Raw genomic sequence first — 72,089 nt, forward strand, 5'->3', positions numbered from 1 at the left:
AGAGTTTTTCAGAAGTTTTTTCCCAGGTTTTTTTGTCTTCGCTTCTGCCTCAAGCACAGCCTCCGCCTCAGTTTATAAAGACCCTGACGAAGAGGCAGACACGCGCATCATGCGCCGCTCGGCGCTCGACGACAACATGGGCGCGCCTTTTGATGGCCCGTCTTTTGATGGCACGCCTTTTGATGGCATGCCTTTTTATGGATTGGGCACGCCTTTTGATGGCACGTCTTTTTTGACAGATTGGGCACACCTTTTGAGGATGCGACTTTTTAGGGGTCCGACAAGACTCTGTAAACTGTCCCGACATTGATTCCGGTTAGCTCCTTCATGGGTCCGACAAGACTCTGTAAACTGTCCCGACATTGATTCCAGTTAGCTCCTTTATGGGTCCGACAAGACTCTGTAAACTGTCCCGACATTGATTCCGGTTAGTTTCTACAAGGGTCCAGCAAGACTCCGTAAACTGTCCCAACAACTGTCACAACATTGTCTGCTACAACGGTCCGACATAACCCCATAAACTGTCTTCTACATCGGTCTGCCATAACCATACAGTCTTCTACAACGGTCTGACACGATCATACAGTGTCTCCTATCCTCTTTTATTTTTATGTATTTTCTTGTTTTGTTACTCTCTCCAAACTCAAGTTGGTTAGTTCCTATCCCCCTTGAGTTTGCGGGGGGCTGTTAAAAATCCACCTACTACACACCTACCACTACCACCTACTACACACTCACCTACTTCACCTACTCTCTACCTACTCCTCACCTACTCCTCACCTACTACACACTCACCCTCTTCTATATATAGGAATCATGAATCATTGTAATAAATATCAATAAACATATATCAATCAATAATATATCAAATTCTTGCATGCCGTCTGTCGTATTTTACGTTATCTGAAGGGTGCACCGGGCCATGGTCTACTTTATCGTCCTTCTACTTCCTTGACCGTCACCTGGTTTAGTGACGCTAATTGGGCTAGCAGTCGTACTGACTGTCGTTCTACTTCTGGCTGTTGTACCTTTGTTGGCGATAACCTTGTTACTTGGCAGAGTAAGAAGCAGAATGTTGTGGCATGTTCTAGTGCCAAGGCTGAGTATCGTGCCATGACACATACGACTTCTAAGATGTTATGGGTTCGCTCTCTTCTCCATGATTTTGGTGTTTCCATACCCACTCCTATGCGTATGTGTTGTGATAATCAGGCTGCTATTTTCATTGCCAACAATCCTGTGTTCCATGAACCTACCAAACACATTGAGGTCAATTGTCACTTCATTCATGACTTGTTACTACAGAAACAGTTGATACTTCCTTACTTTCGCTCTAACGACCAATTGGGTGACATCCTCACCAAGCTTTTACCTTGTCCTTTATTTCAACGATTGTCTGCCAAGCTGGGCATGTTCAACCTCTATGCTCCAACTTGAGAGGGCGTGTTAGATTTGTTATGTCATTTTATTTTATATTGAAGATATTATTGTCATAGTAACATTAATGTTTTAATATAAATATGTGTTGGGTGAGGGGTAATTCTATTTCCACACACTAATTCCACTCAGTTCACACACTTGATGAAAATTTTCATTAATACAATTTTTCCCTAGAATAAAAATACCATAATACCTTCATTTTCTTCTACTCAACATTATTTCTAAAACGCTACAACCATCCTCTATCACTAGCGCCACCTCTCTCATCCGCAATTCCCTCTCGTCGCCTCTTTTCTTATCCGCCTACGATCACTTCTCGCCATGAACCATACACTCCCACAAGTCTCTCACCACGAATCACACTCAATGTTGACTGTGGAGGTCTAGGATGGAGGGAGATGAGCTAGAAGTGGCGATGGATGGTTGAAAGTGGCGGCAACGACAGTAAAAGATGAGTAGATGAATGAAAAAACAAAAAACAATTAGACTTTGTTTGGTATAGTTTTAGAATATGATGTCAAAAATAAGTAAAAAAAACTTATTATTTCAATATGATTTCATCTTTTTAGGGGCAAAAAAATTTAAAAATTAAAAAATATTTTTTGGTATTTATTTTTGTCAAATTAATTTATATTTTTCTCATAAAAATTTCAAAAAATTGATTCAAAAATTGAAACCAAACATAGCCTTAGAGTTTTAAAATTGAAATGAGGGTAATATTAGAATATAGAGATATGTACTAAGAATTTATATTTTTATCATGTGTGTATTGAGAAAGTGTTCATTAAGTGTGTGTACTGAGGAGAATTAGTGTGTGAAATAGAATTACCCGTTGGATGATGATTTTTCATTATGACCCAATAACGTATTCTCTATATGTTCTCTTCTCCTTTTCTCTTCTCTCTTTCTTCTCCAACCCTAATCCTAATTTCTTAAACTTTACACTTTAACTAATTTAAACTATTTTGACTGGTTATTTAAATGAAATTTTTTTTTGTTTTTTTTTTTTTTAAAATTCAATTGTGACAGTCAAATAATCTTGTCCTAGGAAGAATAATTTTTAAAAGAATGACAAATAAGAAACCCATTTTTGTTATGTTTTAATTGGTCTTTATTTTTAGAATATAGTGTGTTCCTACATGCACACATTGTGTTTGTTCTGTAATGTAGATAGAAGATGAAGAAAAGATAAAAGTTCATCCACTGCAGCATTGCAGCCCCTTCCCTGGGTATTTAATTAGGCTATGTTTGGATCTCAAGTTTTTAGAGGAATTTGTGGGTGGGGGTTTGGGAGGGGTGGAAGAATTTGAAAATAAGTGGGAAAAAAAAAATAAATAAATAAAATAAAGAAGAAGAAGAAGAAGAAACTAGGTGTTGTTAACATTGTCGGCAGACAAGTTTCACAATTCCCTTCCATTTTCTATTTGCACAATGAGGAGTTGAGTTCCATGGTGATTGTGAAGATAAAGCAGAAGACTGAAGTTCAAACACAGCTTGCAGCAGAAGGGTTAGATATTATTAATGTTGGAGGATTTATAATTGAGAGGACTTCGTTATGGTAATGTGTATTTCCTAGTCTTTGTTCAGTATGAGGATTTGGTAGTTTTCGATTTTTCATTGGGCTTAGAGGAGGGGGGAACTTGGGGTTTAAATCTAATGCTAAAAGTTTAATGTATCTTTTCTTTTTGTCGTGATTAACGGTACACTTATTTCATTCAATGTTGCAGTAACAATTTAATTTCCTCAACAAATGATATTGTAACATTTAACTAAGAACTGTATGATATAATAGGTTAAAATGTACTTATGCTTCAATAAAGTTATGATTCTGTTGTTTGGTGTGTTTTCTGATGCAGATACCCCCTTGATGAGACGGGTACTGTCATATTACACGCTTATAGCTCTATGGCTAAATTTTCCTCCTCAAATTACCGAAAACCTTTACCAATCTTAGATATTTGTTCTCATAGATGCAATCACAAAAAAAAGAAAAAAAAAAAAGAGACTTGAATCAATTAAGGGCAAAATAACAGGACAACATATAAAAAAGAGAGAAACAAACAGAAAGAGCATTTTCAATTTTATAATATTGCACTCTACAAATGGCAGATTGAAGTACCCAAATTGACTTTTTGAATGCCGCCAGAATGACCTCAAGCCCCAATTCATCGCGCAGAAGCATGATTATATAGCATCTTCTACCTCAGTTTCATTTTTGGCAGTGGACAAAAACATTATAAACAACATCATTTGCAAGAAATCAACCAAGAATCAACTGTTTCAAAGTAGAACCCATCAATTCCTGGTCCTAAAATGATCTTCCGTTTTTCCTTCCTATTACTGAAACAAATCTACAAGAATCATATTCCAATTTAAAAGATTGAAATTGTAAATTGAACCTTCACTTCATCATAAGCAATGTATGTTGATCAGTGCTTAATTGTTACACATTTAATCTGCTAATATACACTTTATTAGTCTACTTATTTATATTATTTTATAGGTTTGTGTGATTTTGTGTGTTTGTATATATTTTGAGTGTTTGTACGTAAATTATTATAAATAATACATTTTAATATTATATATTATATTAATAATAGTAATAATAATAATCATTGTGGAAGTGGTAGACAAAGCTACCACCCCTTTCACTCTTTCCTTTCCTTTTTCTTTATTTTATTTGTCAGCAAAGATGATGAATTCATTTTTCGGTGCAGATGGAATTCAAACCTTCTATCCGTTACCACATACCCAACATCCATCATCACCCATCATCACATAACATCACCATTACTTAGTCATCATCTCTATTCTTTTTCTTTTCCTTTTCTTTTATTATTTTTATTAGTTTGTTTTGCAGGTTCTGAAGTTGCCTATAAATTGAAGGCAAGCCTCAGCACACGGGAGATAGCAAGAGAACTGGGAAAAAAAATTAGTGAGAGAGTGTGGAGTGTTTCGTTTGTAAAGTGATAGTTCCACAATTACGTGGAACTAACTTTGTTATCTTAGAATTAAGATGAAACTCTAATGAAGTGGTTGCGGTAGTTTGTATTTAGTTTTGTAGAATTTTAATTGATTTGGGTACTGTTGTATAACTTAGACTTTTATGCAAATATTGTTTTATCAAATTATGTGTTCACTGGTCATGAATACAAGTTATATAAATGATTTTCATGCTTGTGTGATGAAATTGTTAGACGAGTCATACCTGATAAGATGGTTCGAGTATTAATCTTAGTTTAGCGGCGACGATATGTACTAAGCGAAAATGGTTCGTGGCTTTCTGATTTTAAAACACAAATCTTTTTAAGTGATGTGTCCTGACCAAGACACATCATAGTACCCATTTCAATGACTTTCTACGATCAAAATACAAACAACCTCCAATTATAAGATTAGTAGTGGATTTTAAGCACTAAGGTTTTCCTTTTATTATCTTTCATCCTCCAGCCAGAAATCTTTACATTAAAGTCAACTTTCATAATCTCTGTGGTTTGACATCTGTTTTCAACCGCTATACTTCAGAGTAATGGTCATTACTTAGTTTAATTAATATATTTTGGTGTGTAAACGACCTACCATATGCTTAAGATGATTATAGTATAAAATTGAAAATGATAAAAAAAATAAAATAAATACTTACCTAGCAAATTCTGAGCAGACACATGATCACCAAATATAGCATGTGTTGGTAGCTTAACAAATTCCTTCGGTGTTATCCCGGGCAACCCATTTCTTAATCATATGAAAGAGAGTAGGATCTTGACCTTAGCTTAGAGTAGACCCACTACTGTAGCCAAAGTAGATGCATATGCTGAAAAACCCCTCCCAAACATTTTCTCCACAAGTATATCTGCTTCACTGTAGTCATTTGCTTTAAGGAATCCACGGACCATAACATTGTAAGTTGCATGGTTAGGCATGCAACCAGTCCCTTCCATTTTCACGAGCAGCTGTTTTGCTTCACCCAATAGTCCTTGCTCGCAAAATCCACCCACCAGCATATATTATAAGTCAAAATATCAGGCCGTAACCCTTTAGCAGAAAGTTCACCAAATAGATTGTTTGCCATCTCAATCTTCCCGTCTTTGCAAAATCTATGAATTAATACATTGTGCATGGCAATATGAGGATTTATGCGTTCTAGCTCCTGAAATACAACAATGCTTCATCAATATGCCTATTCTTGCACAAGCTATCCAGCAATATACAGTAAGTATAAAAATCTGGATGCTGACCCCTAGCTAGCATCTCATTCAGAAGTCCTAGAGCAGTAGAACACCTACCACCCCCAAACAATCCCTGCAACATAGTATTGTAAGTATCAATTGTGGGTTTCAATCATTTACGAGGCATTTCACGGAAAACATTCACAGCCTCTTCAATTTTCATATTCTTGCAATATCCATTGATCAAAATGTTATAGCAGAGAATGTTCAGCTCAATGCCCTAATCCACCATGGAATGAAAGACTTCTATTGCTTTGTCCATTTGGCCTTGCAAAAAATAACCATACATCAGTGTACCATATGTGACTATATCGGGACCAACACCTCTTGGACCATGAATTCAAGAACACTCCCTGTATCTTTTTCCATCCCTTCCCTGCAGAAAGCATTTATCAATGTATTAAATGTAAGAACATCTGGAAAAACATTATTGTCTGTCCATGTCTCTCAACATTCTTGATGCTTCCTCCCACCAGCCTAAATTACATAATCTGTGAATCAAAGTGTTGTGATCACGTTTGGTGCAACATCCTGTTGGGTCATTTCCCCTAAGAGGCACGAAGCACCATCAACATTTTTGTCCTTGCAAAGACCATCAATAGTTGTGGTATACATCACAACATTAGGCTTATAGTTCCATTTTTGCATACTCCTAAGAAGCCCTACAGTAGTTGTAGAATTTCCTGTCTTGCAAAGCCCATTTATAATAGTCCCGTACATAATTTGATTAGGTTTGATTTCTCCCTCTTTCACCAATTTGTTGAACAATTCCATGGCCTTGGCAGCCTTGTCTTGTAAAATGAACCCATTCATTAGAGTGCTGAAAGTATATACAGATGATACATAACCACGTTTGAAGAAGCTACCTAAGACAGAAAATCCATAATCTACTCTATTCAAGTGGCAAAGGCAATTAATTACGATATTCATGGTATAGTAATCAACCGTAATACCTAACAAGCGTATTTCTTTAAACAGAGAAATAACGGTGGAGTAATGCTTCATTCTGGCAATACAAGTTAACAGCTGATTGAAGTGGACAACCAAAGGCAGGGGTTGCATTTGGAGCATGCCATGGAATAAAGAAAGAGCATCATCGAGCTTATCAAAACCCAATTTGGATTTCTCTAACAGTAATTTGTGTAGTTGCTTCCGACAGGAGGATTAGGGTTAGGGTTAGTTGAAATTTGGGTATGAAACAGAAATGTATTGTTATCAGCTGACAACAATGGGTTGAAGTTGAAGTTGAAGTTGAAGTTGAAATTGAGGGAGGGAAGAAGAGTGATACTTTTTCGGTAATTATAAGCTAATAATCTTCGATTGGAAATCAAAGCAGCAGTGGATATTTCTTGCATCTTCCTCAAAAATGGTTATTTTTGAGATAGATAGACACGAAAAGAACGCAAGTGAGTCGTTGACCGATCTGATCATGAAATCATGAATTTGTTAGAGTCATTTGATGGTAGATGTTGGAAATGGTTATAAAATTCTGGATAAAATCAGAATTTTTTCCTAAGTTCGGTCTATTTTTTAGGTGGGCCCCGAGTGTCGATTTACTCGGGTTAAAGTGGTAACGCGTTCTATGCCGCGTTGTGATTCACGTGGTATATTTGGTTGCTCAAAACCATTACCGAGTGAATGGAAAATTGAAGCCAAAGTGTGCTCCATGGAAATGGAGTTTTGGTGGAAATTCCTTAAGGTTGTATATTGGCTTGTCCCACATTGATTTGGTGGAAAGTTTTGAAAGGGTTTATAAGGCTTAGGGTGAGATACTTGGGGTGTGCCCCAAGGGGTACCCAAGTGTTTTAGAGGGAGAGGTTATGGGCAAAATGGGCTAGACCCATTGGACTCAAAAAACCACCACACGCCGCCGCCGCCGTCCGTCCGGTCGGGCGCGGGTGTGTGTTTGGGCCAAAAACATTTGAATTTAATTTTAGTTTTTATTAAAATAAAATCCATAATTCAAATTAAATTGGTTTGGATTTTTTGTTCATCCAAACAGGGCCCTTCCCGGTTTCAAACCGAAATAAACTGTTTTGGAATTAATGCACACCCAAACAGGGCCCTTCCCGTAATTGCTATCTGTTTGAATTGTTGAATCTGTTTGAATTCAAAACCCAACAAGTATCATCATACCTGTTCAATTCAAAACCAAGAGCCACATACCTGTTCAATTCAAATCCAAGAGCCACCTTCACATCTATAAATAGGACCACCCTCATTTGATGTTTTCTATTCAGAAATTTCGTATTTCACCTCTGTTAATTCTATTCTTCATCTTGCTGCATTTTATTTCCGAAAGAAAGAGTGTAAACACTTAGTGTGTTCGTAAGGCAAACAATTTGTAGTGCTGCTATTGTTTGTGGTAAGATCATTTCATCCTGGGAGATAGACGTCCAAATTCTGAAAGCACCGTGGAGAGGACGAATCTGTCTTAAGGACACAGTGTTAAACACTGGACTTGATCAGGAAAGTTATTCAAATAAATTAACCAAGTAAGTTGTTTAATTTAATTATGTTTTTATTTGTTTATTTAATCAGATTTTAATTTTGTTTTTGTAACAAAATAAAATCTGTGGTTTTATTTATTTATTTTTATTTCGAGTTTGATTTTTGTAATCAAACATATTCTCTCCTTTTCTCTATTTCTTTTATTCTTGTTGTTGTTTTGTACACAACAGAATTAAATCTTTTTAAATACAGTGAAGATTGTCCAACAATCTTAAGACAGATTCCTTTTTGGGTATCTTCATTGTATTTAATTTTCTATGTTTTCAAATTAATATTCTGGTTGGAAAAACAAATAGTGATTTATGCTATTTGACAGATAGTAGTAATATACTGTCTCTTTTCTTTGACAACAACTAGTAGTACGATACTGGTGTCATTAACAATTCAGAATATTATTTGGTATTACAGAAAATTTTTGTGATATTTTATTTTTCTAGTTTTAGTAACAAGGAAAATAAAATTATTTTGTTGTTATAATTTATTTTCTGGTTTTAGTAACTAGAAAATTAATTTGTGTTTTAATTTGTTCTGATTTTTGTAATCAGATAGTTTTGTGGTATTTTATTTTCTAGTTTCAGTAACAAGGAAAATAAAATTGCAGTATTTTCTAGTTTTAGTAACAAGAAAAATAAAATGATTTTGTGTTATAATTTATTTTCTGGTTTAAGTAACTAGAAAATTAAGTTGTGGTTTGGTTTTCTGATTTTTGTAATCAGATATTATTTCGGTATTTTATTTTAATAGTTTTAGTAATAAGGAAAATAAAATTATTTTGTATTGTAATTTATTTTCTGGTTTTAGTAACTAGAAAATTAATTTTGTTAATAAATCATGTAACTCTGTGACTCGGTCACAATCTGTTAATTTGTAACTTATGGTTTCGTTTGGTAGACCACTTATTTTTGAATCCTATGTGAAAAGGTATTAATTATTTTGATTTTATCATAGTTCATCGTGAGTATACATGGAAGAATTTGTTTCTAGAGTAAAAATATTTTATTTTTATTGCAATGTGGATCCATAGTCTTGAATTGTTTCTGCACTTGAGTCGGAAAATATATATATATATATATATATATTCACAAGAGCATTTTAATGCATATTTAATTTGTTTATTTATGTACAAATCAAACTTATTAAATGAAGGTAAGTTTTGCCATTTTGAAGTTTAAAGTTTAAATGCGTTGGATTTTATTTATGAGTTGAGAATCCTTTTATTTCATGATGCAAGTGATAGGATCGTGCATAATTAATTTATTTTGTTAAATTCATTATTTTTAGTTGATGCGTTTGATATGCATGTATGATATCAATTCAAGTTATTTCTTAACAATAATTTCAAGTGATTTGGAATGATAAATTGTTATGTCGACTTTGGACATAAGCAGGTTAATTTGAATATTTCTAATCAATTTTGAATGGGTGTTTAAACACCAAAGAAATTTAAACATGAAGATGTATGTAATTATATCGGTCTGTTTAATTGGGAAGTAATTTAAGAAATTTTTATGTTGATTATTGAATTATGTGACATGAGATGTCATTAATAATTATTTTACTTGCGTAGTAGAATTTGTTAAACCATGAACCATTTTATTAATATGGGGGTGTATCTCTTGCATTAGTTGAGATAATTTAATTTTCTTCTGTCACAAATATTTTTATGACAGTGACATTTATTTGTTATTGAGTTGCAAGAATGTATACAATCAAATGGATTTTTGAATTGTTTGATTCTTAGGTAAAATTTTTTATGAGGATATGATTTTGTCAAAACATTAATTCTGACTTGAGTAGTCATAGTTATTTTAGTTTTTTCTTGAATTTGTTGTAAAATTCATTGATTTATATTAGAAGTGATAGGGGTGGTGAATATGATGCACCATTAAATGAATTTTGTGCACAACATGGCATTATTCACCAAACTACAGCCCCTTATTCTCCACAGCAAAATGGAATTGCTCAAAGGAAGAATAGAACTCTCAAAGAAATGATGAATGCCATGTTACTAAGTTCAGGCTTACCACAGAACTTGTGGGGGGAAGCAATATTGTCTGCTAATTATGTTCTTAATAGAATACCCCACAAGAAAACTAACAGCACTCCTTATGAATTGTGGAAAGGTCGACCGCCTTCCTACAAATACTTAAAAGTGTGGGGGTGTTTGGCAAAAGTTGAAGTTCCTATTCCTATAAAGACTAAGATTGGACCAAAAACAATAGACTGTGTGTTTATTGGTTATGCTCAGAATAGTAGTGCATATCGGTTTCTGACTTATAAATCAGAAATACCTGATATAAATGTGAACACTATTATAGAGTCAAGGAATGCTGTGTTTTTTGAACATGTCTTTCCTTACAAGAAAGGACAGGAATTAAGTTCACAGAAAAGAACTTATGATTGTACACAAAGTCAAGAGACTAATGACAATCAAACACAAGAGACTAGTAATAGTCTCGACCAACAGGATTTAACTAATGATGAACCAAGACGAAGTAAGAGAGCAAAAACATCAAAATCCTTTGGTCCAGATTTTCTGACATACTTGTTAGAAAATGAACCTCAAAGCTTTAAGGCAGCAATGACAGGTCCTGAAGCACTTTTGTGGAAAGAGGCTGTTAATAATGAAATTGAATCCATTATGCAAAATCATACTTGGGAATTGGTGGATCTTCCACCAGGTTCTAAACCTCTTGGATATAAATGGATATTCAAGAGAAAAATGAAAGCAGATGGTTCAATTGACAAGTATAAAGCAAGACTTGTTGTTAAAGGTTACAGACAAAAGGAAGGTCTGGATTATTTTGACACATATTCCCCTGTGACAAGAATAACATCCATTCGCATGCTTATTGCTATAGCAGCGCTGTTTAATTTAGAAATACATCAAATGGATGTTAAGACAACTTTCTTAAACGGTGATCTAAATGAAGAGATCTATATGGAACAACCCGAAGGGTTTGTAGTATCAGGGCAAGAAAAGAAAGTTTGTCGACTTGTAAAATCCCTTTATGGATTAAAACAAGCACCTAAGCAATGGCATGAAAAATTTGATCATGCAATGCTTACTAATGGGTTTAAGATAAACGAATGTGACAAATGCGTCTATGTTAAAAACACTGACCAAGGATATGTCATAGTTTGTCTTTATGTGGATGACATGCTTATCATTGGAAGCAGTCAAAACATGATCAAATCAACTAAGTAGATGCTTAACAAAAGATTTGATATGAAAGATATGGGGGTCGCAGATGTTATATTAGGAATGAAAATTACTAAAACATCTGACGGATATGCATTATCTCAATCTCATTATATTGAGAAAATTCTTGATAAATTTATCAAGGATGATTTGAATTTAGCTAGAACACCTGTAGACATCAGTCTTTATTTATCGAAAAATAAAGGTGATGCAGTGTCTCAGTTAAAATACTCCCAAATCATTGGAAGCCTAATGTACCTAATGAATTGTACTCGTCCTGATATTGCTTATGCTATAAGTAAATTGAGTAGGTACACTAGTAACCCTGGAGAAGACCATTGGAAAGCGATCATTCGAGTTCTTAGATATCTAAGATTTACTCGTGATCATGGTTTGAACTTTACTCGATATCCAGCAGTACTCGAAGGTTATTGTGATGCCAATTGGATATCGGATACTAAAGATTCAAAATCCACTAGTGGATATGTCTTTACTCTAGGAGGCGCTGCTGTTTCTTGGAAGTCCACGAAACAAACGTGCATCGCACGATCCACAATGGAATCCGAGTTCATTGCTTTAGACAAAGCAGGTGAAGAAGCAGAATGGCTTCGTCACTTCTTAGAAGACATTCCAATGTGGCCAAAACCTGTGCCAGCTATTTGCATTCATTGTGATAGTCAATCTGCAATAGGCAGGGCACAGAATCATATGTATAATGGTAAGTCACGACATATTCGTCGTCGACATAATACCGTAAGGCAATTGTTGTCAAACGGAATAATCTCAATAGATTATATAAAATCTAAAGAGAATATTGTGGATCCGTTAACAAAAGGTTTGACAAAAGAGCTAGTGTATAGTTCATCGAAGGGGATGGGATTAAAGCCTATTACATAAGAGTCGTCATAATGGTAACCCTACTTATATGACTGGAGATCCCAAGAACTAAGTTCAAAGGGACAACTAAGTTATGTATGGCTCACCAGAAATCACCAAGGGATTAAAATTCCTACCCATTCCTATGGTGAGAGTGATATCTGCAACATATATTGTCTGCAGGGGTATAAGGATAAGCTTTGCTTTTAATGATTACTTATATCTTGATTAAGGCATAAAATCAAGACGAGTATAAAGAGATACTCACAATAAGAATCACCTATATGAGTGTTGAACTGGGGCCGGTTCTATGAGAATGCAAAGGCTAAATTCTCTAGAAACACTTATGAAAACCAGGCGCGTTCAAGGCCAAAATGAACACAACAGTGAGAACCACGATGTGTTAGAAGATATTTTGTGTGAAATCTATTGTCTTGGCTTACACAAACGGCTGAACAATTCAAGGGATCGCGTCCATTGGTTAGCCAGTAAGTCCGATAGGTTATCACTAGGGAAGGTTCAAAGCCGAAAACTACCTATCCTGATGCAAGATATTTTCGACTTATACTCTTTCGTTAAAGTCTGCATATTGTTGCATTTCCGTTGTCATCAAATTCCATTCATGTGGGGGATTATTGGAAATGGTTATAAAATTCTGGATAAAACCAGAATTTTTTCCTAAGTTCGGTCTATTTTTTAGGTGGGCCCCGAGTGTCGATTTACTCGGGTTAAAGTGGTAACGCGTTCTATGCCGCGTTGTGATTCACGTGGTATATTTGGTTGCTCAAAACCATTACCGAGTGAATGGGAAATTGAAGCCAAAGTGTGCTCCATGGAAATGGAGTTTTGGTGGAAATTCTTTAAGGTTGTATATTGGCTTGTCCCACATTGATTTGGTGGGAAGTTTTGAAAGGGTTTATAAGGCTTAGGGTGAGATACTTGGGGTGTGCCCCAAGGGGTACCCAAGTGTTTTAGAGGGAGAGGTTATGGGCAAAATGGGCTAGACCCATTGGACTCAAAAAACCACCACGCGCGCGCGCGCGCCGCCGCCGCCGCCCGTCCGGTCGGGCGGGCTGGGCTTGGGCGCGGGTGCGTGGTGTGTGTTTGGGCAAAAAACATTTGAATTTAATTTTATTTTTTATTAAAATAAAATCCATAATTCAAATTAAATTGGTTTGGATTTTTTGTTCATCCAAACAGGGCCCTTCCCGGTTTCAAACCGAAATAAACTGTTTTGGAATTAATGCATACCCAAACAGGGCCCTTCCCGTAATTGCTATCTGTTTGAATTGTTGAATCTGTTTGAATTCAAAACCCAACAGGTATCATCATACCTGTTCAATTCAAAACCAAGAGCCACATACCTGTTCAATTCAAATCCAAGAGCCACCTTCACATCTATAAATAGGACCACCCTCATTTGATATTTTCTATTCAGAAATTTCGTATTTCACCTCTGTTAATTCTATTCTTCATCTTGCTGCATTTTATTTCCGAAAGAAAGAGTGTAAACACTTAGTGTGTTCGTAAGGCAAACAATTTGTAGTGCTGCTATTGTTTGTGGTAAGATCATTTCATCCTGGGAGATAGACGTCCAAATTCTGAAAGCACCGTGGAGAGGACGAATCTGTCTTAAGGACACAGTGTTAAACACTGGACTTGATCAGGAAAGTTATTCAAATAAATTAACCAAGTAAGTTGTTTAATTTAATTATGTTTTTATTTGTTTATTTAATCAGATTTTAATTTTATTTTTGTAACAAAATAAAATCTGTGATTTTATTTATTTATTTTTATTTCGAGTTTGATTTTTGTAATCAAACATATTCTCTCCTTTTCTCTATTTCTTTTATTCTTGTTGTTGTTTTGTACACAACAGAATTAAATCTTTTTAAATACAGTGAAGATTGTCCAACAGTAGAAACTCTCGTTATTGCTACGTTTGGCAGGGTAGAAAAAGAAAGAGGAAGAGAAAGAGGGAGGAAGAGTGACATAGGGATGAAAATGCCTAAGGAATTTGATCAGGGATTGGAGAAAGGATTTAATAAGAGAAAGAGAAAGAGAAAGAGAAAATGATCTAGGAATTTGAGTAGGGATTTAATTTCACGATTACTATCTCTTAAACTGAGTTTTTTTAAATTGAGATTTTTTTATTTTTTTGTATTTTTATTAATTTTTTTTTAATATTTTAGATAATTTTTTTAGTTTTTAAATACAATTAATATAAATATATTTAAAAATATAATATTTGTTATTTTTACAAAAGTTACTAAATATTAAAAATATCAAATAAATATAAAAAATAGTATATTTTTGTATTCTTTAATATTTATTAGTTTTTTAATATATCTTTTTATAAATATTTTAGTTTTTAGCTATATCTAGGTTAATTACATTTAAAAATTAAAAAAATTTACTTAAAATATTAAAAAATTTACTATAAATAAATAAATAATAACAATAATTACATTTAATTTTTTTTTTTTTTTTTTGTTCATAGGATACAATTAAATACGATTTTTGTTAGTGTGACAGGAACTTAACAATAATTTCCAACCAACAATCAAATGTAACTAAGCAACTATATAAAATTCAATGTCTTCTTCTTTGGAATAAGAAATCGTTATAAAAAAGTTAACAAGGAAAATTTCTGTTGAAATCTTCAAAATTTACAGAATTACAAACCAATGTTGCAAAGATAAAGCTACTACTAAATTGAGAGAAACTGCTCCTAACGATGATAGAACTAAGGTATTTGATATGTTGTTGTTCAAAGTCCCATCCTTTGGATTCTTCTTCGAGCATTTGTAGACATCAACAGCGAGACTTATTCACATAGAGCACAATAATGGGTAGTTCCAACACTCTTGCTAACCTTTTTTTTTTTTTTTTTTAGTACTCAGAATTTAAAGAAAACAGAGGTTTACATAAAAATCAAAAGCAAGACTATATATCTTCTCATACTTAGTTCCCACCATATTTCTACTGCAAGAAGTGGCCTAATTGCTTCAAGAGGGTTCCATTACGACGAAGTCTTCAATTTGCTCCACGCCAATGTTGGCTAAGGTATCTACATATTTGTTAATTTCACAGTACACATGCTTGAGAGAACATCTTGTTCAGCCAAGTAAGAACTTAAGAGTCTTCGGTGAGTACTTTGAGGTCATGTTTGATTCACAAAATTAATAGTGATGTATTAATAATCCTATTAAATTAGTGTGGTATTCATTGTCCAATTGGATTAATAGGATAAATTATCTATTGGATTAATAATCCTGTAAGATAATTTGATAGAAAGAGAATAAATTGTATGTATTATAATTGATGTTTGTTTTGATGTATTGTATGTACATTATATAGGAGATGGAGATGTGAAGTGGAGGTGGAGTGGTGGAGTAGGTGAAGTGGAGTAGGTGAAGTGGAGTGTGTAGTGGAGTAGGTGAAGTGGAGGTGGAGTGGTGTAGTGGGTTAGGTTTAGTGGAGTAGGTTTAGGTGTACATTAACAGCCCCCCTCAAACTCAAGGAGGATAGGAACTAACCAACTTGAGTTTGAAGAGAGTAACAAAACAGGAAAGTAAACTGATAAATAAAATAAAACAGGATAGGAGACACGGTATGGTCGTGTCAGACCGATGTAGCAGACAGTTTATGGGGTCATGTCGGACCGTTGTAGCAGACAGTTTACAGGGTCATGTCGGACCGTTGTAGCAGACACTGTGTGGTCGTGTCAAACCGATGTAGAAGACAGTTTATGGGGTCATGTCGGACTGATGTAGAAGACAGTTTACGGGGTCATGTCGGACCGTTGTAGAAGACAGTTTACGGGGTCATGTCGGACCGTTGTAGCAGACACTGTGTGGTCGTGTCAGACCGATGTAAAAGACAGTTTACGGGGTCATGTCGGACCGAAGTAGAAGCTAACCGGAATCAATGTCGGGACAGTTTATGAGGTCATGTCGGACCGTTGTAGAAGCTGACCGGAATCAATGTCGGGACAGTTTACGGGGTCATGTCGGACCGTTGTAGAAGCTGACCGGAATCAATGTCGGGACATTTTATGAGGTCATATCGGACCGTAGCTGACCGGAATCAATGTCGGGACAGTTTACGGGGTCATGTCGGACCGTTGTAAAAGCTTGTGGTAGTGCACCAAGGGGGCGACTTAGGGAGTGCGCCATGGGGTGGCTTGGGTGGTTCCCATGGTGTGTAACCATGCTCACCATGATACATGATATATGTATAACCCCCCCTCAAACTCAAAAAGGTGTGAAGATAGAAACCTATTTGAGGTTGAAACAAAGGGAGTGATAAAGCTGACCGTTGTAGAAGACACTGTATGAGTGTGTAGATAGGCTGCCCAAAAGATATACATGTAGATAGATATATCGAGCCCTCAAAAGTCGCACCCTCAAAAGGCGTGCCCAATCTTTCAAAAGGCGTGCTATCAAAAGGCGTGCCCAATTCATAAAAAAGGTGTGCCGGGCATTATGGCGAGGCGCGTGACTACCTTGGCTTGTGCGCCCGTTTTGTCGTCTGTCGGCAAGTGGCGCGCGATGTGCGGATCGGCCCTGGCTATTTAAACCAAGGGTGCAGCGGAGGCTGTGCAAACCAGTCTAAAACCTCTGAACTCTCGGAGAGCTTGTCTCTAAGAGCTGCAAATCTTGAAACACGCTGTAACCAACCCTGTCTGACAGTACTAATCGGTAATTGCTGCTTCTTTGAAACACTTAGCAACCCAAAAACATGGCCTCGTCTTCCCGTTCAGCTACCCAGAATATGGCCTCTTCGTCTCGTGGTCTGCTCACTCTCTTTCCCGACCTCAACGAGTCAACAAGAGAGATGACTGGTGCGGTGGCCAGTGAACCTCAACCAAGCGCCTCTGGTTTTGCTCCGTTGAACTTTCCGATGTGGCCGGTTGAGCAAAAAATGGCGGTGCAAACTGATATTGAGGCCAATCAGTATACTTTGAAGTCATGTGTGGAGACCATGACGGCGGTCACAAACCTGTCGCACCGACTGTAGAGTAGGACAAATGAGGTGCAGCAGGTAAACGCCCAACTGGCTCTGCTCCAGCGCATGTATAAGGATGCGCGAGCAGAGATAAGTGTGCTAAAGGCGGAAAATAAGGAGCTGAAGCGGAAGGCCACCGTTATGTTCCGATTTGGAGGGCCGCCATATGCTGCAGTGGAGGAGCAGAGAGTAGTGATCGTGCCCAGTGGAGTGGGAAACACGGAGGCAGCACCGTCAAGGGCCTCGCAGGATGGAGGCAAGAAGAAGAGACAGGCGGCAGAGTAGAGAAGAAAAATCCCGCCTGTGGATGTGGATGTGGTAGTTGTGGTTTTGGTTGTTTTTTTTGTTTTTTTTTTTTTTTTTTGTTTTTTTGTTTTTTTGTTTTTTTGTGTTGGATGTAAAATTGTGATCGGGGTTGATCCCTGATATGAATAAAATATGGGTTGTTGTGCAAATTTGTAAATTGTTTTGGGTTTTGTTTTTGGTTGTTTTTTTTTTTTTTTTTTTTTTTTTTTTGATAAGCATGGTGATGAGGAATATATAAGGATGAATAAAAAAAAATAAAGGTGAGAGGGGGGAACAGGGAAAATCAAGAGCACCAAATAAGCTTTATAATAAAAAATAAAGTTTGGGCGGTGAATGGGGTTTTTTTTTTTTTTTTGTGTTGGGTGTGTATCCATGAAAGAGAGCTTTATAATAAAAAATAAAGTTTGGGCGGTGGATGGGTTTATTAAAAAAAAAAGAATGTGGGTTGATTAAAGTGGGTTCATTCATCAACTTCACGGCCTCAATGATGCAGAGAACCTGTCCCTTCTGTACTTTGTCTCCAACCTTAACAAGCGGTGGTTCACCAGGTGCCGAATGCCAGAATGGTAGAATGTCCCTGCCATGGGGCATTTAAGAGGTGGAAGGGATGACTTAGCTGACTTGGCAGCAGGTGGAGAAGGTGATACAGATGATGAAGGTGTGGGTGCAGAAGGAGCAGCCGTAGATGGGGGCAACTGGAAAGTTGGTGGTGCTGCAGCTGGTGAAGGGGGTGACTGCAATTCCACAATATCCCTGGAATCAACTAGCTTGACAAGATTTGCAACTTGCTCCTCCCAACCCAACACAAACCAAGCGCCAGAGTGTGTTTTAAAGACAGAAAAAGACTCCCTTCAATTCAGATTCGATGAAACCAAAGTAAGCTTCCCTTCAGAGAGAGAGAGAGAGATGAGAGTTGAGTGGATCCATCATGGTCATTTTGCTTGATTGGTTCCCTCCATACAAGTATCATGTGTGTGCTTATATCAATTGTAGAGAGAGAGTTTGGTGGTGTTGCCGTGAGAGCTTCGACTGTGCATGTTTTTGTTTTAGTTCAGATCATTGTCTAACCCGAGAGAGAGAGAGAGAGAGCTGTATCTTCATGTGTGTCGAGAGAGAGAGAGAGAGAGAGAGAGAGAGCTGTATCTTCATGTGTGTGTGTCTTTCCCCCCTCTCCAACGAGAGAGAGAGAGAGATCATCTCGTGTGTCTGTGCTATGTGTGAAGCTCTGTGTATGAGTATGGCAGTGTGTCTAGTGTGTGATAGGAGAGAGAGAGAGAGGTTGATGCCGAGAGTGAGAGAGAGAAGTGTGTTGCATGTTTGGCGTGTGTCTTAGAGAGAAAGCAGCCTAGGAATGTCTAGATAGAGAAGAGAGAGATGGGTTTGGTGTGTGTTGTCTATGTCTGTGCATGTGTGTCCCCGTGTGTGTATGTGTGCATGGTGTGTGTATAATGTGTTGAGAGAGAAGAATGTGAATGGTGTCTATGTGTGGCTGGTCTGTGTTGGGTGTGCTGGGTGTGTTCTGCCATTGAAGAAGAAATTAGGGAAATTTGGGTTTGTCCGGCGGGCGGCCAAGGCGTATATTCATGTCATATTGTACAAATAACCCAACCCCGTATATTCATATAAATAGAAGTAGGAATCTCTCTCTCTCTCTCTCTCTCTCATCACTAATTTGTCAAGGAACTTCAGGTCATGTGTAGCAGTTTGAATTTGTGCATTCTTTCTGGCATTCATCATTGGTATCAGTCAGTTGTATAGAATGGGAATTGTTGGAACTCCTAGTTTCTTTGACATGCAAGTGTTGTAACTTGCTTCAGCCAAAACCTGTTGTAGAAAAGAGCAATGAAAGAGGCCTTTTTAGCAAGGCATCAATGTGCAGCTCCTTGCGTAAATCGGCAGAATCATTCCACAAAATTTCAAGTTTGATTTAATATTTACACAGACAGCAATTGAAACAAAATACAGAGTTAAAAATCACAATCAATATTGTGAAAGAGGAGATAAACACCTCCGTCATCTATGGCACACTTGCAATCAACGAACAACAACAATGAGAATCTGCAAGGTGAAACAAAAGCACTAAGCTCCATTGTGAACACATTCTCAAACTTCTAATGAGGGGGAAGGACCCAAAAAAAAAAAAAAAAAAAAAGGAGGAAAGAACAACCTTATGGAAGAAAGAAAATATAACACGCTAGCTACTTGTCATCTTAATCTAAATACAACGAAACTCTCGGGTAATTTCATATGGAGACATTTTCTACCACAAAATAAAGTAAATGAAAGAAAAAAGACAAAACAAAATGAACAAAAATCGAAGCCATCCAAACCCACTTTAACAAAATGATACAACCAGACATTATAGCAAACAGCTTGAGGACTAACACAAGAAACCATTCACACCTTAGGAGGAACTGGATGCACAAGACGAAGATCCAAAACTTTGAACAAATTGCTTCACTTCATGTCAAGTAGTAAATTATAAAAACAATCAAGTAAAAACTTACCTACCAAATTCCAAAGAGATAATTTTATGATGATGCTTCAAAGGTCAAATTGTAGAGAACTAACAATTATCCAAAGAGATATAATTATCCAACAGCTTGATAGCTTAACAAATTTCTTTGGTGTTACGGATTTCAAGTATATCCTGGGGTCACGAGCAACTCTTTTGCTTCACCCAATAGTCCTTGCTCGCAAAATCCACCCACCATCATATTATAAGTCACAATATCAGGCCATAACCCTTTAGCAGAAAGTTTACCAAACAGATTCTTTGCCATCTCAACCTTCCCATCTTTGCAAAATCTATGAATTAATATATTGTGCATAGTAATATCAGGATTTATGCCACTGCATTCTAGCTCCTCAAACAACAATGCTTCATCAATACGCCTATTCTTGCACAAGCCATCCAGCCATATCCAGTAAGTATAAAAATCTGGATGCTGACCCCAAGCTTGCATCTCATTCAGAAGTCCTTGAGCAACAGAACACCTACCAACCCCAAACAATCCCTGCAACCTAGTATTGTAAGTTTCAATTATGGGTTTCAATCCCTTACGAGGCATTTCACAAAAAACATTCATGGCCTCTTCAATATTCATATTCTTGCAATGTCCATTGATCAAAATGTTAAAGCAAATAATGTTCGGCTCAATGCCCTTATCCACCATGGAATGACTGACTTCTATTGCTCTGTCCATGTGTCCTAGCAAACAATAACCGTCCATTAGTGTACGATATGTGACTGCATTGGGACCAACACCTCTTTGAACCATGACTTCAAGAATAGCCTCTGCTTCTTTTGCCATCCCATCCTTGCAAAGCGCATTTATCAATGTATTAAAGGTAAGAACATCTGGAAAAACATTTTTGCTTGTCATGTCTCTCAACATTCTTATTGCTTCCTCCCACCTGCCGAAATTACATAATCCATGGATCAAAGTGTTGTAAGTGATCAAGTTCGGTGTAACATCTTGCTGGGGTTTCAAAGTTCTAGACAACTTACTGCCTTTGACGACTAGATAGGAACATGAACATTCATGTCATACTGTAGTTACAAATAACCCAACCCCTATATATTCATAAAGATACAATTAGGAATCTCTCTCTCTCTCTCTCTCTCTCTCTCTCTCATCACTGATCGATCAAGGAACTTTCAATGTCTTGTGCTGCAGTTTGAATTTTTGCATTCTTTCGGGCATGGCCTTCTTCATCAATGGTTGTTGAACTCCTAGTCTCTTTGACATATTAGTGTTGTAACTTGCTTCAGCCAAAACTTGTTGTCGAAAAGAGCTATGAAAGAGGTCTTTTTACCAAGGAATCAATGTGCAGTTCCTTGCATAAGTTAGCAGAATTTCAATTTTGATTTAATATTTACACAGGCAGCAATCAAATTTATTGAAACAAAATAGTGCCAGAAATCACAATCAATATCACCAAAGAGATAAACACCTCCTTCATCTATGGCACTTCCAATAAACCAACAAGAAGAAGCAACAAAACTGCAGGGGTGAAACAAAAACACAAGTTGAAGCACTAAGCTCCATTGTGAAGATATTCTCAAACTTCAAATGAGAATAAAAAAAGGGATAACCTCGTGAAAGAAAGATAAATGTAATCTAAATAAAACTTTCGAGTAATCTCTTATGGGGACATTTTCTATGACAATAAAGCAAATAGAAAAACAAAAGGAAAAATGGCACAACAAAATGAATAAAAAGCAAATCCAAATATCACAATCAGAGCACTATATCTGGACCATCCAAAGCCATTTTACCAAAATGATACAACCAGCCATTATAGCAAACAGCTTCAGGACTAACACAATAAACCACTCACACCTTAGGAGGAACTGGATGTACAAGACAAAGATCCAAAGCATTGAACCAATTGCTTCACGTCATTATAGTGTCAAGTAGTAAATGACAAAAACAATCTAGTACAAACTAACCTACCAAATTCCCAAGAGATATATTTTCATATGATGCTTCAAAGGCCAAATTGTAGGGAACCAACAATTATCCAACATATGCCCACCAAACATAGCATCCAAATTGACAGCTTAACAAATTTCTTTGGTGTTATGGATTTCAAGGATATCCTGGGGCACCAACATTTTAATAATATCAAAGAGTATAGGATCTTGACCTTCAGCTGAGAGTAGATACACTATTGTAGCCAAAGTAGATGTATTTGCTGAAAAGCCCCTCCCAATCATTTTCTCCGCAAGTATATTTGTTTCAGTGTAGTCATTTGCTTCAAGGAATCCACGGACAATAACATTGTAAGTTGCATGATTAGGCATACAACCCATTCCTTCCATCTTCACAAGTAAATCATTTGCCTCACCCAATAGCCCCTGTTCACAAAATCCACCTATCATCATAGTAAAAGTGCGAACATCAGGCTGCAAACCTTTAGAATCAAGCTTACCAAATAGATTCTTTGCCATCTCAAGCTTCCCATCTTTGCACAATCTATCAATTAATATATTGTGCATAGCAATACCAGGATTTATGCCACTGCATTCCAGCTCTTGAAATAACAGCAATGCTTCATCAATACGTCCATTCTTGGATAATCCATCCAGTAGGACACAATAAGTATAATAATCTGGAGCCTGACCATTTGCTTGCATCTCATTCAAAAGTCCTTGAGAATTAGAACACCTAACAACCTCAAACAATCCCTGCAACATAGTATTGTAAATAACAATTGTGGGTTTCAATCCTTTACAAGGCATTTCATGGAATACATTCATGGCCTCTTCTCTTCAATTTTTATATTTTTGCAATATCCATTGATCAAAATGTTATAGCAAAGAATGTTCGGCTCAATGCCCTTATCCACCATGGAATGAAAGACTTCGATTGCTCTGTCCATGTGACCTAGCAAGCAATAACCATCCGTGAGTGTATTGTATGTGACTACAACAGGACCAACACCTCTTTGGACCATGAATTCAAGAACATTCTCTGCTTCTTTGCCATTCCTTCCTTGCAGAATGCATTTATCAATGTATTGAATGTAAGAACATCTGGAAAAACATTCTTGTCTGTCATGAGATTTGAATCAATTAAAGGCAAAATAACAGGACATACAAAAAAAGAGAAAGGAACAAACAGGAAGAGCATTTTCAAATTTATAATATTGCAATCTACAAATGTGGCCTGGACACCCGAAAATCAAAAAAAATCATTGCAATCTACAAATGGCAGTACAACTTGCATTTCCAATATGGTATATGGCATCAGTTGCCTTTATATTCTGTTTCAGAAACAAATAAGCAGAAGTATGGCAAAGGTAAGAAGCACATTATGCACAAAATTTTGTGTTGCTAAATACTAAGGCCTCGTTTGGGAGCATGCTATTTTAGTAACTTTTTGGTTTTTTAGCTAAAATATGAGGTAAAAAAAATTAGTATGTTTGGGATGACTTTTTAACTTTTTATGAAAAGATGTGCAAAAAGTAAAGAGAAAATGGAATCTTTGACTTTTTGATATATGTTATAGGCTTTTTGGTTTTTTTAGTAATTTTTTGGTTTTTAGGCTAAAACAGCTACTTGCCAAATGAGACCTAAATACTATCGCCTTCTAATAGTACTTACTTGTCTCTGTAACCATTAACACAATGATTTCCATGTAACCTTCAACCTTTGTAAAACTGACGTCTGGCAGTAGATGGATTCAAACTTTGTTGAGAATCTACTACTTCTTAGACTTTCTTCCATGTTTGCATATGAATCAAGAGGAGTATCTGTTAATCATATTATTTAATTTTGATGATGTCTAAAATATATTAGTTAATATACATATTATTTGACACAAATTATTATCTTTTTTAAAATATATATATTTGTTAAATATTATTTAAATAAAATAATATTATCTTTTTAAAATATATATGTTAAATATTATTTTAAATATTTTCAAAAACTTTACTATTCACTTTTTGAAAAATAGGGTTAATTACTATTCATCTTTTGACAAATCGATTAATTATATTATTTTGACAAAAATGATTATTTTAAATATTTTCAAAAACTTTACTATTCACTTTTTGAAAAATAGGGTTAATTACTATTCATCTTTTGACAAATTGATTAATTATATTATTTTGACAAAAATGATTGATTGGTTGTATTATTTTGACAAATTTGATATTTATGGGTTGTCTTATTTTGACAAAATTAATATGGAGTGGTAAAATACATTTAGTTTAAAATCTTTGCAACATATACAATATTTTAAAGATGACATATATTTTCAGATCCATCATAAATATTATTTATAGAGATTTTTCTGTATGCAAAATTTTGATCAGAACTTATATAACATTATATGCAGAATACATCACGTGCGCTATTAAATTTTTTACACTACATTAATTATATCATATTATAATTAAACAAGAAGAACAAGATGGAGTTATGTATATATATATATATATATTATAAACTAGATGGAGAAAATTATTTGTTTGTTTGAAAGTTGTGAACTTTGTATTAAATTGTCTACAAAAACGGTGGCTCCATGTTTGAAAAAAAAACAAGAAGAAAAAATCAATCTTATTTTTATCTTTTTAATTCTTATCATTTGCTGACTATTTAAATTTAAGGAGTGTGCTTATGTAAGCAATGACATCAAGAGCCTGCTTATGTAAGCGATGACATCAGGAGCGTGCTTATGTAAGCCATGACGTCAGGAGCGTGCTTATGTAAGCCATGACGTCAGCAAGGAGTGTCCAACGGGTATATTTTTGTGTATAAATAGAGGTGTTGGATGTGGAGAAAAAATCAAGAACTTGAAGAGAAAATATTTCTGTGAGCTCCAAAATTCTGAGTATTCTGCTCTTTCACTTTCAGATCTAAGTTTAGTTTTTGTTCTTACACTTTCATATCTACTCTTTGTGAGAGAATTATTGTAAAAGTGGGTTCAATTACCACTTATTCTTATTCCTTATTTTTGTGAGAGATTTTGTAAGGGTAAGGCATTTATTGTTGAGTGAGGCTCAATAGATAAGAGTAAGTCCTGTGCCAAATCCACAAGCTTGGTGGTGTATTTATTCAATTGATAGTAAAGAAATTCTCAAGGAGGTTCCTTGGGGAGTGGACGTAGGCCTGGCGTGCCGAACCACTATAAATCGTAGTGTTTGATTTTCTCTCTCTATCTCTTCTACTTTTATATTGATAATTATTATTCTGTTTTTTTTATTTATTAAAATTCTGAATATTGTGTTATTTTTAATATTGTAAAATTTTTAATAACCCAATTCACCCCCCTCTTGCGTTGCCTATCTGGGATAACAGTGTCCAAATTGACTTTTTGAATCCTGCCAAAATGATCTCAAGCGCCAATTCATTGCGCATAAGATTGATTTTATAGCATCTTCTACCTCAGATTTGTCCTTGGCAGTGGACAATAACATTGTAAATAGCATCGTGTGCAAGCAATCAACCAAGCATCAACTGTTTCAAAGTAGAACCCATCAATTCCTCGTCCTTAAATGATCTTCGATTCCTTTTTTCTATTACCAAAACAAATCAACAAGAATCATATTCCAATTTAAAAGACAAAAATTGTAAATTGAACCTTCACTTCATCAAAGGCAATGTATCCTTAAGACGATTATAGTGTAAAATTGAAAATGATAGAAACAATAAACTAAATACTTACCTAGCAAATTCTAAGTAGACATATGAGCACCAAAGATAGCATCCGTGTTGATAGTTTAACAAATTCCTTTAGTGTTATCCCGGGGAACCAATTTTTTAATCATATGAAAGAGAGTAGGATCTTGACCTTTAGCTGAGAGTAGGGGTACAACTCGGGTGGGCTCAACCCGAGCAACCCGAGCCCAGCCCGAGTTTTTTTAGGGCTTGGGCAACTATATCTTGTAATTTGGACGGGCTTGGGCAGATTTTTGATGCCCGAATTGCAATTCGGGCTGGGCTTGGGCAGAACCAATGGCCAACCCGAGCAACCCGAACCCGAATTCAATTTAATATATTATATAAATTATATAATATATAATATATAATATATATATAATTTAATAAATTATGTAATATATATAAATTAAGTAAAAGAGTTAGTCTTAATTTTTATTTTTATTTTTATTTTTTTTTGGTTAGTCTTCTATTAAGTAAAAGAGTTAGTCGTAATTTTTATTTTTTATTTTTTTTTGGTTAGTTTTCTACCATTAGATTAGCATCTTTTATGTCTACCCTTAGATCTACCTACAGGTTTCTGAACTCGGGCAATTCGGGCAATTCGGGCAACCCGAGTTCAAAATACAAAGCTTGGGCCGGGCTTGGGCAACAATGTTCGGGTTCATGGTCGGGCTTGGGCGGGCTTGGGCAGTGCCAAATACAATTCGGGTCGGGCTTGGGCAGACCCCCAACCCGACCGAACCCGCTCGAGTTGCACCCCTAGCTGAGAGTAGATCCACTACTGTACCCAAAGTAGATGCATCTGCTGAAAAGCCCCTCCCAATCATTTTTTCTGCAAGTATATTTGCTTCAGTGTAGTCATTTGCTTTAAGGAATCCACGGACCATAACATTGTAAGTTGCATGATTAGGCATACAACCCATCCCTTCCATCGTCACAAGTAAATCATTTGCCTCACCCAATAGCCCCTGTTCACAAAATCCACCTATCATCATAGTAAAAGTGCGAACATCAGGTTGCAAACCTTTAGAATCAAGCTTACCAAATAGATTCCTTGCCATCTCAAGCTTCCCATCTTTGCACAATCTATCAATTAATATGTTGTACATAGAAATACCAGGATTTATGCCACTGCATTCCAGCTCTTGAAATAACAACGCTTCATCAATACGACCATTCTTGGATAATCCATCCAGCAGGACACAATAAGTATAATAATTTGGAGTCTGACCATTAGCTTGCATGTCATTAAGAAGTCCTTGAGCAGTAGAACACCTACCAACCCCAAACAATCCCTGCAACATAGTATTGTAAGTATCAATTGTGGGTTTCAATCCTTTACGAGGCATTTCACGGAAAACATTCATGGCCTTTTCGATTTTCATTTTTTTGCAATATCCATTGATCAAAATGTTATAGCAAAGAATGTTCGGTTCAATGCCCTTATCCACCATGGAATGAAAGACTTCTATTGCTTTGTCCATGTGACCTAGCAAGCAATAACCATCCATGAGTGTACTGTATGTGACTACATCGGGACCAACACCTCTTTGGACCATGAATTCAAGAACATTCTCTGCTTCTTTTGCCATCCCTTCCTTGCAGAATGCATTTATCAATGTATTAAATGTAAGAACATCTGGAAAAACATTCTTGTCTGGCATGTCTCGCAAAATTCTTGTTGCTTCCTCCCACCGGCCTAAATTACATAATCCGTGAATCAAAGTGTTGTAAGTGATCAAGTCTGGTGTAATATCCAGCTGGGTCATTTCCACTAAGAGGCTCAAAGCTTCATCTACATTTTTGTCCTTACAAAGGCCATCAATAATTGTGTTATACATCACAACATTAGGCTTATAGTTCCATTTTCGCATACTCCTAAGAATCCCGATTGCAGTTGTAGTATTTCCTGTCTTGGAAAGCCCATTTATAATAGTACCGTACATAACCCCATCAGGTTTGATTTCTCCCTCTCTTACCAATTTATTAAACAATTCCATGGCCTTGGCAGTCTTGTCTTGTAAAATGAATCCATTCATTAGAATGGTGAAAGTACACAGAGATGGTACAAAACCAAGTTTGAAGAAGCTACCTAAGAAAGAAAACCCATAATCTACACTATCCAAGTGGCAAAGGCAATTAATAACGATATTCACTGTATAGAAATCAACCGTAATACCCAACAAGCGTATTTCTTTAAACAGTGAAATAACGGAGGAATAATGCTTCATTTTGGCAATACCACTTAACAGCTGATTGAAGTGGATAACCGGAGGCAGGGGTTGCATTTGCACCATCCGATGGAATAAAGAAAGAGCATCATCGAGCTTATCAAAACCCAATTTGGATTTCTGTGACAGTAATTTCTGTAGTTGCCTCAGATCGGGAGGATTAGGGTTAGGGTTAGTTGAAATTTGGGTATGAAACAGAAGTGCATTGTTATCAGCTGACAACAATGAGTTGAAATTGAAATTGAAATTGAAGCTGAAGTTGAAATTGAGGGAGGGAAGAAGAGTGATACCTTTTCGGTAATTATGAGCTAATAATCTTCTTCCCGAAATCAAAGCAGCAGTGGAGATTTCTTGCATCTTCTTCACGCAGAAGGGTTGTTTTTGAGGCAGCGAGACACGAAAAGGTTGCAAGTGAGTCCTTGACCGATCTGGTCATCAATTCATGAATTTGCTAGAGTCGTTTGATGGTAGAAGCTCTCGTTATTGCTACGTTTGGCAGGGTAGAAAAAGAAAGAGGAAGAGAAAGGAGGGAGAGCGAGAGGGGGTGAAAAGATAATTCTTGGGTAGATTATAAATATAATTTGACTAAAATATCAATACTAATTTTAAAAATTACATTTTGTTCATCGGAGTCGTTTGGTTTCGGCTTTTTTTGGTTGGTTTTTTAGTTTTTTTTGAATTTTTTAGCCTGAGATTTTTTAATTATTTAGTATTTTTGTTAGGCTTTTTTGACTTTTTAACTTTGGAATGACAAAATTGTCCTCTACTTAAAAATGATACTTTTTTGACTTTTTGTTTGTATTTTTTTTTTGATAACTCAAGTATCTCCAACCCGCTGACTTTTTGTTTGTATATGGGTCAATTTAGTAATTTTGTAACTTTTTTGTCTTTTTGTGATTTTATAACTTTTTTTTTTTGTCATTTGTGATTATATAGCCAAAATGGTTTTGCCACACCAAGGCTAAATAACAAATCGTTTCTTTTATTAATAAATTATGAAATCAATTAATAATTTTTAATGATATTAAAAATATATTTTAATTAAAATTTAAGTAATTTTATTATTGTATAGAAGAGTAATTATGAATTTTATTTTTTTAATTAATTCTATTAAATAAAAAATTCTAATAAATAGATATTTGTAATTTTTTCAACCATAAGAAATAATTTATATTTCAAGCAAACTTTAAGAATGCATTTGTAATTTATCCTTCTTTTATAATTTTTTTTTTAAACATTGATTTCACTATTACTATCTCATAAACTGAGTTTTTTCAAATTGAGATTTTTTTATTTTTATTAATTTTTTTAATATTTTACATAATTTTTAAATTTTTAAATACACTTAATATGAATATATTTAAAAAATATAATATTTGTAATTTTTTAAAAAAAATCACTAAATACGAAAAATATCAAATAAATATAAAAATAGTATATTTTTGTATTCTTTAATATTTATTAGTTTTTTAAAATATCTTTTTATAAATATTTTAGTTTTTATGTATATCTAGGTTAATTACATCTAAAAACTAAAAAAATTAACTTAAAATATTAAAAAATTCAATAAAATTTTAAAAGAAAAAGAAAAAAGAAAAATGAAAAACTCAATTTCTAAAAAATTTGAGTTCAAAAATTGAAGCCACACAAGATAATTTTTATTTTGTCTATTTAATTTTTAAACTATTAATTATTTGTATTTAATTTTAAATTTTTTGTTTTTTTGTTCATATGATCCAATTAAATACAATTTTTGTTAGTATGACAGGAACTTAACAATAATTTTCAACCAACCATCAAATGTAACCAAGCAACTGTGTAAAATTTAGGGATTGTTTGGAATGAACTCCATAAGTGCATTTTTTGATTTTTTGACTAGGCTGGTTTGGGTGTCCTAAAAAAGTGCACTTTTTGTCTTTTTGGACTAAAAAAGTTGAGAAAAAAATATGGAGGTTTGGGTTAATTTTTTGGATTTTTATGAAAAAATGTGTATTAAAAAATTGTATAAAAAGAGTGTGTAAGAGATGAATAGTGACAGGTGGGCCCCAGCCGTACAAATCGGAAGGTGTGAATGGGAGTTGGAAATTATTGGCTATTTTTTGTACAAAACACTGCACGGTTTTGTTTGGTCTGTGGGGGTTATCACGGGTCCCATTTTAATAATCTGAACCGTTCAATGTGTATAACTCGTCGAACACTATGTACGTATAAAAAATCACTTTAATCGGATATCGATAGCTATCTGATCAGATATATTTATTTTTCAATCATTAATTATAATACCATCCATTTGTCGTACATAACTGATCTGATCATATAGTTATCGATATCCGATCAATGTGATTTTTTGCAGACATATAGTACTCAACGAGTTCTACACATTTAACGGTTCAGATTATCAAAACGGGACCCGTGATAGCCCCCACAGGCCAAACAGCGGTGTGTGTGCAAATCACACCCAATCATTTCATATATGTGCACGGCCGCTGCACAGCAGCCGGCTTTTGGTCAATTCGGTGTGTACTTTGGGTAGAAAATAATAATTATTATTATTTTTTTTTTGGTGAATAGTGATATCTTTTTGGATTTTGGAGTAACTTTTTAACTTTTTGACTTATTTAGGATAAGCCAAACCAGCCCTAAAAAGGTAGAGAAAAAAAATATGCATATTTGAGATAGCTTTTTATAAAAAAATATATATTAAAATATTGTATCAATTAATAAAATTACTAAAAGACCCTTATGTGCACTGACATTTGACAGGCTTTCCGCCGTGCATGTCAGTGAACTACCCGGTGCACTGTTGACCATTGCTGCACTACTCTTCTTTTCTTTGTTTTCTTTTTCTTTTCCTTCACACGTGAGCTGCAGGGACAAATAAGGGCAAAAATGTATTTTTGTCCTCTGACAAATCAGCCCAGGTTTTCGCAAGAAAAAAAAAAAGAGAGTGAATAGTATAAACTTTTTTGATTTTGGAGTGATTTTTGGTTAATCCGAACACAATGTTTCCTTTTTTTTGAAATAAAAAATCATTATAAAAAAGAAAACCGGGAAAATATCTGTTGAAATCTTCAAAATTTGCAGATTTACAAACCAACGTTGCAAAGATAAAGTTACTGCTAACTTGAGAGAAACTGCCCCTACCGATGATCGAACTAAGGTATTTGATATGTTGTTGTTCAAAGTCCCCTCCTTTGGATTCTTCTTCGAGCATTTGTAGACATTAACATCGAGAGTTATTCACATAGAACACAATAATGGGTAGTTCCATAATTGACATTTTTGCTGACACTTTTTTTTTTAGTACTTTTGGAATTTAAAGAAAACAGAGTTTTACATAAAAATCAAAAGCAAGAGAGGCTATATATTCTCATACACAGTTCTTACCATATCTTTACTACAAGAAGTGGCCTAATTGCTTTAGGAGGGTCTTCCATTACGACAAAGTCTTCAATTTGCTCCACGCCAATGTTTGCTAAGGCATCTGCATATTTGTTAATTTCACAGTACACATGCTTGAGAGAACATCTTGTTCAGCTAAGTAAGAACTTGGAGTCTTCAGTGAGTACTATGAATGTGCAGTTTTGTTGGCCTTCACTGTGAATTAGCTCAATTGTTTCAGTGCAGTCCACTTTAATTTCTATGTCAGTTCAGCTTTTCTTATGCTGTGTTTGTTTGGAAGATTTGAGGAGAGATTAAGAAAGAGAAAGGGAAAAGGTGTGTGAATCTAGGTGAAATATAAGCATGTTTTATTCACATTCCACCTACCTTTTCCATTTTCCTTTCCAAATTCCTCTGTAAATTCCCCTACCAAACACAGTATTAAGGATGATTGTGAGGCCACGATATATAGCTCAAACCTCTATCTCCAAGCTGGTTGCTTTCTTAATCTTCCCTGAATAGCCAAAGATCCACATTCCTTTCTCATTCCTGAATAACTTTTATATCCAGCTGTGTCTGAGGGACTCTTTGCACATCCATCTGCATTTAGTTTGAATTTTCATAGGTCAAGGTGATTCCATTGAGTTAGTATGATGTTATTTTGTCTACGAGATAAGAAAGAGTTAAAGGATTCATGAATTTTGCAAACGTATCAAGTTATTTGGTTCATGCTCTCACTGCTCTTCACATCAACATCATCAAACACTTTGCCATTTTTATCCTTTCAAATTTGCCATAAGATGACAATGAACCAAATATTCCAAGGTACTATATTATTTGAAAGAGCAAGGATCTTCTAGAGTGATTTTTCTTAAAGTTTCCTAGAGTGCTACATTGTGTGGTTGAGATTTACTGGTAAGTCACATCAATTTTTCTGATGTAACTTGCCAGTAAATCTCAACCACACAATATAACACTCTAGGAAACTTTAGGGAAATTTCACTCTAGAGGATCCTTGGTGTATTTGAAAACATGCGGCTAAGCATGATTTGGTAACTCCTCCACTTTTATAGCAAATGGCCTTGCATGACACCTCTCTTCTAAACAACGTGCAATTGCTTTCTAAAAATAAAAATATATATAGAAAAAATATATACATGCATATATATTTATATTATTTTTCTACATGACATCTAGATCAACATGTAAAATAATATATAGTGCAAACAATTTTACAAATCAATATTTATGAAAGCCTAATTTGATGAACCAAAAATAATTTTATAATCTGAACATTTTAAACTATACTAATCGGTCATCAAATTAGTTGTAAAGTACAATTTGTTGAAAATAATGAAAAAAATTGACTTTTTATTGTATGATTTAAATTGTTTAAATTATATATCAATGTTTAAAAAATTCTAAAAATAGTTTGAAATGAGTATTCTATTTTCACTATTATGTCTTTTTCTCTTTCTCCCGGGAAAGGGTGTGTAGTTATGAGATTATGTCCTTTTATTATTTAGTTATAAAATGTATAACTAAACACTACATGAGGGATAATCAAATATCTCAAAATAATGTCACAATTAAAGAAAAAAAATAAAGTAACTAATTGTGCATATGACAAGGGAATGTGTATTGTAAAATTATCCCTTTCTCTTTCTTCCCTGTCAAACGGATCTAGCTACAATTTTTTTTTTTTTTTTTTTTTTTCAAATCTTGCTTTTACTTGTACTTCAAAAATTTATCTCCCTTGGCCAAGTCATTATGATTTTAGTAATCAAAAACACCTCAGGAAAGGCTATGGCATACATTCTCAAAGGTCTATATCACATGCACCTGAAGGGCATTGTTATACAAATTCAAAAGTTAAACCTAATTTTAAAGTCTAATAATGTGACAATCAATTAAGGTATATAAAGTAATATTCTCTTTCATCTATTCTCAATCATTAACTAATCATATCATTGGATCTTGAAAATAAGTTAACAAAGTGGGCTTGTATATCATTTTTCTATCATTAAATAAGAAAATGACATAATTTTATTTCTCGACATAGTTATAAAAAAAAATTCATAGTCAAACACCAAATGAGGTATAATTAAAGATCTCACAAGTCATAACTAAAATAATGTCATAACCGAATAAAAAAATTGATCATAAAAAATAAATAAATAATCACCATGCTTGTTTCAAGTTTTTTGAAAACATTTTTCAGAAAATTATACTTTCTTATTTTCCGTAACTTTTTGTTTTTACTGAATTTTTTTAATATTTTAAGTAACTATTTTAATTTTTAGACACACCTAACATAAATACACTTAAAAAATATAATTTTTGTGAAAAAAAATTCTTTAAAAAATTCACTAAATACTAAAAATACAAAAAAATTATAAAAATTCAGTACATTTTTTTTTTATATTTTTGTGTTTTTATTAATTTTTTTAAATATTTTTTTACAAATATTTTACTTTTTAGATACATCTAAGTAAGATGCATTTAAAAAAGGGGTTTTTTTTTTTAAGGTCCTTGATCTTATGATTTTATAGCATAAAGGACATCAAATATTTTTATGATGTCTAAGGTCCATCAACAATATTTTCATAATGTCTAAGGTCCCTCAACCTTGATCCAGAGAAATTTCAGTCCAGAGAAAATTAGTGCAGAGAAATTTCAGTCCAGAGAAAATTGGTCCAGAGAAATTTCAGTCCAAATTTCTCTGGAAAATCTAATTATTCTCAGAATTTTATGCAGAGGGAGCCACACATACACCATGCATATTTTTGGTGAATGTTTGTGCACTGATAATCAAGAAATGTCTTTTTTATCTTGAAGAAGTTTACGAATGATTTTTTTTTGTTTCCCCTTCCCTTTTATCACTTGATGCAAGTTCTTCCCAATTCCTAAGAAAAAACAATGTATTGGCTGTAAATTCAAAATTCTTTCTACCATTGTGTTTCGTATACAATTCGTGGCCTTTATATTTCCGCTTCAGTCTTCCATTAATGGGAGAGTTCTGCAACTTCTTCAGCGCCGAATCATGACCATTGTCATCATCTCACGTCACAGAGAAAATTGGTCCAGAGAAATTCTGGGAAGAATTTCTCTGGACCAACCCTAATAAAATTTAGTTCAAAAATCAAAGAATTTCTCTGGTTTCAACCTAGAGAAAATTCAATTCAAAAACCAGAGAATTTCTCTGGTTTCAACTTCAAATGAAAAAAAAAAATTCAATTCACAATTTGGAACCTGGAATGCTTAATTTGAAACCCAGAGAATTTCTCTGGACTAGCATTGCTATTGCTTGTGGTGAACCCAACACAACTGCAATTGTTCCAGCACTTTTCCATACAATCGCTAATGCTTAAGCCCGAATTATCGTCACGGTCACTGGATTCGGCCGAGTTGGAAGTGAAGGCTCGGAGCAATAATGAGATGAAAAGGACTTTTACTTGACTACTTTGCCTCTTGTAGAACACAGAGATGCTGAGGTTTTGAACTCCAGGTTTATCTTCTTGTTCGACATCTTCATCAACCTCTATATCAGTAACTAAACAGCACAAATGCTGCACAAACTTTATTACCAAGAAACAACAACAATACCAAAAGCATACATATACAAGAACACATCATTTGTGTAGTTGACAGATATAATACAAGCTGTAGAAGGGGAAATTGAATCAGTTAGACTCAACTAGTCAGAGAAAATTCGATCTAGAGACTCTAGACGAATTTTCTCTGGACTTCACAGAGAAATTCTAGTTTATAGAGATTTTCTCTGGTCCAATTTTCTCTGAACTTCACATTTCACAGAGAATTTCTCTGGTCCAATTTTCTCTGAACTTCACATTTCACAGAGAATTTCTCTGGTCGAATTTTCTCTGGACATCACAGAGAAATTCCTCTTCCATTTCTTGTTCTTTTGCATCTTGCTTCCCAGATTGATCATCACACTTGTTCATTGTAAGGTGCAAATCTAAAGCATTAGGGACAGAAGAGTAGGGAAAGTGTATGAAATAGACTGTAAAAGCTTGACGGAATAGTAGGGAAAACAGGGGATGACGAATTAAAATGAAATTGAAGGGGTTCAAGAACTTGAAACCCTAGAATGAGAAAGTGTATGAAAGAGGAGGAGGAAGAGGAACCTCGTTGATTATCGCCCTACATGTCCACAATTCCACTTCTTGGAGACCAATTAAGCATTCGACGAACGATGAGAGTGATGATTCATCGCCGATTGCATAGCAGCTTCGCAATTGGAGTTTCTTGAGCTGTTTACAACTCCTCCAGAGCCAACTGAGGCCGTAATCGCAGTGTTGAATCCCGGACAAACCTAGGGTTTCTAATTGAAGTTTGGTTTCGGAGTTTCCGATCATTGAATCGGTCAAATTGAGTTTGTGTAAATCGAATTGTCCAGTGTTGAAGACGATCGAGAGGTCTTTCAGTGAGTGGAAAGAGATGAGCCAGTGAAACTTTCATCTGATATATGTTTAGGGACCTTAGACATCAAAAAATAATTTTGTGGATCTCTTCCATTACGAAAAGTGGAAGAGGGACCCTAGACCGATTTTCCCATTAAAAAAGTAAACAAAATACTTAAAATTTGAAAAATATTCAAAAAAAGCAAAAAAAAAACTCAATTTTCAGAAAAATTGAATTCAGAAAACTAAAACCAAACATATTTAATATAACTATATGCTACACCCCTTGTATAATAAATTTCCCTAAAAGCGTCGTTGCAAGTGAATGATGAACAAATATGTGATACTTCCCAAACTCCGCAATATAATTATGAAGAATATAAATATGAAGCATCAAAGAAACGAAGCAGAGCTTGGAAATAATGCAAAATGTTGTGTTGGTGTGCACATAGCATCAGTCTTTTTGTCTTTCTGTATGTTGTTGGGAAAAATTCCAGCAATGAAAATAAATTTAAGCAGTTGCAATTGAGAAAATGAGAAAAGAAAACAGTGTTAAAACACAAAATGCATCTTTGCCAAACAAGTTTTCAAAAACAAAAAACTAGTTTATCATGTACAATATACAATACCAAACGTTGAGGGTACAAAGTGTTTAAAGAACTGCCTTCGAAGATTAGATGAGAAGATTAACATTCATGTCATATTTTAGTTACAAACAACCCAACCCCTGTATATTCATATAAATACAAGTAGGAATCTCTCTCTCTCTCTCTCTCTCTCTCTCTCATCACTAATCTGTCAAGGAACTTCAGGTCATGCATAGCAGTTTGAATTTGTGCATTCTTTTTGGCATGTCCACCTTCATCGTTGGTATCAGTCAGTTGTATAGAATGGGAATTGTTGGAACTCCTAGTTTCTTTGACATGCAAGTGTTGTAACTTGCTTCAGCCAAAACCTGTTGTAGAAAAGAGCAATGAAAGAGGCCTTTTTAGCAAGGGATCAATGTGCAGTTCCTTGCATAAGTAGGCAGAATCATTCCACAAAATTTCAATTTTGATTTAATATTTACACAGACAACAATCAAATTTATTTAAACAAAATACAGAGTTAGAAATCACAATGAATATTATGAAAGAGGAGATAAACACCTCCTTCACTTATGGCACACTTACAATCAACGAACAACAATGAGAATCTGCAGGGGTGAAACAAAAGCAGAAGCAACAGCACTAAGCTCCATTGTGAACACATTCTCAAACTTCTAATGAGGGGAAAGGAAAAGAAAAGAAAGAACAACCTTGTGGAAGAAAGAAAATATAACAAGCTAGCTACTTGTCATCTTAATCTAAGTACAAAGAAACTCTCGGGTAATTTCATATGGAGACATTTTCTACACAAAACAAAGCAAATGAAAGAAAAAAGACAAAACAAAATGAACAAAAAGCGAACCCAAATATCACAATCAGAGAACTACATCTGGACCATCCAAACCCACTTTAACAAAATGATACAACCAAACATTATAGCAAACAACTTGAGGACTAACACAAGAAACCATTCACACCTTAGAAGGAACTGGATGCACAAGACAAAGATCCAAAGCTTTGAACAAATTGCTTCACTTCATGTCAAGTAGTAAATGATAAAAACAATCAAGTAAAACTTACCTACTAAATTCCAAAGAGAGATAATTTTATAATGATGCTTCAAAGGTCAAATTGTAGAGAACCAACAATTATCCAACATATGCCCACCAGAGATAGCATCCATGTTGATAGCTTAACAAATTTCTTTGGTGTTACGAGTTTCAAGTATATCCTGGGGCACCAACTTTTTAATCATATGAAAGAGTGTAGGATCTTGACCTTTAGTAGATCCACTATTGTAGCCAAAGCAGATGCATCTGCTGAAAACCCCCTTCCAATCATTTTCTCCACAAGTATATTTGCTTCACTGTAGTCATTTGCTTTAAGGAATCCACAGACCATAACATTGTAAGTTGCATAATTCGGCCAACAACCAGTCTCTTCCATTGTCATGAGTAACTCTTTTGCCTCACCCAAAAGCCCTTGTTCACAAAATCCACCTATCATCATAGTATAAATATTAACATTAGGCCGCAAACCTTTAGAATGAAGCTTACCAAATAGATTCTTTGCCATCTCAAGCTTCCCATCTTTGCGAAATCTATGAATTAAAATATTGTGCATAACAATATAAGGATTTATGCCACTTCATTCTAGCTCCTGAAACAACAACAATGCTTCATCAATACGGCCATTCTTGGATAATCCATCCAGTAATACACAATATTTATAAAAATTTGGACGTTGGCCCTTAGCTTGGATCTCATTCAAAAGTCCTTGAGCAGTAGAATACTTACCAACCCCAAACAATCCCTGCAACATAGTGTAGCTTCGACTTTTCGCGCTCCTTTCGAAAGACGAGAAGCCTTATAGTTCGGACTCTACCTGCGGTTCTGAATCTGATCTCACAAGGGCAATGTGAAATAGATAAACACCAAAGAGTCCAAATCTAGCAAATCTTTTGAAAAATCGATTTTGAATCAAATTGCCAAAATGGACTGCTTTGCTAGATATAAAGTCGCCACCTAAATATTTTTGAAAAATTTAGAAAACCCATGACTCGTGCCAAAGGCCATGTGTCCATCATCACCAAGATTGTCTTAGCTCGGGAAACTTAGGTACGAGAGGGGAAAGTTATGAATTGAGCACTCCCGCTCGCCCGATCAAAAGATCGACCTCTACTGATCATGATAAGAATCTTGTTTACATTATATGCTTTTGTTTTGATTTATTAGGCTAACTTACTATGTGATGCACATACAAGTATAGACTAACTTGCAAAAATTGGACATTTGATTTCATGTTTATTTTTGAAAAATGTTTAAAAAATGTATCACTTGAAAAAGTGATCGCATATAAACATTACTCAAATTATTCCAATTCAAACAATTAGCTTTCATCCACAGGCATTCAAACAATTATAGCATTTAAGAAATTACCCTCATGGCAAGCATGTTAGATATGGCAACAATCACACTCATGCAATATGTTAAAACAAATAAAAGCTCACCTAGTACTCCAAGCCAAAAAAGATGATAGAGTTAGAATAATACATGATCCTAACTATGCAATATGACTAATGCAACGCATGCGATATGCAATTACTAGGATCGGCTATTAATATGGCACATGAAGCAATTTGATAGCATGCGGTCTAAGCACGTATTCAAATAAGTATTGACTAACAATGCAAGTTAGAATGATGAACCGAGCCTCAGTGCATGCAATACAAATGGATGCAAACATGGAGAGTGCTAAACAAAACGTGATGCTCTAAACTAACCAACATAAGCAGTTAAATAAAAGGGAGAAAGACGTGAGGTTGGAAGACATACACATTATTACATTGCGCTCTCACAAATGAGAGTTCGAATGAATAACCTAGCCAACTAATTAAAGCTATGCTAATTAATTAACTATTACAAACCCAAATGAATAATTTAGTTAAACTACTTTAACTAATTATTACAACAAATTAATTAACTATTCTAGCTAATTAAAATAATTACAACACGATGCGAATTAGCTATTCTAACTAATTAATTACAAAGCCATTTCCTTAAGCACAACACTAATATTAGCACAACACGAATCCCGGGGATTGATGGAAGACTCATACATTAATGTGCTTTCCACTCGAAAAAGGCCACTCCATAAAGCCTCTATTGCACAGTAGAACACTTACACTGTTTTCCACCTCCAGACTAACTCTGTTCTGCTTACAAAATACACTGCTGGATTTTTCATAGGTGGTTGGTAGGCTAGAAGAGATGGCCTGCCGTCCACAGATGGTGGCCTGCCGGCCATAAAAAGTGGCTTCCTGGCCACTGCTACATGATTCTTCCTACTGCAACAGAGAACAAACAAAGCATGCACAGGGTATCTTCAAGGGTTGTTTGCACAACTTACCCCTCATTATCATCAGACAGCTCAAAGAAGGGACACAATTTGCTTCACAAACCATCAACAGATGCAATTTCATTGCATGATAGTTTATGAACCAAAAGGTGCAAGTTCAATGAATGTAACAAAGCAAGACTCTCAAAACCCCCTCTCTATCATGGACAATCAAGGGAAGTAGTTGACAATGAATCTTGAACCGTTTTTATCACTAATGAGTATGAAACGACTCAAGACTTAAGGGTTCAATAAACATCTGATTGAACCCAACCAAGTTATTATCTTGCACCTTTTTTAGTCACCAATTTTATTACTCTATTGTAGTTACCTTTCAATTCTTTAATCAATTAAGTCCAAGAGTGAGTTTAAGTCCTCTAATGGAAAGAAGCATCAAACCAAGAGTTGTTTTAGGCATGAGAAGTTTCATACTGTTGGTAATTAACCCCAAAGGGATTAAACCATTAAGCATAAAACCTCAATTTCAAGCTTAAACAAACAAGTGCCTTGAAACAACTTTCAAATCAAAGAAAAAGCCAAGAAATGAGGGAGGTTGCAGAGGTGATTAGAGGTGATCACAAGTAAAAAAAGCTCTAAATAAATACTATCAACTCAAATAAGTTGGTGGCTAAGGCCTAAACCCCCAAACCTATGAGGACCATTAATTACACTACAAGCATACTATACAAAGCATAAATGAAGCTAACTTATAAAAACAATCCTAATATACACTAAAACAGTGCTAGAATTGAAGTGAAAATAACTAAAAGAGTAAGCTAAAAAAATGGAGCTTTTGAGCTAGTAAACAAACATAAAGAGGGGTGGCTAACCCCTCCATTTTTGGGACCTCAAAACAATATTTTTAGCCTCTGAAAACCTCTAAAAATCAGTGGTAAAAAGCTCAAAAAAAGTTGATAAAAAGATGGAAAATATAAGGGCAAAAGCTTAGAGGACAAGGTTCAAAGAAGGGTGGTTAACCCCTCCAATTTTGGTAGCTTTAAATCACAAGTTTCAACCTATAAAAATAGTTGAAAAATAGTTCAAAAACCGCAAGAAAATATAGAAAAGAAGTAGTGCAAAGGAGCTAGTAGTTATACCTCTTGAAGAGAAATAACACTTTTGTTCACAAACCAACTAGGTCTCACTCTCAAGGGCTGAAATTTGGACTCAATAATCTCAACAAGGAGAGCTCCAATATTGGTTTAGGAAGTGTAGAGAGAGAGTGTATGGGTTGCAAGGTAGAGATGGAGATAGAGCGAGAATTTCAAGTTTTGGCCCTTTTGGAAATTTTTGTAAACTTAAATCAAGAACGAAGGCCTAGTATATATAGAAAAACAGCCTCAAAAGTCGGAAATATCATACCTGGAACAACTGGAGCTTTTGGGAGATAGCTGGCACAAAATATATGTGTTTTTCACTAGTGGCCGGTAGGCTAGAAGTGTGAATTGCCGGCCACAAAAATCTGCTCCTAGGCCCGTCCTCAAATGGGTATATCTCCTTCATCCGAACTCATTTTTAGGTTATTTGTGAGTCTGAATTGAAGCCCCGGAAGTCTACTTTCTAATGGTTGTAGCCTCACATCTAAATTACAAGTGTGCTAAGAGATATGCCTATTTTAGTGAAGGTTTCTCATTTCTATCTTAATCGGATTGCTGCCTAACTTCCAATGGCCATATCTCCCTCATCCAGATTTGGATTTAGGAGATTCTTGAGTCTAAATTGAAGCCTCGGAAGTCCAATTTCTAATGGTGGTAACCTCATAACTAAATTCTAAGTGTATAAAGAGATAGGTCTGATTTAGTAAAAGCTACTCAGTTCTTTCTTAACGATTTATTGCTCAACCATTTCCCCAACTAGTTTTCTTCCATCTCCTCCAATTTTCTTTAACTCCAAACCTCCAAATAAGATGTTTTTAAAGATTTTTCAAAGATTTCACCTCTCTTCCATTTATTTCCACTTTTTCCTTACTTGGTTTACTGAAAAATGCAATTTTTAATGAAATGCGAGCCTCGGAACATCGCAAAAACATTTTCAAAAATATTTTGAAAAAGAGGGTTTTGAGGTCAAAAATAGTTTTGGTCAAAATGGGGTGTAAGGTTGGGATTTAGAAGCTCTTCTTGCTAAAGAAATCAAATGTTTGTACAGTATAACTTTCATCATCGAGTGATCAACCTGAGGCGCCCAAGTCTTAAGGATGGTCAAAAATGAGGTGTCTACAGTTGCCCCTCTTTGACAGAGCTCGAAGTCATGAAATGACATGAGTGAATGTCAAAGCCCGAAGACGACCCATTTTGACAAGGCTATAAGACTTGGGCAAACAAACAAAATGCAGATGTAGTTGGTTGAACCCGAAAGTTACCTACGTATCCCTTTGCAAGGAATCAAACCAACGTAGTTCAAGGACATGATGCAAATGATACACAATATAATGAAATAATACAAATGATATGCAGTGTAATGCAATAATATAATCAAACCACAAGTAGTGCTTACCATACAAATACCATAAAGGGATGGAGATGCAAAATCAAACTACATTTTATATAGAAAAGAAGTGGGCATAGCCAAACAACGCCTAACACAGACTAAGTGTCTACATCCACAATACTGGCCTCAGCGCATCATGGATGCTTACACATAACAGAACCATGTTTCAACATGAAAGGGGTGCGAGCACCTGCAAGACTATGTTTTTCGCAAAAAGAGAAAGAGTACAAGTAATTGGGTGGTATGATATAAGTGAGGAATGATCTGTTGTGGAAAGATAATGATCCTAAATGCTGAATGCAATAAGACAAAGTATAATGCAATGAATGCAATGGATGTAATGAATAAGGTGCGCAAGCCGAACCACATTTTACCTAGAAAACACATTGACACAAAACAAACTATGTCTAACACAGAAAAGGTGTTGACACTCTCAATACTGGCCTCAGCGCAGCATGGGTACTTACACACGAAAGAACCATGTTTTAACAAAGGATAGGTATGAGCTCATGGAAAGGATACATGTGATAAAATGGTACGATGCAGTAGATGCATGCAATAAATTCTATATGCAATGCGATAGATGTAATAGATAATAAATGCGATGTAGTTAGCTAGGAAGTGAAAGTACCTTACAGGGGCAATTGGCGATGACTCACCTTATGCTGCTATGGATCTTCCTATTCTTCTTGGTTTGACGACTTCTTCTTTCATCTTGCGCTTCCAAACCACAGGTACTATTTTTCTCCTTAGTAAGTTTGTAACTTTCCCTATTCTCCAACATGGTGACAGGCTAGGTTAGTTCAGTATCCAGAATTGAGGTGCATACAAGATACCTCAACCTATGAGGCTGCCATATGGATTTTAATCCGAGGATACACCCCTGGCTATTCAAACCAGACTTTAGTCTCGGAAATTCCGAACCTTAGCATTCTAAGTATCGCCATTTGAACTCCAATTTCCACCGTCTCAGTTGATCTCCTAGGAACTCATCGCAAACACAGTCAGGTGGCTATACCAAACCACCAGAAGTCGTTCAGGCACGACAAACACCAAAGGAATTGCACCTTTAGAGGATTTAGGATCTCTAATACCAAAGGAGTGCACAAGACAGTGCGAGGCAGGTGCACAAAATAGTGTGAGGTGAATGAATGCACAAAACAGTGCTATGTAGGTAAATACACAAAATAGTGCTGTGTAGGGTAAATGCACAAAATAGTGCGATACAGGTGAGCACAAGATAGTGCGAATAAGGGTGCACAAGATAGTGCGATACAATGTGAATGCACAAGATAGTGCGATACAGGGTGCACAAGACAATGCGATATGAGTGGAATGCACAAAATGAATGCGAATGCACAAGACAGTGCGATACAAGGTGCACAAGATAGTGCGATGTAAGTTTGCACAAGACAGTGCGATGCAAGTTTGCACAAGATAGTGTGAGTGAGGTGCACAAAACAGTGTGATGCAGGTGCACAAAATAGTGCGATTCAGGATGCGTAAGATAGCATGAACAAAGTGCACAAGATAGTGTGATACAGGATGCGCAAGATAGTGCGATACAAGGGTGCGCAAGATAACGCGATACAAGGGATGTGCAAGATGGCGTGATACAAAGGATACGCAAGATAACTGTAGCTCGGTTTTTTCGCGCTCTCTTTCAAGAGGTCGAAATAAGCCCTACAGTTTGGACTTTCGCGGTTCTGAATCTAATCTCACAAGTGCAATGTGAAATTGATAAAACACCAAAAGAGTCCAAATTCGGCAAATCTTTTGGAAAATCAATTTTGAATCAAATTGCTAAAAAAAATGGACTATTTTGCCAGATACAGAGTTACCACCTAAATATTTTTTGTTTTGGGAAAATTTAGGAAACCCATGACTCATGCCAAAGGCCACGTGTCCATCGTCACCAAGATTGCCTCAGCTCGGGAACTTGGGTACGAGAGGGAAAGGTCATGAATACTTTTGAGCACCCCCGCTCGCCCGATCAAAGATCAACCTCTACTAATCATGATATGAATCTTATGTACATTATATGCTCTTGTTCCAGTTTATTACGCTAGCATTACTATGTGATGTGCACACACACAAGTATAAACTAACTTGTAAGAATTGGAACACTTCGAGTCATGTTTGTTTTGAAAATTGTTTTGAAATATGTACCACTTGAACAAGTGATGGCATATAAACATTACTCAAATTATTCTAATTCAAGCAACAAGCCTTCATCCATTGGCATATAAGCAGTTTATCAATTAAGCATTTAGCCTCATGGCAAGCATGCTGGACATGGCAAAAATGGCAATCACACTCATGCAATTATGCTTAAGCGAGTAAAGGCTCACCTAAGACTCCAAGCCAAAACAAAAGAGTTAAAAAAATGCATGATTTCTAATTATGGGATATGATTAATGTAACACATGCGATATGTAACTAAATAGACTCGACTACTTAACATGACATGTGTGTTAATTTGATAGCATGCGGTCTAAGCACGTATTCAAAGAAGTATTTAAACTGACAATGCAGTTAGAATAATGAACCGAGCCTCGGTGCATGTAATAGAAATGGATGCAAACATGGAGAATGCTAATTGAAACGTGATGTCCCTAAACTAACTATCATAAGTAGTTTAAATAAAAGGGAGAAAGACGTGGGATTGGAATCCAACATTGCACTCTCACGAAGGAGAGTCCGAATGAATAAACTAAGCTAACTAGCTAACCAAGCTAATTAAAGCTAAATCAAATTAAGCTAATTATTACAAAATTGAATAAATAACTAGCTAAACTACTTAACTAATTATTACAACACTTGAATTAATTAATTATTCTAACTAATTAAATTACAACACAAGTGCAATTAGAATAAGTAATTAAACTAAACAATCAACTACCACGCCTCGGGAATTGAGGGAAGTTCATGCGCATGCTCGGTTTCCACCCGAAAAGACCACCGTTTTGCTTCCGAAGAGCCTCTGTTGCACAATAGAATACTAACACTGTTGCCCACTCTGCTCTACCTTACAAACTCACAGCTGAATTTTGCACTAATGGCCAGTTGGCCAGTGATAAGGATTGCCGGCCATCAAAGGTAGTCTGCCAGCCACCTGCCGGCCATGAAAAGTGGCTTGCTGGCCACTGTTGCGTAGGTTCATCTTGCTGCAACAGAGGACAAAAAGAGCATATACAGGGTATTTTAAGGGTTTGTTTGCACAAACTCAACCCTCATTTTCATGAGCAAATCAAATGAGTAGCAAGTTTGGTTCACAAACCATCAATGGATGCAATTTCATTGCATGATGGCTTGTGAAACCAAGTGTGCAAGCTTAATAAATGCAAAACAAGACACAAACCTCCTCCTTATCATGAATGATCAAGGGAAGTGGTGACCTTGGAACCTTGAATCATTTCATCACTAATGAGTATGAAATGGTTCAAGTTTTCATGTGTTCAATTAACATCCGATTGAACACAACCAATTATTATCTTACTCATTTTTAATTCCAAGTTTTAGTTACTCCATTTTAGTTACCTTTCCATCCTTTAATTCAATTAAGTCCAAGGGTGAGTTTAAGTCCTTTAAAGGAAAGAAGGCTCAAATCAAAAGTTGTAGGCATGAAAGAGACATCATGCCGTTAGTAATGAACCCCCAGAGGGATTAAACCATTAAGCATGACATCTCAATCCCATGCTTTAAACAAACATATAGTTTGAACCACTTTCGAAGCAAAATAAAAAGCCAAGAAAGGAGGGAGGTTGCAGAGATGATTAAGTGTTGAAAATGAGTGAGAAAAACATAAATAAATGCTATCAACTCAAACAAGATGGTGTTTAAGGCCTAGAACGCCAAACTCATGAGGACTGTTACATTACAAGCATGCAAAACAAAGCTCAAATGCAACTAACAGCCCAAAACAGTGCTAAAATAGTCTAAAATAAGTCCTAAAACAAGATGGAATTGAGCTCAAAAAGTCTAGATTAATATGCTAAAACATGGCACCAACTAGGCTAGTAAGCAAGACACAAGAAAGGGAGGCTAACCCCTCCAAATTTGGATCTCAAAATATGATTTTGGCCACTAAAAAAGCTCTAAAAATCAGTGTTTAAAAGCTCCAAAAAAAAAAAATTAGTAAAAGGGTGGGAAACACAAGGGCAAAGGCCTCCAAAGCAAGGTACAAAGAAGGGCTATCAACCCCTCAACCTTTAATGGCCTTAAACGCAAGCTTCAGCCCAAAAAACACAGAATTTTGACAGCCCAAAACAATGGAAAAACAGTGGGAAAAATAGTAGAGAAAGCAAACAAATAGGTAAAGCCTTATACCTTTTGAAGAAAAAAAAAACAATTCCAAGCAACAAAACCAAGTAAAAACATCCTCTAGAGCTCAAACCAAGCTCAAAAGTACCTCAGCTCAAAGATGGTGAGATTTGGTTAAGAGTGTATAGGCAAAGGTTGAAAATTTGTAAGCAAAAGTATAGAGATTTGTCAGAGAGAGGAAAATTTTTAATCTCAAAATTTTCTAACCTCAAAACATGAGAGAGGGGCCTCCTATATATAGAAAACATGAATTTCTCTCAAGGAGATCCAGCCTTACACATGGGGATAGATGCATGCATCTGTGCAAACAACTGGCACAACTGGCATAAAATATCTGCAAAATACACTGGTGGCCGGTAGCCAAAAAGTGATCGTCGGCAGGCCACCAGAGGCTGCAGGCTAAAAAGCTAGGCTTGGTCCAAAACTGGGACAACAAAGGTATAGGGTTTGAAAGGCTCAAAGTTGTGACATTCCGCTAAGGACTTCAAGCACTTGGCAAGCATATAAACTCATTATCGGGTGTACATGCAATGGTGTCCAAGTCGTAAGAACCGTAAAAATAGGGTGTCTACAGTTGCCCCTCTTTGACAAAACTCGGAGTCATGAAATGACGTGAGTAAATGTCAAAGCCCGAAGACGATCCATTTTGACAAGGCCGTAAGACTTGGAAAAATAATCAAGATAGAAAGAAAATGGTTACTCCCACAGGTTGCCTATGTATCCCTTTGCAAGGAATCAAACCAGCGTAGTTCTGGGGCAAAATGCAAATGATATGTACAAAAACTTTGAAAGTTGGACTCACACGCTTCGCGAAGCCGACTATGTTGAAAACTCATGATCATGCGAGATGATGCAATAGGCAATAACAAATGTGATAACCAAAAATGAATACAATAAGCAAGATAACAACACTTGAATGAAATAAAACGCACTCTAATCACGCCCAAACAATAGACGAGGAAAGAAAACACCGCTCAAGGTTGCGTTTCACGCACCCTGAGAAACTAAGAAAACCATTTGGGCTCATGTTTCACATGTCCTGAGAAATAAGAAAAATCGCTTGGGGTCGCATTTTACGCGTCCCGAGATAACAAGAAAACTTGCTTGAGGTTGCACTTCGCACGTCCCGAGATGAAAGAAAACTGCTCGGGCTCGCGTTTCACGCGTCTTGAGATGAAACCCGCCTAGGGCCGCGCGTCACGTGTCCCAAGATAACAAGAAAATTGCTCAGGCTTGTGCTTCGCACGTCCCGAGATGAAACCCACTTAGCGCCACGCGTCACGCGTGTTGAGATAAAACCGCTCGGGCATGTGTTTTGCACATCCCGAGATGAAACCCACCTAGAGCTGCGCATCACGTGCCCAGAGATAAAACTATTCGAGCTCGTGCTTCGCATGTCTCGAGAGAAAACCCGCCTAGAGCTGCGCGTCACGCGCCCTGAGATAAAATCGCTCAGGCTCGGGCTTCGCACGTCCTGAGATGAAACCCGCCCAGAGCAGCATGTCACGCGTCTTGAGATAAAACTGCTCAGGCACGTGCTTCGCATGTCCCAAGATGAAACAATAGAGGGGTGTGTAATAGACGCACAAAGAAAATAAGTGCGATAGATGCACAAAGTGAACGAGTGCGATAGATGTACAAAGTGAACAAGTGCGATAGATCCACAAAGTGAACGAGTGCGATAGATGCACAAAGTGAACAAGTGCGATAGATGCACAAAGTTAAGTGAAAACATGTTCTATGCAAGAAACAAAAGCATATTCTATGCGAAATTGGAATGTTGCAAGATACGCATGCGATGTGTATATGGGAAATGCATATTTTATGCAACAATATAGGTGAGATGCATATTCTATGCAACAGATATGTGAAATGCATATTCTATGCAACAATAGAGAATGAAAGGAGAATGAAGGCAAACTGAACAAAAGCAACATTCGATGGCACCTTTCTATTTACCTCTCGGAGGAAGTGCAATATGTTTAAAAAGGATACATCTCATTCATGTTGACAAGTGATGAACATCGGGCGTCAAAAACACAGTTTTGAGCTTCCGTAGAGACAATCTGAACCCAACGGTGAACTTTCCTTGCACTTCTTAGGAAACAAAGACTCAAAACAGCATCAAGACTCAGATGGAGGCCGCCGGCCACCTGACGGCCACAAGAGGAGGTTGTTGGCCACCAGTGAGCCTTGCCGGCCACCTATCGGCCATCGATGGTAGATTCGGGGCATTTTGGACATTTTGCCTCGGGTCTTTAAGTATATGCCTTGATCCTTCATTTCCTCACTACCACATATCTGAAATTACTCTCCCTCTCTCTCTAGGTGCTTTCCCTCTCTAGATCCGAGCCTTTTACGCATTTTCCAACGCCCCACGCAAACTTCATTCGCTAAACCCTCTTAGTCCTCTTTGCTTTGAGCCGATCGGAATTTGATTTCGACACACTTTTCCTCATTTTCATCCTTCTAGGCTTGTTCCCCTCGAGTTTCTCTTGAGTTCCGTGTACTTTTTTCGGCTTTAACTTTTTCTTCCATTTTCTCTCTCCTAGGGTTGATTTTTTTCTAAGTTTACGATGTTTTCTCCATTTTTCTTCATTTTTCACCTACTTTTCACCCATTTTCCAGATGGCGGATGATTCACCACGCGACAAGGCCCCTCCAGAGGTTCCCCCCGTATTTTCACCTGTTGCCGAGACAGAGGAGCCGGTTGTTGCCGAGGCGGCTGGAGGTATTGAGGCTGACTTCGAGGCAGAGGCCACTACTAGTGAGGGTACGGTCTTTTGATCCAGAGAGATACCATCCTCAGACACATATCTTGCCAGTCGGTGGCATTGGGCGCTTTAATGATTTCGTTTTCGATGTGTCTGAGGATCTCCTATTGAGGGAGCTGACTTCTCAACTTTCATCCGTCGCCGTTGAGGTATGAACTCTATTTTGAAGCATTCTTGCCTATCTTTACTTGCATTTCTTGCACTGCCTTTTATCTGACTGTACTTTTATCACTGCTTGATATGATGCATATATTCTTTGCCACAAGGTGAGTCTCATGCTTCCAGAGGGTACGGGCCATGACCACACGAGACTGGTATGACAAGCTCCCCACAGGAGTTCACGACATCGTAGATGAGACCGGCTTTAGCTTATTCTGCTCCGTCCTGACGTGGGTTATCGTGAGCCGTCCTCTTCTGGGCGCACTTGTGGAGTGGTGGTGGGACACCACCAACTCCTTCAACTTTTCTGCTACAGGGGAGATGACGATGACTCCTTACGACTTCGCCATGATCACCAGGTTAGACGTAGGGGGTGATTCGATCCTATTCGACACTGACATGGGAGAGTAGGAGGTGATCTAGGTTGAGCTACTAGGAGTGCATCCACCCTTATACCGGGCAAGCATGGTCAGATATACTTGGTTCACAGAGTAGTTCAGAGGGAGCGATCTCGAGACAGTAGAAGAGATGGAGCAGTATGCCAGAGGCTTTCTGATGTTTATTTTCGGTACCACCTTGTTTTTGAATAGGTGGAACACCGTGGGCTTGTATCTGCTGAGCGCTCTGGTGACCCTTCCTCAGTTGCACTTCTATGATTAGGGTGAAGCTGGCCTTGCCAACGTATATGAATACATGAGCTCAACCTCCCGTCTGAGAGGAGACTTGATCGGAGGCTACTGGCGAGCCTGGGAGGTATGCATCTGAGTTCCCTCTTTGCACTTTACATTTTTAACTTTACTTTTGTTTAACACTTGTGCTCTCTACTTTGCACTTTCTGCATCTGTTCATACATCATGCTTTCTGCTTTGCACTTTCTGTTTCTGTTCATACTGTATTGATCACATATCATTACATTTTCTTCGCAACTGTGGGTGTATGCTTATTTTTCAACTCTGGCTCTAGAGCCCATAGAGGAGCTCCTACTGGTAGTCCCTTACTTACGGAGGTATGACGGTCGGCACCAGTGTAGGACTCGCGAGGCCTTCATGTTCTTTTGCCATTACTTCGATAAAGTAGCCGCTTATGAGGTAACCCAAAACATAGTCATTTTTGCTTTACAACAGTTCTGATTCACATTTAGCAACTGAAAACAACTAATAATCTGTATAACCTCTATTTGCAGATTATGTGGCAGCCATGGGCCATGATGCCAGCTGGGATTCGGGACCAGTACGCCGAGGCCTAGGTCACTTCCCGCTTCCGCATCCTACTTGAGGGACCAGTTTGTCGGGCCTGGTTTCTAAGTGAGCGGTTTGTGCGCCAGACTGTGGACCTGCCTAACCCGATCGTCCTGATGGTACCGCTAGAGTCCATGAGATCAGCAGACAACCTTACCGTAGATACAATCACACAGTTTATGATGGGCCTGGGTGCTGATTATTTCCGGGCATAGGGCGACTACACGACCTTTATCTAAACACATCTCATGCGACCCCTTACAGGCGCTCGTGGAGGTAAGGAGGTGAGAGCTCCTGCTGCGAGAGAGGCGCTGTAGACACCCTATTTTTGATCGACCTTAAGACTTAGACATCATCGATTGAGTGCTCAGTGATGGTGCATGTTGTGCTCGTTCTGAGGTTTCGGAGTTTTTGGCTGAGAGCCTTGCCTCCGGGCCTCTGAACTCTTTGTGCTTCGGCTCGGTTTGCGGACCAAGCCTTGTTTTCCTTGCCTGAGGGAGGGAGAGGTCTTGTAGACCACTCTTTCGGGTTGTAGACCACTTTTGGTGCTTGTCAGCTAGTTTTTGAGGCTCCTGGCTGTGCGCTTTGCCTCCCGAACTTTCGTCTTGCATCTGTTTTGGTTTATTTTTGGTACAAACCTTGTTTTCTTTGTTTGGAAGGTGGTACAAGGGTGAGAGACCAGTATTTCCCCTTGGGGACCACTTTTTCTCTTGCCAGCTAGTTTTCTGGTTTGACAATTGGTCTCCCTGATCTTTGAACCATAAAAAGTGGTCGGCCGCCACACCATTTGCTTGCTTTCATCTTCTGGACCCTCTCTCACCATGGTCGACCAGTTGTTGTTCTGGGAGACCACTTAAAGTGGTCGGCCGACCACTTAAGTAGCTGGCCGACCGCTTTAAGTGGTCGACTGCTTTTTGTCACATTTTTGGAGATATTTTCCTCCAGCTGGCACAGTTAGAGGGCACTGAGACCATCCTCCATACACGTGTATGAAGAGATTGCCTTGGTCCTTAGCTTCTTGGAGAAGTTTACCTTTTGTTCTCTATAAGAGAAAGACTCTTCCCCCCTCCTCTAGGGTTAGAAAAATTAGGGTTTGAAGTTATACATATAGCTTTGTATCTATCTTGCCTTGGTTCTTCATTTTTGTGCCTTAAAGTGTAATTTTGTCTTACTTTAACACACAAACACACACTCAAACACCATCATTTTGCTACTGAGGTGCTTAGGAGCTGGTTTTGATGTTCTTGGGTTGGTTTGAGCTTGAAAAACCTGCTGGAGTTGCAGTTATAAAGAAGGTAATCAAGGGTGAGTCTTTATCCCTTAAATCCGCCATTCTTGCTTAAGCTTTTAGCCTTATTTGCATACTGTTTTAAGCTTAGCTCTTAACTAGAAAAATTTCTATTTTTGCATGCTTAAAAAGTTTGTTTAAGGTCACTTTTTCGTTGGGGGTGATCTACCCCCTCTTAGGCCTTGTTAGGCCTTGTTTTGAGCCATCCCTTTAGGCTCTTGTTGTAGCCTTTGCATGACATTTCTACCACTGAAATCTAAAGGATTTTTAGTGGTGGAAAGGTGGTTTTGGGGTCTTAAATAGGAGAGGGTCATCCCCTCTCCTTGTATTGTGTTTACTTGCCATATATGCCACATGTGTGAGTATGTTTATTTAGCTTGTGTTAGCTTGTTCTTAGCATGTATTTGTGGTTATTTTGCTGAGGCTTACCACTGTTTTTGCTTGGTTTGGGCACTCCATGCATGGTTTATACACTTGTAGTGTAAATCACACAAACTAGTCTTGTATGCTTCATGAAGTAGCATGTCATTCTAGCTTGTTTTGTGTCCATTTTAGCATGTTTTTTGGTGATGTTTTTCCATGTCATGACTCTATTTTGGTTTGGTTTGGTTTGGTTGGCCCTTGCATGCTCCACGCACTTGTAGTGCATTTCCATGAAATAGCCTAACATGCATTATGCTTTAACATGTCATTCTAGCATGCTATTGGCTTAACTTTGAGAAGCTTTTGCCCATTTTTTTACCATGCTTAAGGTCTGATTTGTGTTGTTTTGGTCATGCATGACTTGCTTTGTATAGCCATGGTTCAATCTAGCTTGTTAGCTTTGTGCATCAAGTCCACTAGCATGCATTACCTGGACCATGTGAATGATTTGGCATCATTTATTTTGTGATTTCAGTTCATGTTTCATGGTCATGCACTTGCATTTATCACTCATTCAATGCGTTGGAGGGTTTGCCCTTTTATGCCTTAACATGAATCATTGCGTATGCCTTCATGCCTTAGCTTGTGAGCCATCATTTCAATGTGTTTTTGGGGTTATCTTGCCATGATATAACTCTGATTTTTATTGGTTAAGTCATCCCATGCTTGGTCTTAATAGGTGTAGTGTAATCCACCTTATTTGCCTTGTATGCATCATGCTTTATGCCCTCCATGCTAGCTTATTTTGGCTTCCTTTCATGCATGTTTTAGACTTATTTTAACATGTTCTAGGACTATTTTAGGTTGCCTTGGTCACCTGCTTCATGCTTTGTATAGCTATAGTGCAATTGGCCTTGCTAGCTTTATATTTTGTTGACTCATGCATGCTATCTTTGAGCTACTTAGATGATTTGGCATAATTTAATACTTCATTTAAGAGCTTATAGCATGCTTATGTTCCTACTTCTTTCATGCTTTGAATTCCTTTTAAGTGTTGTGCATTGTTGCCTCTCTTACGGCCTAGCATGTATGCCATCTTACCTAGGCCTTTAGGCCCCTAACTCAACGTGTTTTGGCCATGGGTAACCAGGGCCCATGCTAAAGGGGCTTCTCGAGCAAGGCAGAGGACCGGTTAGCCAGAGCTTCCCACCACACTGACATGCTGGAAGCATACCAGGTCCTAATTGAGCCTGCAGCGGCCGGGCACAAGCTTGTCGGGGTTAGAGGCCCGACTAAGGTATGGACCACTCTTTACCATTTACACCCCATATTTCATTTCAGATATGTTTACTGCAAACACTGATCATCCAAATGCATTTGTAAGCATCCATTGAGTACACAAGGAATGCTCTCGAGGTGATAGTCTCCTTGATGGCTCGAAGGAGGCAGCGAGTTAGCACTCTGGGTTGTCTAAGAGCGGAGATGATGATGCCGCTCTAGTTCTGAGAGCAGAGGCGACGATGCTGAGGAAGGTTCTGGAGCAAAGAGTGGAGATGATGCCGACTCTGGTTCTGGCTCAGAGGCAAATTCAGAGGCAGATTCAGACATCGGAGTTGATGAAGATAGTGCCCCATAGTCTTCTCCTCTGAGGAAGAAGACGATGAGGGCCTCCTGAGCATGAGGCGACAGGCGTTGATTTTTTTTTTTGGCTTAGTTTCTTTTTGTTGATAGCATTAGCACATTGTATAGCTTTAGGAAGGTTTTATTCCTTTAAAACTTGTACTCCTTTTTTTAAAAACCATGATCAGAATAAAACCTCGTAGTTTTTATGAAAAGTGTGTTGCCATTTTTGCATCATGAACACCATATATGCATGAAATGGACATGTAATTGAAATAGCCAAGAGCCTTTGATTGAAACAAAATTCTTAATCGGGTAATGAACTAACCAACAACCAAAATACAAAAAGCAACATACAACTCGATAAGCAAAACAACAACTCGACAAACAAAACAAAACAACTCAAATACAACTCAACAAACTTGCTAAAACCAAAAGGACTCAAAACAACACCATAAAAACACACAAAGAGCAGAACAAAACACATGCTTTCAGTATTGTTCAACACAAATGTGGACAACAAGCTATCGGCCACAAGAGGAACTTGCCAGCCACCTGCCGGCCAGCTGTCGGCCGTCAATGTGTAGAACCTCCAGATTGTTGACAACTGGCTTCCACTCACTGCCTTATCTCCTACAAAAGGTTGAACTTCGGGGATTCTTCATTTCAGTTGCAAATTCTTCACAAATGGAGCCATTTTTCGCCAAAAAACTCTTAGATTGGATAGCGATTTTAGACGGCTCAGAAAAGGTAAATTTCTAGGGTTTCGACATAAATGCACTTTTTCTGTTAAGCCGAACTCCACTTTTTTTCTGTTCCTTCATGTCGCCGCTAGGTGTTGGGACCCGATTACACATGTCTTTAGCTTCGAGGGACAAGAAATATGCCCGACAATTGAAGAATTTCAGGCACTAATGGAATCCCGGCGCGATGAGGAAATCATGCCTCAGCCCCGTTTTGGCCACGTCCAAGCTTTAGGACGGATGTGTGGGTTTACTCTGCATGAGGCTCGATCTTTGGCCCACAACGGAGAGTTAGACATTCCCAGTCTAATTCATTTATTTTCCAATGCTGGTGACCAAGGCAACCTTCTCTGGTAGAATTTTCGGCAGCATGCCCTCTGCTTGTGCATGCTTGCTCATTTTCTCCTTGCCTCTAGTTTTGGCAGATCTAGCATTTGATTGATTGAAGTGGCCCAAGGTTTGAAAGAGGGCAAGAGTTGTATGGGTTTGGTGCTGGTTGAGACTTTAATGGGCTTAGATGCCTTTCATCGGCGGGAGAGTACCAAATTCATAGGGAGTCCACTACTCCTTCAGGTAATGTTTCCCACCCTTTCTCATATGTGTTTCTCACTTCTCTCGGCACTCATGCTCTGTTTTTCTCTTAAAGCCCTTTTCTCACTTTTCTCTCAACATACATCCCTTTATTCTTCAATCTCTCTTTTCTTTCATCCATTCCTAGGTGTGACTTATGGATAAGTTGAAGGTTATGGACTCTTGCCCTTAATACTCAGCTCGAGGCTATTTCTTCTGCCACCGGCTAGTGGATTTTCCAAACGAGGGATGGTGGTGCGATTGGATGTGTAACAGGTCTACTGTTGACATAGCCTGGAGCTGCCCTTAGCTTAATCTGACCGAGATGAGTTGTAGCATGGCTCAGCAACCTGGCATTTAGTTGAATGGCCTCATACACTGTGTGTTCTACTTTCTTTTCTGGTTTAGACGTCAGTTTGGACATGATCAAATCCACCCAGAGGAGGGGGTAGAGTACCCGGTTTCATTTCCCATCCGAGGTTCACACTTGGTTAGGTACCTTACTGCTTAGAGGACAAAAGAGCTTCTGGCCCTTGCCTCTAGCTTCAGTTGTGCCCTTTCTGGCGAGTGTTTGGCTTGGCTTGAGGATGAGACACAAAATGGGCCCACTTTGGCTTCAGAAGCTTCCACAAGCATGAGTGGAGGATGCAGAAGCACCTAACTCATCTATGCCCCTAGTTTATTGCTTTGATCTTTCTTCTCAAGTTTTTTGAATGTAATAAAAGCAACTTTGATTTGTATCAGAGAGTTGGAGAACTTTGTATTGAAATCAATGAAATTAAAGTTACGAGCACTGAAAATTTTCCTTTTTGTTCCAAAAATGGTCTAAGTGGTAAAAGGTAAAATTTGAACAAAATCAACTTTTATCAAAACTTTCCAAAACTATTTTGCGAAAAGGATCACCACTTGACACGCACGGTATCAATCCTTGAGATGTACAACCCTGAATCAAAATAAATCATAACTGCCCCTTGATTAAGCACCACTGCTTAGCATTGTACCCAGCTCTTCTCTCAGAGTAAAGATCACAATCGAGCCTCATGTAAAGAACAGACAAAGATGACCTGATCAGACACATGGGCAGGATAGTTAATTTGGAGTTGTTTATGACCGAACTTCGGGATGAAGTTGCCTACGTATCCCAAAGATGGGAATCAAGCCTTATGTAATTTGGTTTAGGTTCACTCGAGTATTAACTCTCTCCTTTTGCACTCTAACTTTTACCAAGGCCGCAATTTAGGGTTTTTAACCTTGTGAGCTTAGTTTTTCTTTATTTCTAATTTTTTGTGCTCTAATTTTTGCCTAGGTCGCCCTTTCGGGTTTTCGGCCTAGCGATCCTCTCAGGGGTAATATTTCTTCAACTTGTCCATGTTGATCGATTAGGAAAATTCTAGGCTATCCAGGTTCATAAGAATAGCAGCTCCACCCGACCAGATAGTTTTGATGATGTAAGGACCAGTCCAATTGGGTCTAAACTTGCCCCTAGCGTTATGGATGGGAGCTCGGTTGACTTTCAACACCATATCTCCCTCTTTAAGATTCCGAGACTTAACCTTCTTGTTAAAAATCCTAGCAATCTTTGCATTGATAGCCCTGAACATGATACAATGCTTTCAACCTTCTCTCATTGAACAACATCAACTCCTTAAACCTGCTCTGTTGCTAGTCTGCCTCTGCTATTTGACACTCAGCCATAACTCGCAGCGACGGGACTTCTATTTCGATTGGCAGAACAACTTCCATCCCATAGACAAGAGGATAAGGAGTTGCCCCTGTAGACATCCGGATTGAAGTTCTATAGCCCTAGAGTGCGAATGGTAATTTATCTGGCCAGTCCCTGTAGGTCTCAACCATCTTCTGCAGAATATACTTGATGTTCTTGTTAGCGGCCTCAACAGCTCTGTTGGTTTACGACCGGTATGTAGATGACTTATGAAAAGCCATATTGTATTTCTCCAGCAAGTCTATTACCTTTTTCCTTAAGTGGGAGCCATTATCTGAAATGATCTCGTTTGGGACCCCATAATGACAAATGATGTTATTTCTGATAAACTTAGCCACATGCGTTGCTTTCAACACTACGTAGGACTGGGCTTCCATCCACTTTGTGAAGTAATCAATTGCCACCAGAATGTACTCATGCCCATTCAACCCTTTTGGTGTGACTGTGCCAATGACGTCGATTCTCCAGATCGAGAAAGGCCATGGTGAAGTCATGTTGTACAATTTTGACGGTGGGATGTTCATGTGATTAGCATGAATTTGGCATTTGTGGCATCGCCGAACAAAACCAATACAATCATCCTCCATAGTAGACCAGTAGTAATCTTGCCTGAGAATCTTTTGGGCTAACATTACTGCATTCATGTACACTTCGCACTCTCCCCCATGGATGGCCTTCATCAGGCACTTAGATTCCTCTTCTTCAACATGCAACTTGTGCATTCCTAGATGACCTCTTTTGTACAATTTACCTTCGCAGATAATAAATTGGATGGCCATTCACCGTATGCCCCTTTTGTCCTTAGCATTTTCCCCTGGTGGATAAATCTCATTTTTCAAGAAGTTCCAGATATCATAGTACCAAGGGTTTTGATCTTGCACTTCATCTATTACGGCAATAGTTTCATAGGCCGGTATGTATCTCTGCTCAATGATGATCGGACGCATCCAGACTCAAAGTGGGATGTCTATCATGGATGATAGAGTTGATAAAGTGTCAGCAAACCTCTTGTTCTCTCTTAGTAGATGCGTGAAAGTCAGCTTTTCAAACCTAGGAATCAGAACATCCAGGGTCTGATGATAAGCCTTCATTTTTTCTTCCTTGACTTTTCAGTCTCCATTCGCTTGAGAAACAACTAGGTTTGAGTCCCCGATAAAGTCCAACTTTTTTGCCCCTAGTTCCAAGGTGGTTTCCAAACCAGCAATGCACGCTTCATATTCTGCTTCATTATTGGACACCTTGAACCGGAGTTTGAAGGCTAAAGGTATATGGGAATTGTCGGGTGTTATCAGCAATACACCTATCCCATAACCATATTGATTGAACGTTTCGTCAAAGTACATTGTCCAAGTCTCCTCCTTAACTTGTAGAATGGCTTTATTTAGGAATAGGTATTCCACTGCTTCATCCCCTTCTATCGGGTGATATGTTAGGAACTCTGCTACAGCTCTCCCCTTGGCTGACTTGCGGGTAACATACTTACGATCAAATTTGGAGAGGAGAAGCAACCAACAGGCTAGCTTACCCGTAAACATTGATTTCTCAAAGAGATATTTGATAGGATCTAATTTCGAAACCAGAATTACAGAGTGAGCTAACAAGTAGTGCCTCAACTTCCTGGTAGCCCATACTAAGGCTAAACAAGTTTTCTCTAACGTAGTGTAGCGAGTCTCATAATCCAGTATTTTCTTGCTCAAGTAGTAGATGGCTTTCTCGACCCTATCCTAAGATTCTTGAGCAAGCATGCATCCCATTGTTTGTGTCTGTGATTGACAGGCACAGAATCAAAGGCTTCCCCGGCTCTGGCGGCAATAACACAGGCAGATTCTAAAGGTACTGCTTAATCTGCTCAAAAGCGAATTGACATCGATCATCCCATCGGAATTTCTTTTCTTTCTTCAGGAGACCAAAAAGTGGTTCACAAGTCAAGGTTAATTTGGAAATAAATCGTCTTATGAATTGCACTTTACCCAAAAAGCCTCGTACCTCCTTTTTAGTCCTCGGTGGTGGCATTTCTAGGATGGCCTTGATTTTGGAAGGATCTACTTCCATGGCCCTCTGTGTGATCAAAAAGCCCAGCATTTTCCGTGCTATTACGCTGAAAGTACATTTCTGTGGATTCAACCTTAGTTTGTATTCTCTGATCCATTGAAAGAAATTATTCGAGGTGGTGTAGTAGCCTTCTTTTTCTTTGGACTTGACAATCATGTCATCCATGTACACCTCGACCTCTTTGTGGATCATATCATGCAGAATGGTAGTTGTAGCCCTTTGATAGGTAGCCCTGGCATTCTTCAGCCCAAACGGCATCACCTTGTAGCAGTAGGTTCCCCATGGCATGGTGAAGGCGGTTTTCTCTCTGTCTTTGGGCGCCATCAGAATTTGGTTATACTCGAAAAATTCATCCATGAAGAAGAGCAATGCATAGCCCGCGGTGAAGTCTACTAACTCATCAATATGTGGTAGGAGAAAATCATCCTTCGGACTAGCCTTATTCAGATCCCTGAAGTCGACACAGACTTTGATTTTGCCATCCTTTTTCGGCACTGGGACGATGTTAGCCAACCGAGTCGGATATTTAGATACTAACAAGAAACCTGCTTCAATCTGCTTGGTAACCTCCTCTTTAATCTTCAACGCCCAATCCAGGTGGATTCTTTGCAACTTCTGCTTGACAGGTCGGGCCTCGGGGTCAAGAGGGATCCGATGTTGTACAATCTCAGGATTGATTCTAGGCATGTCTTTGTAGGACCACGCGAAAACATCTTTAAAATCTTTTAATAAAGTGACTAAGCGCTTGTGCACCTCCGAAGACAACGTGGACCCGATCTAGACCAAACGCGGATCCTTCTCAGTACCCATATTAAAAGCAATGATTTCATCAGTAAGGGGTTTTGCAAACCTCTCATCCTCTCGATTAATCAAGTTTTTTAAAACCAGAGGAATTCCTTCGTCATCGTTTTCACTAAAATTTTGAAAATCTTGGTCAATGCAATAAACAAGCGGCACAGAGAAATACTCAGAATTAGCAGCATTCTCATTCATATGGTCCAGCTCATCCAGCTCTTCGGTTACAACCAACTCAAAAGTAAAAGAAAAAGGAGGACCTGGACAAGACCTTGGCATCTGGGTTATCACCCCCAGGAATACCAAACTCAGGCTCGCAAGAACCGGAATCTGATTTCGACTCCACAGACTCTGTGGAATCAGATTCAGGCTCATTACCCGACTTACAACTAGACAGGTAGCCCTCCCCCAACTGCCAGACAAGAGATGGTACTTTAGATGCATCCAAAATGCTACTGGATGGGTCCACACCCGGTTGGTTCCCGATCATGGAGATGGTAAGGTTATCCCCCAAGCTCTCTGAATCAGCTGGAAGATCTGTAAGGAGACATGCCAATACTGCTCCTACTCCAAGCTCCCTGTTGTCCAAGTCACTTTCTATGCTCTTTTCAACTTTAGTAGTTGGTTCAGCCTTTTTCTCGGCATGACTTTCTTGCAACTGGAGGTCAAAGAAGATTTCAAAGCCGGGGACACGCTCTTTCGCAGAATTCATCTAGGGCTCGGGAAAAGCGCAAAAGGGGAAGTCTTCACCCTCCCGAACAAAGTGGCCATTCAGCATTCCCCGGATCAGCTTGTGAATGAGCCCATAGTGTTTCCCAACCTATTTGGCTCTGGCTCTGTCTGTCATCTCTTTCTTTTTTCGAACCCAATCCTGTTTAGTGGGTACATATCCTAGACCAAAGGTATGCAGATTATGCGGTGCATCGGCCAATGCTGTGATACCTTTCTGGCCATTTCTTACAAGCCCCATTCCAGGCACATGTTGTATCTTGTTCATGAAATAAACAGACTGGGCACTGACATACATGCCCTCATCTGCTGCCAAGATGGTTTGCACTGCTCGGGCCTCAGCCAGAATAAACCCTGAAAGGAATATATCTTCCTCACCATGAACGATCTCCAACATTGGTGTAGTTACCTCTGGCAGAGGATGTATGGGCGAATTCCCAAACACAATCACCACTTCCTTCTCGTGAGGGTACTTCAGCATTTGGTGGAGGGTAGAAGAGACTCCTTTCACCAGGTGCAACCAGGGCCTCCCTAGCAGTAAGTTGAAAGTGCCAGGCACATTTAGGGCATGGAACTCAACATCCTATTCAGCTGGGCCCACCTGAACTCGAATTTGTACTGTGCCCATCACTTCCTTACTTATGTTATCATATGCCCGACTTACTTGGGCTGTGGGCACGAAGTCTGTTGGTTTCAGGCCGATGGTATAAGCTATGAGAGAAGGACATACATTGATAGCTGACCCGGTGTCAACCAACACCACTGGCACCCATTTTTCTCTACACTCAATAGATATGTACAGAGGTTTGTTGTGTGTTGAGCCTTCCGACGAAATTTCTTAATAAAAAAAGGTTAAGGTTAGAGCAGCACCACCTGGGAAAACTAATCCCACAAGCTATTCAAGGGTAATGTCAATGGACAGTTTGGCTTTGTCCATTGCTGGTAGTACAACCTGTCGATGCAAGCGGGAAGCCATGAGCAAACCCCAAATTGCGATATCGGCTTGGATCTTTTTTAGTTGCTTCAACACTGCCTCTTCCTCTAATGACTTCTCTTTTTGCTTCTTAACCTCTCTATCTTTCCCAGAGGCCTCAGCTTGGTCTAAGTGCGGTGGCTTGAAATACCACCCACTTCTTGTCATGTGGTCTATCGCTTCAGAGTACCAGGTGTTGTCTGGAAGGGACTCATCCCAGTCCTCATCGATGTGAGCCAGAAATAGATCGTCGTCTTCCCACTATATACCTCTGGCAGTCGACAAATAGTTGCCTGGCTCCATTCTGATCACTCTCACATCATAGACATCCCTCGCGGTGTATTGGGCTATTCTAGCTTTCTGGTTTTCTTCCATCCTCTCTTGTTCAAACTGCTTAAACGTAGCTTTCTGTTATGTGTCCACAGTACTCAAAGTGCCCAATTCCTAAGCTGAATCATTCACGCCAGTGTTCTCCGGTAGTTTTCCCTTTTCATCGGCCATTTTGGCCACTGCAGCAATTCTTGCCTCATTTTCCTCCTGTTTTGTTTCAGTTCCTTCCTCTTTATCGGGTTCATCACTCAACCACCCAAAGTTGTTTGTTGACCCATTCAAATCGAACCAGTCAATCTGCACATCCTTTAATCTTGTTCATCGAAGAACTGCAGGTTGTCTAAGTCGTCCTCAAGCTCCGCCAGATCATCTAACCCTTGACTCGGGCCATCCTCCCTAACCATATTGACCTCCACTATAGTTGGCAATACCACTTCCAGCTTGACTTGATCAATCAGCACAATGTAGCAACACGGATCATATTCCCCCTTAGTCAAATCCTCAGAGCACTCAGGCAGCAGACTCGTACTCTTCTCTGAGGCCAGTTTCCCTTCTTCTACCACTGTCACCACCACAGGTTCAGGTTGAAGTGTGGACGTGTCCATCATGCACAAATCTGTGCTTTCAGGAATGAACAATGTTGGTCTAGGTATGTGGGAAGGGGTAATATATACGCTAGGGTTGTAGGGGAGGGCCAATGTATAGATTAGGTTTAGATTGTGAGGTGGGGGAACTTGATTGTGGGCCGGGAGAGGGTTGGTAGTTACATTTGGATTTTGAAGTGGTGCAATCACCTTGTTGTTGATGAGGTCTTGAATCTCATGATGCAGCCTGAAGCATTGGTCGGTGTCGTGACCGTGCTGCTGGTGAAATGCACAGTACTTGGCTGGGTTATGTTTTGGTGGAAGTGGATCAAGTAGTGGGCAAGGCTCTAACGACTTAAGGTACCCCTTTTTAATCAACACCCTCAGGGCTTGGAATAAAGGCATATAGAGTGTGGTAAAGGTCCTTTGGGATTGGGCCGGATTGTTTGAAGTTTGTGGAGTTGTATTGGCAAAGGGATTGGCGGTCTTGGTTGTGGTAATGACAACACTCACATCAAATGGCCGCGCAGCTGTGCTACCACTGGTGGTTGCATTGGAATTGCACACAAAAGGCCTCTTGGCCTGCTCTTTCTCATTAGTTATCAACCCCTATTTCATGGTGTCTTCAATCTGAAACCCCTATCTCATGGAGCTCGGTGAATGTGAACAAAGGTAGGACGATCATCTTCTGCAACAACTTCCCGTGCAGGTTGCAGAACACCATCCTTATTTGGTCTTTCTCTGAAGGTCGTGTGGTCATCATTAAAGCTTTGGCCCTTCACCTCGTCATGAATTCTAAAAAGCCTTCCTTTGGCTCCTAGCGCGTTGCCTCGAGATCACGAGTTGTGACCTCGATTTGTGTGTTGTAGAAGTATTGTGCAATAAAGGTCTCGACCATTTCCTCCCAACTCTACTTCACAGAATCCTCCAGCTTCGCATACCATATGGCGACTATACCAGACAAGGTTCGGCCAAAGAAAGAGAACTTTTGTAATCTGGTTAGGCCCATTGTGCATAGGATGTCTGAAAATAGCCGAAGATGAACCATAGGGTCTCTAGAACCATCAAATCTATCAATGTGCAACATTTTGAACCGACCTGGCAATGTCACTATAGAGTCGGCCTACTCATCACACCCTGGGCTCTCTTGAAGAGCTTCTCCAACTTGTTAACTTTAAGCACAGTTGGGTCAATTGCAAATTAAAACAGAGCTTCAGTCTGATACACAGGCGCTTTGGATGCTTATGGTGGGATGGCTTTACTGGGTTGCCCTAATTCTCAGCTTGGGCATTAGCAGTATGGATTGTAGCTCCGGGTGTTGGAATACCCGTAGGAGGTGTATGAGATGCAGAAGCCACTGCCAGTTGTGGCTGTTGTTGTTGTAGCCTGTTTATTACTTCTACCTGACATGCTGTGACCTCGACCTGACGAGCAGTATCTTGTTGTATGGTTTTAACTATTTGCTGAAGATGATAGATTAAGTCCTCCATGCTGACTGGGGGATATTGTGCCATCAGAATGGGCGAGTGATCATGTTCTAGACTAGATGTAGAAGACTGAGCCTAACTAGATGCAGGTGATTGTTGGACTGGTGAATTGTGCCTAAATCTTCTCCGTCTAGTAACCGGTGGGAGCGAAGCAAACACAGGTTGTCCCCTAACAAGATCTCTAGATTTGTAAAGCCTTCTAACACGGGTCCAGAGCACTTAGGGGATATCCAAACTGTCCGAAGCTATGATATTATACTACCTAGTAAAAAGAAATAAAGCAAAAAGGAAGCAAAAATCAGAAACCGCACAGCATCTCAGCTCAGATGTTAACAACATACAGATGTAATCACAGTTGTAGGACTGCACTTAACACTGGATTCTGCCCCCAAAATTGATACCCAACTTGTAACTGATACGCACATTCTTGTATAGTTTCACTATAAAGCACATACTAGTTAAATGAGAACCAAAACACCCCTATGAGGGAGTAGGGTTACCCTATCCTAGTTTCGTCAAGAGCTAGGGTTCACTATTCAAACAAAGCGGTTTACGCAATCCTATATTCGGGTAAGCATCCTGTCCTAGTTTGGATCAGTCTTTACGGCTTTTCGATATGCATCTAGGCCAAATGGTCAAAAGGGGACCTCGACAAGACTACCTAATATACCTCTCGCACCTAACACTGAGAAATGAAAGGAGGATCAAACGGTCCAGCGGTAGTCTAGATTCAAGGGTTGTGTTCCCATCATGGTAGAGCCCGTGACCGATCAGCCTTTTGACAAGCCTTCGGCAAACTGTCCAGGAATAGTAGATGGCAAACACAGTGACTTAAACGCACCAATGCAAATGCAATACAAAGAACATACAAGTGTAAATAAAATTTCATATCATGAGTTCGAGTCAAGTTCTCTAAGATCCCAAACAGAGTCGCCAGAAACTGTAGCTTGACTTTTTCGCGTCCCCTTTTGAGAGGTCGAAATAAACCCTACAGTTCGGACTCCTGTAGTTCTGAATCTATCTCACAAGTGCAATGTGAAATTGATAAAACACCAAAGAGTCCAAATCTGACAAATCTTTTGAAAAATTGATTTTGAATCAAATTGCCAAAAAAAAAAATGGATTGCTTTGCCAGATATAGAGTCACCACCTAAATATTTTTTGTTTTGGGGAAATTTAAGAAACCTATGACTCGTGCCAAAGGCCACATGTCCATCGTCACCAAGATTGTCTCGGCTCGGGAACTTGGGTACTAGAGGGGAAGGTCATGAATACTTTTGAGCACCCCCGCTCGCCTAATCACAAATCGGCCTTTACTAATCATGATACGAATCTTATGTACATTATATGCTCTTGTTTCGGTTTATTAGGCTAGCATTACTATGTGATGCACACACACACAAGTATAGATTAACTTGCAAGAATTGGAACACTTCGAGTCATGTTTGTTTTGAAAATTGTTTCGAAATATGAATCACTCGAACAAGTGATCGCATATAAACATTACTCAAATTATTCTAATTCAAGCAACAAGCCTTTATCCACGGGCATACAAGTATTTTATCAATTAAGCATTTAGTCTCATGGAAAGCATCCTGGACATGGCAAAAATGGCAATCACACTCATACAAACAGTTTATCAATTAAGCATTTGGGTCCAAGAAGTGGTCTAATTTTGGAAAAAAGGGAATAATTTTTGAGAAAATTAGTCAGCTTTATTAAAAATCCTCAAATATGTTTTTGTAAATGGCCACTACCGACCAACGAGAAATTAGCTCTTGAGATGCACAACCTCAGATTTGAACTTGATTTGTCTTGCAGCTGAATCTTCTAACGGAATAGGACACTCGATTTTGAATAAAGACGAGCCTGAAGATGAGCCAATTTGCACATGGATAGGGTAGCTAAGTTTGAATAAGGATAAGGCAACCAACATGGATGAGACAAGCAGGTTGAAAATGGTTGGGGCCGAACTTCAAGATGAAGTTGCCTACGTATCCCAAAGATGAAAATCATGCCGTATTGTAGACGTCCCCGAACGTCCCAGGAGAAATCCCGTTCTGTTCATTTGGGCTTACTACAGTTCAGGACTCAATGTCACGGTCTTGTATCTAATCTCGCAGAGTGCAATGCAAGACCAATGAATCATCAAAGAGTCCAAATCCGGCAAAGCATTTTTGAAAAACTGATTTTTAAGAAAGAAGTGCCAAACATGGACTGTTTTGCCAAATACAGAGTCGCCACCTAAATATTTTATTTTGGAGAATTTAGGAAATCCTGACTCGTGCCTAAGGCCACGTGTCCGTCATCACCAAAGTTGCCTTGGCTCGAGAACTTGGGTACGATTGGGGAAGGTCAGCTATGAGCACCCCCGCTCGCCCGATTAAAGATCGACCACTACTAAGCATGATATCGAGTTTTGAAAACATATGTGCTCTTATTCCGGTTATTAGCCTAGAATTACTATGTGATGCACACAGTATACAAGTATAGACTGGGTCGCCTGAATTGGAACAAAGCATCGCATATCCGTTTGTTCGAAAATGGTTTGAAGTTTGCTACTCACAAGTAGGCTAAAACACGGATTTTGATGAATTATTCCAATTCAAGCAATCCAACCTTCACCCACAGGCATTCAGGCAATTATATCACATAAGCAATTAGCCTCATGGCAAGCATGCTGTCATGTTAACACTCACATATGTGCAAGATGCTAAAGCAACAAACACTCACAGTGTACTCCGAGCCAAAACAGGAAACTAGTTAGCGATCATGCATGATCCTAGTTCATGTTAAGATGACTAATGCAACGCATACAAAATGCAGCTAGAATAGGCTCGACTAATCTAAGAATGGCATGTGAAATGCAACAACTCGATGTACGTATTCAAATTTGAATTGAAATACTATGCGGTTAGCATGATGCGCCGAGCTCGGTGCATGCAATACAGAGGAATGATGCAAATATGCGAGCATAAGATATGCTAATTGAAACATGCCCTAAAACTAACCATTGAAAGCAGGTAAGTAAAAGGGAGAAAGACGTGGGGTTGGAAGGCATTCACACACTCACGCACGCTTATTACATAATTGCACCCTCTCGAAGGAGGGATTGAAAGAATAATACAAATTAATTAACTAATCAAGCTAATTAAATATTACACAATACTTAATTAATTAAATGAATTAATGGAGCTAAGAAAGCAGTAAAGAGGCCTCAGGAAGAGGGATGAATGCGTGCACGCTCGGCTCCGCTCGGAAATCCGTCGCCATACTCATACTGCCTCTGTTTACATTGCTCTGCACCTCTGAACACTGCTCAAGTTTCAAGGATGCTTCTGAACTATCCCCTGAGGGTTATGGGAGGTCACCGACCAAGAAGTGAGGCCACCGACCATTGGAAAATGGTCATCAACCATTTGTGGTAATATCGGCCAACAATTCATGGCCGGCCGGCACTAAAGATGGCCGACCGGCCATCTCTTCTTGCAGAATGCTGTTTTGCTGCAGCAGAGGACAAATAGAGCATGGTAATGCATTTTCAAAGCAATGTTTGCACAACCACCTTCCCTATCATGTTACAAACTCAAGGGAGTATGGTTCTTGACTCTCGGGCCACCAATCATGCATTTCAATGCATGATGGCCAAAGGAGCCAAGTGTGCATTTTAATGTCAAATGAAATGCACAAAAACACATAAGGGTCCCCGACCTTTATCATGCTTGGTGAAGAGGCGAGGGATGAATGCTCAATACTATGCAACTTAGACATGCAAGCAAGCTAATGCAACATGAACATGCAAAGGACAATGCCATACAAGGCTAATGATAACAAGCATGCCAAATGCAATGCAACTTAGACAAGCACGCAAAATGCAACATGGACATTCGAGTATCCAAGGCAAACATGTGACAACATGCAAAGGATAGGCAGCATGTAGCAACATTTGAGGCAAACATGTAACAACATGTTAGACAACTTAACAAGAGATGCATACCAAATGCAATACCACTTAAACATGCAACAACATGTTAATAGGCCAAGTATGCAACAACATACAAGGCAAGCATGTGACAACGTGCGGGAATGGTCTTAAACCAAAATGGGCAGCTCTCAAATAAGCCCAAATCAGTGGCCAAAATGTTAAAGGATAAGGGACAAATGCACATGCGAACATGCATAGTAATTGGCCTAAAACTTAAACATTAAAGGGGGACTTTTAAGCACACTTAAAAGGAATGAAAAGCATGCAAATGTGACAACATTACATGCTTTGAAATGATACTATGAGTGATGCTAAATCACATAAACAAGTCAAGCATGCATGCTTAAGGCTTAAGGCCTAAAACTAGTCAAGGGACTTGAACCAAAGCTACACAAAACAAAGAGCATATGGCAAGCATAACCCAAAATAGTCCTAAATCATGGCAAAGTAAGCCTAAAACATGCAATGACCAAAACTAAAACAAGCCAAAACAAAGAGCAAAATCATGAGGCATGCAAGGCCATCAAGGAGGTGTTACACTACACCTAATACAACCAAACATGGCCTCATTTAAGCAACCCAAAACAAAGTTAGGACATGTCAAAATGAACCCAAAAACCCATTTAGATGGCGTCCCAATGACCTAAGCATGATGGCATACGTAATGACACATTCATGAGGCATAAAACACAAACTCTTTAAGACATTAGAGGAGTGATAAGTGTAAGTTCATAAGCATGAAATATGGACTGAAATAACATTACAAGTGATGCCAAACCACTGAAATGATCCAAGTAGAGCATGCTAACAACTTAGACACTCAAAGCTAACAAGTTAGATTGCATGGTAGCTATACAAAACAATGCAAGCACAACTAAAACAATGAAAAACAGAGCTCAAGCATGCTACAACAAGGCTAAAAGCTTCATGGAGTTGGGCCAAAATCATGCTAAAAACACATGTTACAACATGATGCATGTTAAGGCCAAAACATGGGATTACAAGACAAGTGTATGAAGCATACATGGAATGTCTAAACCAACTCAAAACAAAGGTATATCATGGCAAGATAAGGCCTAATATATGCTGAAACGAAGCTAAAACAAGCTAGGCAAGCATGTTACAACATAAGCCATTTATGCAAGCATTTAAGCAAACATGGAGAGGGGATGACCTTCTGCTATTTAGGACCTCAAAACTACCTCTCCACCACTGAAAATCCTCTAGATTTCAGTGGTAGAGAGGTCATGCAAAGACCAAAACAATGGCCGAAAGGTATGGCCTAAAACAAGGCCTAACAAGGCCTTGGAGGGGGAGGACAACCCCAAACCTCAAAGTGAACTTAAACAAAATTCTAAAGCACACAAAATCAGAACTTTTATCAGTTTATAGCTAAGCTTAAAACAATAAGCAAGATAGGCTAAAAGCTTAAGCAAAAATGAGGAATAAAATAGTAAGTTCTCACCCTTGAAGAACCTCCTCAAGAACACCACTCCAGCAGGTTTCTCTGATCAAAATCAACTCAAGAACGCTAACAACAACCCTCTAGTGCCTCAAAAACCCAAGGATGGTGTAATGCTAGGTGTTCTAGTGCAAAAGTAAGACAAAAACTCACTTTTGAGGCCAAAAAAGGATCAAACAAGGGAGTATAGATACAAAACTATATTTCACTCTCTAACCCTAATTTTTCAGAACCCTGGAGGAGGGAGGAGGGGCTCCCTCTTTATAGAGGCACAAATTCTAAGACTTCCAAGGGAAGCCAAGCAAGGAGCAAATCCCTCCATACACGTGTATGGAGGGGGGGAAATAATGGGTGCCAGCTGGCACAAAATATCTGCATAAAGCAGATGAACAGGGTTCGGCTCGCAAAAATGGCCGATCGACCAACACAATGGCCGGTCGACCAAATATAGTGCCGACCGGCCAACACCCTTGGCCGGTGGCAAGAAAAAGGGGCCGATGGTCTCATGGCATGGCTGGTTGGTTGAGGGGATGGAAAACAAGCCACCCTCTTCCCTTAGAAGCAAAAAACACAAGTGTTTGGTCCATGACCAAGCACAAAATAGATAGGTTAAGAGATCTTGAGGCAAGGCGCGTAGCCGAGACCTCCGAGAACTCAAAACGAACACGAACATGGATAATCATCGAGTGTTCAAACGATGAAGTCCAAGTCTTGAGGACGGTCAAAAATGGGGTGTCTACACGTATATAGTTCCTGGGGGTTAAGGTACACTCGGGTATTAAAACTCTCATTTTGAGCTCTAATTTTTGCTAAGGCCGCCCTTTCAGGTTTTTAACCTTGCGAGCTCTATTTTTCTTTTCGTTTCATTTTTCCTTTCTTCTTTTCTCTTTATGTTTTGTTTTTCTTCATTTCTTTTTCTTTTTTTCTTTTTTTTCCATTTTTTCATTTTTGTTCTTTTCTTTTCTTTTGCTTCTTTTCTTTTTGTCGCTCTCACTTTTGTCTGGGTCGCCCGTCCGAGTTTTCGGCCCAGTGAGCCTCTCAAGAATAGAAAAGTTTAACTTGTCCATGTTGATCGGTCGTAAGATCTCTAAGCCATCTGAATCTAGGAGAATGGCTACTGTTCGCTGATGATGTAGTCTTGATGATGTAAGAGCCCATCCAATTTGGTCTAAATTTGCCCCTAATGTTGTGGATAGGAACTCAATTGTCCTTCAGCAATAATTTTCTTCTCTCAGTTTCTTGGATTTGGCTTTCTTGCCGATCTCCACTGGTTTGAGAAATGACCCAATTTTTTGAATCTTTGATCACATCTGACATTTTTGCCCCTAGTTTAAGAGCTGCTTCTCATCCAACTATGTAAGCTTCCTTTGATGACATACGACCTTATTGCCCCTAATTTAAGGGCTGCTTCAAATCTAGCCATGCAAGCCTTATATTTTGGTTAATCGTTGAACATTTTGAATCAAGTTTCAAGGTTTGAAAGCAAAGGAATCGAGTCTTGAGGCCAAGAGTGATCCTATGCTGTTATAATCTCAAGATCAATTCCAGGCATGTCGTCATAGAATCACGTAAAACATTTTTTGAAATCCTTTAATAAAGCGACTAGTCGTTCGTGCTCTTCTGAAGACAATGTAGAACCAATCAGGGTTAAGCTAGAATCCTTCTCAATACTCACATTAACAGACATAATCTCATTTATTAAGGGCATAGCATGCCTCTCTTCCTCTCAATTGATTAAATTTTTTCAAATCCTGAGGAATTCCTCCCTCTTTGTTTTCATCACAGTGTAGAAAAGTTTTGAAAAAACTTTGGTCAATGCAACGATTTAAAGGCACAGAAAAGTAGGTGAAAAGTACTGTCATTCCATTCAAATTTTCTGGCTTAACTGGCTCAATGGTAGAAACAGACGCAAAAGAAAGAGTGTGAAAGACAAACACAAAACAAAAAAGTGATGTCCAAGTTAACACCCCGAAATCACCAACCTCTGACACAACAAGACTGACTCAATACCCAAGTCTGAAAGCACGATAAACAACATTTTCAAAGTGCTAAAACAGTGCGTGCCATCCACCACATCTAGAGTAAAATGAGCGCTATCAGTAGGTGGTTACTCCCTGATCACATAGTCACATTATCCCCCCAAGTTCATTGATCTAGTGTCGATAGACTTTGTAGGACCTGGTGGAATGATGACCTTACTGTCAATCAGATCTTGAACTTCATGGCAAAGACGAAAGCAACTGTCAGTGTCATGGCCGGTTTGTTGATGGAAGGCACAGTACTTGGTAGTATTATACCTTGATGGAAGGGGATCAGGGAGAGGCCGAGGGTCAAGGGATTTGAGATGGCCTTGTCTTTCGAGGATTTGGAGAGCTTTAGATAAGGTTATGAAAAGGGGATTATAGGTGTGGTTCCCCGTCCCAGAGGGATTGACAGAGGATTTGGCAAGTGTTGACTGGGTTTGATGATCTCTTACGAGTGTAGGATTGGAGCTGAAATGGGTATTTCTGGTACGACATCCCTTTTCATGTCTTGCCCTTTGATTCGAAATGTTCCCAACTTAAGTGACAAAAGTGTCATCCACAGTTTTTGCAACAACTACAAGCATTTGCTGTTTGTTCATCCCTTTGACCTT

General features: G+C 38.2%; 1 protein-coding gene, 1 long non-coding RNA gene and 1 other non-coding gene across 3 annotated transcripts in view; all 3 read right to left on the bottom strand.

Annotated features, from left to right (window-relative positions):
• The window catches only part of LOC145793089 (uncharacterized), a 13,345-nt gene extending 6,502 nt beyond the window's left edge, over positions 1-6,843 (bottom strand). The window contains exon 1 of the long non-coding RNA XR_014333596.1: positions 5,084-6,843. This is a non-coding gene — a long non-coding RNA (uncharacterized LOC145793089). The remainder of the gene's footprint in view (positions 1-5,083) is intronic.
• A 14,946-nt stretch (positions 6,844-21,789) lies between these two features.
• On the bottom strand, positions 21,790-28,635 carry LOC114295269 (uncharacterized). Its single transcript, XM_082876757.1, is given in 3 exon segments — positions 21,790-22,849; positions 22,852-23,148; positions 26,317-28,635. Coding segments are annotated over 3 exon segments (3,027 nt in total). The 5' UTR covers positions 28,339-28,635; the 3' UTR covers positions 21,790-22,141.
• LOC114295266 (uncharacterized) lies at positions 25,456-25,890 on the bottom strand. Its single transcript, XR_014333597.1, has 2 exons — positions 25,755-25,890; positions 25,456-25,605 (listed from the first exon to the last, which is right to left on the bottom strand). It is a non-coding gene; the product is annotated as an uncharacterized LOC114295266 (transcript).
• Positions 28,636-72,089: the final 43,454 nt, after the last annotated feature.

The sequence above is a fragment of the Camellia sinensis genome, chromosome 6, assembly GCF_055761805.1.
Source record: "Camellia sinensis isolate YWXY chromosome 6, ASM5576180v1, whole genome shotgun sequence".
NCBI lineage: Eukaryota > Viridiplantae > Streptophyta > Magnoliopsida > Ericales > Theaceae > Camellia > Camellia sinensis.